The 72,089-nt window shown below is 39.9% G+C and overlaps 3 protein-coding genes across 12 annotated transcripts in view; 2 read left to right on the top strand and 1 right to left on the bottom strand.

Moving 5' to 3' along the window:
* The window catches only part of dus1l (dihydrouridine synthase 1-like (S. cerevisiae)), a 30,619-nt gene extending 24,245 nt beyond the window's left edge, over window positions 1-6,374 (top strand). The window contains exons 12-14 of the mRNA XM_077734774.1: window positions 464-501; window positions 4,663-4,738; window positions 5,182-6,374. Coding sequence (XP_077590900.1) covers window positions 464-501; window positions 4,663-4,738; window positions 5,182-5,330 — 263 coding nt within the window. The 3' untranslated portion in view covers window positions 5,331-6,374. The remainder of the gene's footprint in view (window positions 1-463; window positions 502-4,662; window positions 4,739-5,181) is intronic.
* An 8,177-nt stretch (window positions 6,375-14,551) lies between these two features.
* Window positions 14,552-59,091, top strand: cln3 (CLN3 lysosomal/endosomal transmembrane protein, battenin). Of its 8 annotated transcripts, XM_077735238.1 has the most exons (15): window positions 14,553-14,710; window positions 14,797-14,833; window positions 19,174-19,270; window positions 22,378-22,461; window positions 27,015-27,094; window positions 30,413-30,498; window positions 33,404-33,476; window positions 35,083-35,226; window positions 36,961-37,097; window positions 41,899-41,957; window positions 42,645-42,713; window positions 42,823-42,878; window positions 44,354-44,447; window positions 46,422-46,562; window positions 50,478-51,164. In XM_077735238.1, the coding sequence occupies exons 1-15, from the start codon at window positions 14,659-14,661 to the stop codon at window positions 50,592-50,594; spliced, it is 1,326 nt and encodes a 441-aa protein (XP_077591364.1). In that variant the 5' UTR covers window positions 14,553-14,658; the 3' UTR covers window positions 50,595-51,164. The 8 variants fall into 8 exon arrangements, with proteins under 8 accessions (XP_077591369.1, XP_077591365.1, XP_077591368.1 ...); XM_077735243.1 differs by lacking the exons at window positions 46,422-46,562; window positions 50,478-51,164 and adding an exon at window positions 54,228-59,091 and having other exon boundaries at window positions 14,552-14,710; XM_077735239.1 differs by lacking the exons at window positions 46,422-46,562; window positions 50,478-51,164 and adding an exon at window positions 54,172-59,090 and having other exon boundaries at window positions 14,552-14,710.
* Window positions 58,181-70,614, bottom strand: coil (coilin p80). Of its 3 annotated transcripts, XM_077735236.1 has the most exons (7): window positions 69,990-70,614; window positions 67,887-68,658; window positions 65,420-65,506; window positions 62,683-62,730; window positions 62,521-62,590; window positions 60,475-60,563; window positions 58,181-58,383 (listed from the first exon to the last, which is right to left on the bottom strand). In XM_077735236.1, exons 1-7 carry the CDS (start codon window positions 70,238-70,240, stop codon window positions 58,336-58,338), a joined length of 1,365 nt encoding a protein of 454 aa, XP_077591362.1. In that variant the 5' UTR covers window positions 70,241-70,614; the 3' UTR covers window positions 58,181-58,335. The 3 variants fall into 3 exon arrangements, 2 of the variants coding, with proteins under 2 accessions (XP_077591362.1, XP_077591363.1); XM_077735237.1 differs by lacking the exons at window positions 58,181-58,383; window positions 60,475-60,563 and adding an exon at window positions 60,588-60,713; XR_013328965.1 differs by lacking the exons at window positions 58,181-58,383; window positions 60,475-60,563 and adding an exon at window positions 62,843-62,936.
* Between the last annotated feature and the right edge of the window lie 1,475 nt (window positions 70,615-72,089).

The following is a 72,089-nucleotide window of genomic DNA, read 5'->3' as shown; positions in this document are numbered from 1 at the left end:
CCCATTGTAGTGTTTGTGAGTGTTTGCATTCAATGAGCCCTGTTTAAATGGCCTCGGAGAACTCACCAGCTGTAGTCACTCATAATCACTCACAAGAAATTAAGAGGCCGTACTATGAAGCTCATTTCACTGACACAACTTTCTAATTCACCAAAATTGCTAATTTCTGTTGCTGTATGTATATATTTGAACCAGCAGATTTGATCACTTTTCTGTTAACTCATAATAAAGTCATAAAGAACCACACTTCATGAATGTTTTTTGTGACAAAGAAGCATCTGTTCCAATCATCAGAGAAAATTCTGAATTGTAGAAATAACTGGAAACTCAGAGAGCCATGATATTATGTTCTTCACAATTGTATGTAAACTTTTGACATCAACTGTAAATATGTGTGTGTGTGTGTGTACCTTTACATAAAAACAGCTAGAAATGCACTGACTATGTTTTTCTCTATCAACAGCCAAGTACATCAAATGTGAACAGTGTGGTAACCCAAAGGTAAGGTGTAAATTGAGTAAATAACGTCTTAGATCAGGGATGCTCATTTTGTCGATAGAGATTGACCGGTAGATCTCCAAGGTACTACTGGCAGATCGCGGATTTTATATCATGTATAAAAAAAGTTCACATAACTATATAGCTTATTTTCTCGATAATAAGCCACATCCGCGTATCAGCCATACCCTTAAAATTGCCTTTAAATCGCTGAATTTTACAATTTGTCTCGTTTAAGAACCCCGATTCTCAATGTTTGCCTCCATAGTCATGGTTTTAATGAGTACAAATGTGTTACTTTGAAGGGAAAATAATCGCACGGGGTATTTCTGAGACACTGCATAAATCCAAAGGTGAATATCATAGGGAGGTTAATGTGCCTATCTTTGTAAATGCAAAATATCAAACGATTCAATTTGAAAAAAAAGAAAGAACTTGACGACAACCTGATGCTTTTTAATAACGGAGATGACATTGTGTCGGACATATTTGCTCTAATGTCATAATATCTCGATTCTTTCGATGGTTCATATTACTGCAATAGTTGTCACTTTCGAAAGACACAAAAAATTAATGTGGAATTGTCTTTTATTTCATAAAAAGCAGGGGGAAATGACAGTGCAAACGTACAGTGGGGCAAATAATTATTTAGTCAACCACCAATTGTGCAAGTTCTCCTACTTGAAAAGATTATAGAGGCCTGCAATTGTCAAAATGGGTAAACCTCAAACATGAGAGAAAGAATGTGGGGGAAAAAACTGAAAATCAAATGTTTTGATTTTTAAAGAACTTATTTCCAAATTAGAGTGGAAAAGTATTTTGTCAACTACAAACAAGCAAGATTTCTGACTGTTAAAGAGGTCTAACTTCTAATGAGGTCTAACAAGGTCTCCACTTATTACCTGTATTAATAGCATCTGTTTTAACTCATTATCGGTATAAAAGACACCTTTCCACAACCTTAGTCTCTCACACTCTAAATGGAGAATGTGTTCTAATCAGATGAAACCAAATATACAACTTTTTGGTAGAGACAAAGGTTTTCGTGTTTGAACGAGAAAGAATACTGAATTGCATCCAAAGAACACCATCTCACTGTGAAGCATGGTGTTGGAAACGTGCTTTGGGGCTGTCTTTCTGCAAATGGACCAGGATGACTGATCTGTATAAAGAAAAGAATGAATGGAGCCATGTATCGAGAGATTTTGAGTGAAAATCCCAAATCAGCAAGGACATTGAAGATGAGACGTACCTGGGTTTTTCAGCATGACAATGATCCCAAACACACGGCCGGGGCAACAAAGTAGTGGCTTCGTAAGAAGCATTTCAAGGTCCTGGAGTGGCCTACCCAGTCTACAGATCTCAACCCCATAGAAAATCTGTGGAGGGAGTTGAAAGTCTGTGTTGCCCAATGACAGCCCCAAAATATCCCTGCTCTAGAGGAGATCTGCATGGCGGAATGGGCCAAAGCACCAGCATTAGTGTGTGAAAAGCTTGTGAATAATTACAGAAAACGTTTGGCCTCCGTTGTTGCCAACAAAGGGTACATAAGGTATTGCGATGAACTTTTGGTATTGACCAAATACTTATTTTCCACCATGATTTGCAAAAAAATGCTTTGAAAATCAAGCAATGTGATTTTCAGTTATTTTTCCCCACAATCTGTCTGTCATGGTTGAGTTTTACACATGTTGACAATTACAGGCCTCTCTAATCTTTTACAGTAGGATAACTTGCACAATTGGTGGTTGACTAGTTACTTATTTGCCCCACCATATGGAAAATATGCAAAAAGGAATGTATAATATATAGAGAAGCAGGTGTATGCCTTTTAGGTATGTAAGTATGGAAAGTGACGGTTAATGTCAAAAGAAAGGCTGACGAATTTTACCTATTTAAGCCATGTTTGAGTGCTATCTTTGGTAAAACGTTGTAAGCCAAAGTGAAAATCTGACGAAAATATATACTCACACAATGGCGGTGGTGCGGCCCGCTGGTGCGAGTTGACAGCGCGTCGGCCTTACAGCTCTGGGGTCCTGGGTTCAAATCCAGGTCACATACCTCTCCGGGTACTGCGGTTTCCTCCCACATCCCAAAAACATGCAGGGTAGGCTGATTGGACACTCTAAATTGCCGTTAGGCTTGTGTGTGAGCGTGCATGGTTGTTGTCACCTTGTGCCCTGCGATCGGCTGGCCCGAAGTCAACTGGGATAGGCTCCAGCACCCCCAGCAACCCTAAAGAGGGTAAAGCCGTTCAAAAAATGAGATGAAATGAGACAATAACGGTGCTGTTGCGTAGTTCATGCAACTAACTTCAAGCGGAAATGACTAAGCGGAACCACTAGTGTACACTGAAGAAAGTATGGATTTTTGGAATCATCACTGAGTGTATGTAATGAGAGCAGAAAGCTAACATATTTCTGCTCAGACATACTAATCGATAAAACTTGCAAGTGCTCAAAGCTTGAATTTACACACTTAGAGAAGGTAAAGAAATTCAATCACTCATCTATTCGACAGCCGTCTCTGGCCACCATATTCTCAGCTCTCTACGAGGCAGTTTGTATCCAACAGCCGTTTCTGTCCACTATGTCAACTCTACGATGCAGGGAGAAAAGGTGCATGAGAATGTTAACCTGAAACATCCACCCGTCCATAAATCATGCTTGATCTATTCCTGCTCCCCGAAACCCCATTTGTTCCTGTTGTGGCGGAGGGACTCAGTGAGACGTGATGGTGATGGATGCGCTTACCCTGTGTAGTTGTGGGGTGGGACGCCTTTCCGCGTCATTTGCGGTCGTCATTTTCATACACACATTCATAGACACACACTCACACACACACACATATCCATCCGTACATCACGCTTCATAAGAATTTGAGAATAGATGGAGTGAGATTTATGAATGGGTGGCTCTTTTATAACTTTCATCACGACAGGAAAAGAATGTGTTTCGGGGAGCACCTGGAGACTCGCTGGGGGAAATTTTTCCGAGGGTGGCGTTTGTGGATGACGTGGAAAGGTGTCGTACTTTATAGCCGAGTTGGGTTGGCGCAGCCGACGGCATCGTGTCTCGCCCAGTCTTCCCGTAAGGAGAGGGGGAAAAAAGTATTTCGGGGAGCACCGGGAAGCTCACAGGCGGAAAATATTCAGAAAATGACGTGGAGAGGCGTACTACGTTATGACTAATCAGCCATGCGGTGCGTTTAGGGCACATTATGTAAGAACAATTCATACATCAACTCTGCTTTCAGCATTACAAAAAAAGTTGAGTTTACACACTTGGAGAAGGTGAACAAATTTAATCACTCGTCTCTTAGGATCCGACAGCCGTTTCTGGTCACTATAAAAAAAATTAAACTTCCTACGTTGTACGGTTTGGACAAAGATAGCAAGATAACCTTAACATGTACACACACTCACACACCCATAAATAACGCTTTATAAGGATTATAGATGAAGACTGTAGTAATGTATTAAAGTATACATCAATCTATATATTAAAAAATTATAAATACTTGAAATACTGTACTCACAATGAAAACAGTTCATCTCCGCTTGATATAAATCTAATAAAACAAAACTGCGTGCCATTGCCTGGCTTCAGCCTGTGTACCTACTTCACTTTTTCGGTCACTGTCATGTTTCATTTTTTCTTGAGCTCATTGGATGCCTTAGATGACACAGGAAGCTTAGGGGGCATTTAAACTGGCGATTCAAAATCCAAACAAAGCTGGCACAGGCTCGACGTAGCCTCCACATGGTAAAGTGCGCAATGTGAAATTTAACCCGAAGAAAACAACAAAAGGCAAATTTATTATTCGGGGTGACTACGGTGAAATTTCACTTCTTCAGAGTGCCGCCCATCTCAGGGACGGAAAAAAAGCCATCCTTGACTTATGCCATTTTTCATCTTTTGTCTTCCGCTTGTGAGTGCCTGCGTGAATTTTGACATTTTTAGGAACATTTCTTATTTGGATACATAATATAATAAAATGTGAGGTACTGGATTCTCGAATATTAATGCCTTTAGGTGTTGAAGGATGACAGGTCTATTTGAAAATATAGGTATAATAATTTGGGGAAAAACGATTAAAAATTAAATGCGAGTTAACAATGGCCTGTATGCAAATTTAATTGCTTGACAACACTTATCCTTACAGGGAAATAAGTGTGTCTTCAACCTTTGTCGAGGCTGTTGTAAGAAGAAGTCCTTCAAGGAGGTGGCAAACTGTTCAAGTCAGTATAACATTTATATGTCAACATTCATTTATATGTCAGCATATTCTGTATTAGATTTAAAATTGAATATACCTCTACAGTTTTATAAAAATGATATAGAGAAAGATGATCAAAGTGTCTCCTTAAATTAGCAAATTGTGAGATTGGTGACCAAAAATCATATTACCACCATACACACATACACACATACACACACACACATACACACATACACACCCACACACACACACACACACACATAAATATCTTATCTATTAACGTACTTACTACCTACGAGGAGTAGCCATTTTGGTTAGGCAAGTAGAAAGAAGGCAGTGTAAAAACTAAGCTTGACTATTATCTATTTTATCAGTGACACAGGATCTAAAGACAATTCTCGACTAATCTTTGAATTTTCTAACATGGGTGATAAAATGGTGTGTGTTTTCTCTGATTTACAGGCCATGGACTCAAATTCAAGAGCAAGGCCGATGCAATTAAAGCTCAACTAGACCAGACAGATACAAAAACTGGAATAGAGAAAGACTGCAGCCCTCCACAGTCCCTTCAACTCCAACCCTCAAAGCTGCCTACTGTGGATATGCCGTAGCCTCCAACATGGACCACATGACAACCATGTTGTACTTTTTTCATATACGGCCTGTTAGAATTTTTAATCCAGCCCGCTGCCGGCGTTGTCTAAATTATAGTAAAAATTAATTACCTCATTCATTTCCCTTACCGGTCATCACTCTCAATTTATAGACTGGACAGTTCGCCGAACGGACGTTTGGGCGACTGGACAGTTAAAGACGACTCTCTTTCGTTGAATAATAATGTTCTTAATGATGAAAGTAAATTTGAAAATAAATTTTCACCTTCAATTGTCTTTTTTCTTATATTTCCATCCCCATCTTTGACAAATTACATTGCGTGTCCAAATGCTGTCAAATTTGAGTATCCATTCTGGCCCGCAAGTCAAAAATTTGCCTACCCCTCAAACACATTATCAATAGGCTGCCATTGACTGCGGTAGACGTCTGATTCATGTTGACTGAGATTTCTGTTATTAGTCTACCGTCAATGGCAGCCCGGGAATAAGCACTCTTGGCCAGGCAGATGTAGCAGAACCGAACCGCAGGATAAGTTATTCCCATGAAAAGACAGCAATGGGGTAAAATCCAGCCGAAAACAGCATTTAATGGTTAAATACAAATACTGGAGCTCTTTAGACACTAGAACCGGGCCCTGGGTGTGATTTCCCTGGGAAAAAGACAGCGATAAAGGGCAATACGTCCACTCGCCAAATGGCCCAAAATGCACTAAAATGGGGTCAAATGTGATTCCTGCTGTGAAATATATTTGTATTCTTATATTTAGTCTTGCACCCTTTTCACTATGATGTATTAAAAGTTACTAGAATAGAATTTAACTTACACCTATTGGTTAAAATGTGCACTACACCTTTTGCACTCCACCTCCTTCATTTGTATTAACGCCTCCCATTTTTATGACTTGTCTTATCTCTAATAAAACCACCGTTGAAGCAGCTTTTCGGCGGGAGATAGCTTAGAGGAGCTTGGAGAGTAGTCACACTCTCGGGCCTCAGGATGGCCCACTCCCCCGCCTCTGCAGACGCGGCCTTCAACTTTCATTCCATCTGCCTCAGTGTGTGTTCCTGTGTTCGAGTTTATTTAAGTGTTGGCTGGTAGCCCCAACATTCTGGTGCCGAAACTCCGGGAGGTTTGGCCTCCTGCTTTTGGATCGCGAAAAATTAATCCAAAAATCTGACGTCAGCTGTCTCCCCATTGAGGAGAAGGGTGATCGATTTTCCGCTATCCAGAAGAAGGAAGCAAATCCATCCCACCGGACGCAGAGCACATCTGAGCGGTAAGGCACTTTTAAAATTAATTTGTAGAATCCAATCCAGTATTGAGACCCCGTCTTTCTAGAGAAGAAAGATGCTCCGTGTGTCGGAGAAAAATGTTTCTTTACCGCTCCCCGTAAGTCAGGGGAAACGTTCTCGGGATTTGAGAAGTTAGGTAAATTAAACGGGAGATCAAGGTAAGGATCTCCAGATTTCTGGTTTGAGTTCTAATGCGTGAATCACCAGACAAAGAGGAGGAGGTCGCAACTCTCCGCCAGGGACTCCGAGGATTGCGTTAAAGATATAGAAAAAATATTATACTGTGCCAAGAGAATGAAAGCTAAAAATAAAGAAAAAATATATATATAGAATAATAAATATAAAACTTGCAAGTAATCTTCATAAGGAGAAATTTAAACCAGAGCACTTGTGACACGCTCGTAAATCACGTCGTTTGCCGCGCAAAATAAGAGTATAAACGACTATCTAGGCGGGAAAATAAGATAGTAAATTAAACGGGACGTCCCTAGAGAAGGTGAGTAAACACTAAATAAAAACTAATAAATACATTATAAGAATAACGGAATATATCAATATCATTTTTGAATAAGAAAAAATCTTCAAACAAAAGAAAAGTTGCAAAAATGGGTTTAACAAACAGCAAAGAACTCTCAACCGACATGAAGTTTATGCTGAAGCATTTTCCTGGATAATTGCACATCTTTGAAAGAATGGAGGAAGAATAAAGACAGAGAGAGGAGTGGGGTGGGAGAATGTTGGAGGAGCCATTACAGGCCATAAAGCGTAAATTACAAGTTGAGAAGGCTATTGAAAAAAAAAAAAAAGGAGAAGATATGTAGAGAATTTCAATATATTCAAGTTTAGATCGTTCAGGCCAAATTAAGCATAAAATATGTATTTAAGAGATGGCGGATTGGGACGGGACATCCCGAGAGAGAACAAGATAAGGGCGGGGAGTGAAAAGGGCAAAGCACATGTGAAGAAAAAATGGCTGAGCCGAGGACAAAGGAAAAATGGCGGCCAAATGGGGTGAAAAAAGCCTTCTTTCCCTAACCCATCCCAAAACTCGCCAGCATGACAGGTTTGATTGATGCCAGGCCTCCTCCTATCCCCCCTCTCGTACCAGGCACGGGGGGGGGGGGGGGGGGGGGGGCTGCTCCTGGAATGCCAGACAAGATGTCTCAGTTTACCTCGCATCAACAAGAGCAGAGGGAGATAAGAATTTAGAAGCAGAGGAGACAGAAATGGCATTCATCCAAATTATTAATGATATCAAACGAGAAGAAAACAATGCAGAAATGGCATTGATCCAAATTATTAGGAAAAGTTTAGATAAAAGTTTAGATAAAATAATTAATTTAAGAAAAGCATGATTTCTCTGGGATTATGTGAGCATCATAGATCATTCAGTGCACGGAATGTGTCTCGCTCGCCTATCAACAGATGAGATATGCTTTAGCGCAAGTCATATTAATGACTATTGGAATATAACGGATTGCATAGGCTTCAAACAATTGATGTCAATCAAATGCCATTAACCTAGTTCTTTTGAGAATGATTAGTGCTGATAGGACAGCAAAAGGTGGTTAGCTGCCAATAAGCCCTTTTCAGGGATGGCGCTCTCCACTAGTGATAAAAAAAATGCAGACCACTGATGTCTGATTATGAATGCGTGTGAGCGTGAATGGTTGTTTGTCTTTTTGTGTTTTTGATTGGCCATCCACCAAGATATAATTGATCAGTTAGATATCAAGGTGGAAAAGGATTTAGCAAATTGGAATCAATTTCTGAAACTGCCAATAAGCCTTTTTGGATGGCGATGAAAAATCAAGGAAAATAGTTTAGTCCAAAGAAATTTTTTGATGATAATGCATTGGATTGGAGGAACAAATCTGCAATGCGAAATTTTGAAGCACTGAGAAAAACAAAAACAGTGGATCATATGAAATTCCAAAGTACCATTGATGTATAGGGATAATGGCATCCAAATTGTGTTAACAGATTAATTGACTGAATTGACAAAATGTTCCATATTTCGTTACCATACCATACGCCATTATTCACTACACGATTGGAGCTGAAGGATGACTCTAATCTGGCTATCTGTATAAAAGAAAAACTTTAAAGAAACACACTAATTTTGAGTTAGCAGAAGAAGACTGTGTTTTTCAACAGGAAACATGGAGAAGACGCACGAGCAACCCAAAATGAGAACGTCCGTACAACTCTTGCTGACCAAACGGCAGACATGAAAATAGCGGAGGATGCAGATCCATCTTTGCACTGTAAGGAGGTTCTCTCAGTTGAAACGTTTGAGGAGACAGGTAAGATAAGCTTATTGACGAGATCAGACGTAATGGAAAGCATCCAATATTGATTGGAAAGATTATTGCTCGAGGAGTAATGCGATAAACCATAAGGAACTTTTATATTGGTTTTATTGTCTTCATAAAAAGTGAAAGCGTTTCAATTGAGAACAAACCTTCTTACAGATTTTTAAAAGTAAACAATTAGAGAGAAAAAGAGACTACAATGAATAGATATGTAACTAAATTTCAATTTTATGCCTGACTATTGGAAATTGTTGATGAAGAAAGTTTTAAAGGAGATGATTGGCAAACTCCAAAGACAATGGAATGTTACATTTGATAAAAAAGACTACTAGTTTGGGATATTTTAGAATTTTCAAACAGCTGAAATAAATGTGCAACGCAATACACATTGTTAATTGAATTGGGACTTGATCAGTATGCAATTCATAAGTAATGAGTTTTAATGGCTCTAAAAGACAATTATGCTAGAAAATATTAACCCTAATAAACAAGGGGTGGTTACAGTTTAGTGGGTTCAATTCTTTTCAGAATTATAAATGTCTACATTTGTTTCTGGATATTAATTGATGTGAATGTAACTGTTGCAGAGAGCGGGAAAGCTGTTTTCCTGAGGAGAAGGCAGCCTGGTTTGCTCTATGTATTCTTCATATTTTTAGCATGATTAGTTAATTTGTGTAATTGCAGGAAAGGAAAAAACAAATATACTTTTAACACTTTTAACAAGGAAGCAGTGATCAAAATAGAATACCAGCTAGCATATTTAATTTTGACTGATAAGGCATATAGTTAGAAATTAAGTAAGATTGTTATGATTTTTGTCCATTGGGATTTTAAGCCCAACCACATAGCGGTAAGAAAATGTTGAGCACACGCTGAAGACAACGACAGAATACAGCAGCTAAAGCAGCAGCAGAAAACACCAAACAGCATACACAACAACAAAAACTGAGTCGATCTAAAAACTGTGTTAATTGATTTAAAAACACTGCACCATAGAAAGAAAAGATGCATAGATACATGAAGAAGCAGAACAGTCAGCCTATTCACAGCTAAAGGCCTAGCAGGCCTACCAAAAAATATTCCAAAATTGAGCCATGGAAGGAGCCATGTCTCAACAGGGGGGAAGATGGACATGGCAGAGCATGTGTTCCATGTCCCAGAGGTCTAAATACCTACTTTAAAATTTTTTGTAGGAACTGTTTAATTTGTTACAGAGGGTGTGCGGGATAGCCTCAGGCCCAAGCAGGTGCAACGGGGAGACAAAGTTGGAACCTTCACGAGGTGTCTCCTGAGAGGCCGCCCGTCGCCACCTTCGAATTCGACTACTACACACCTTCGGCTAGCCCCCGGATGAACTAATGTGACTGAGGGTAACCCCTAGACGCCTGGATGGCCTAACAACAACAATAACAACAACAAGTGCAACGTCCAAAAGAGCGTGGGACTTGAAGAGGGGACAAATGGTACAATAAGACCAAGAAACCGATAAACTTGTCCAAAGAACATGTAAGCTGCCGTGATCTTTTTGTCTATCCTGCAGGAGGTGGTGAAGTCTGGTGACCAGAGCCTGATTTGAGTCATAAATAGAAAGTCCTGGTCCTCTCCACGTTGGGAAGGCCCCTTCGTGGTTTAACTCACCACCCCCACCGCAGTAAAGATTGCTGAGAGGTCGACGAGGATTCACCAATCCCAAATCAAAGTAGTTCGAGACAACGGTGACTCTGAGTAGACTGGAAATCGGGCGGTCCCAAAACCCTTGTCCGTGAAAAAATCATCTGACGTCTACTCACCTGCCACGAGCACCTTTCACCTAACCTTGACCTCTCATAGTTTTTACACCCTCACGCAGAAGCCAAAATGAAATCAGTTGCCACCCCCATTCCTGTGACTGTACTATCAGTGGCAGCCTGGGTGTGGCTGAATGCCCCGCCCCCAGAGATTCGAGTCGAAAAACGAGACAATGCCGTGCTGCTGTCACAGAGGAAAGTGAAGTGGTATGAAAAGAGAAATCCAAATAACCACTTTGAAGAAAATATGTGGTATCATTTTATGGCATTTCAGACAAAAACTAACTGGTGTGAATGAAAGTTGTTATGTGTGTAGCCATTTCCACAGGTATCCTGATATCCTGAATTCACTGGGTCTAGGTGTCACATTTAGATCTGCAGTGATGTTCCTGGTGACCGTAAGTTGTGGTCCACCCCCCCAGAAAATCATTTTGTCACTAATTACCCAACTTGGACATTGAATTGTTACATGAGTGTTCATTAACCAAACTTTCAAACCCCTACAAGGTATAGCAGATGAATTAAAAGCCCTTAGAGAAATGAAGTTGCAAGACCGGACGGTCCTAGATTTGATAACAGCCAAGGATGGAGGTGAGTGTGCCATAGTTGGAGAGCACTGTTGCACCTTCATCCAAGATGGAACCGGTGTCAAAGGTAACATAACTCGTGCCATAGCTGAAATGAAAATCTTAGCCAACACCATGGCCCAAGATCACTCAGCCGTAATTGGGTATCACTGTGGTCGTGGTTACCAACCGGATCATGGTTCTCTATTCAGATTAAATTTGCAACTCCCTTTCTTGCGGTTTTACTTCTATACTGTATCTTTTCAATGTGTGTAATCCTTGGTATGAAAGTTATGATTCAAAAACCTAACCAGCACACGCTGGTAGCTTACAGCGACATACAGTATCACCGCGTGACATGCCGTGATGAAGATTCTCCCATCATTTTACGAGTGCCGGTATGTCGAGTCCTCCGGGTAATTGTACATGTCTTAACTTCAAAACTGTGTTCGCTCATAAAGAGGGACGCAGAGGAATTTTCTTAGATAACCTTGAATTACCTCACGTTTGTCACCTTTGCCTTCACAAGTGATTTTGTTATTTTCCATACCCTGTTGAGTGACTATTGATGATATTTGTTTTCTAAAACCTGCAGAGGAGGGATATAGATTGATGAAAATGAAAATTCTTTCAAAGTAACTTCAGGGGCGAAATGTGAAATATATTTGTATTCTTATATTTAGTCTTGCACCCTTTTCACTATGATGTATTAAAAGTTACTAGAATAGAATTTAACTTACACCTATTGGTTAAAATGTGCACTACACCTTTTGCACTCCACCTCCTTCATTTGTATTAACGCCTCCCATTTTTATGACTTGTCTTATCTCTAATAAAACCACCGTTGAAGCAGCTTTTCGGCGGGAGATAGCTTAGAGGAGCTTGGAGAGTAGTCACACTCTCGGGCCTCAGGATGGCCCACTCCCCCGCCTCTGCAGACGCGGCCTTCAACTTTCATTCCATCTGCCTCAGTGTGTGTTCCTGTGTTCGAGTTTATTTAAGTGTTGGCTGGTAGCCCCAACACCTGCTCATACAACTTTGATGAGAATGAGTATTGTTGATATTGGCGACAGTTTTAAATTAAAACATTTTCAAAAGGGTTGGGTTTATTCTGTATTACTATTATACATATATGTGTAGTAATTCATTTCTTTGTTAAATCATTCTTCCCAATTGTTCGGCTCGAGGTCATAACCAGCCACCTGGTCCACTCTCACGTGGACTTCTTATCCAAGGCAACGGAGCCAGGGTCACTGGATGTTGTTTCTGCCACTTCCATTTCTGCCACTTCTTTATGTAATTGTTATATGATTGTTAGGTCAAATGAAGGCGTGAGTGTTTTTATCCAAATGCCTTAAAGCCGTACGCAAAACACTGTTCGAGAGGATACTTCTGAAGATCTCCTCCCTTAAGGTTCTTATCTGTGATCCAATCTATTTAATTAAATGTTAATAATTGAATAAGATGTCTGCCTGCAATTATTGATAATTACAAAGAGGGGTAATTATTAATGAACCTATCAGTGTTGTCCGTTGAAATATTTTGAATGCAAAAAGTGTGCCGCAGCTCAAAAAAGGTCGGGATACATTGCTGTAGGGTGTGTTTAAAAATAAAGGTAACAGTAAGCATAATCGACTGGAGGCGGTCGATCAAGTTTTTTATTTTATTTTTGTGACTATTTTCATCGTATGCTAACTATGACGCGACGACAAATTCTTCTTACATTACACTACAATCCACCGACGATACGAATATCCACGGCAGTACAACAAGCAGACCTATTAAGAGATTGCTTCGTTGTTGGGAGGGAAACAGCAATGTAAGAGATATGTTAATCGTCGATGTGATACCGTAGTGACGCAGCTGTGGTTTCGGACAATATCGCGACAAGTTATCGAGTGACGTCAACAGGACAATCATGAGTTTTGCGACGCAGACTCGGCGCAGACACTTACAGAATCCTCCCTATCAATGACCTCCAGTCGAATAAATAAAACAATAACATAGCAGTGTGGCATTAATTTAGCAAAGTCATCGATTTGGAAGATACCTCCTGTCTCCGGCTCTGCTTCTGCATGGAAAGGAGTGTCAATAGAGTTGAGGAGGTCTTCAAAATATTCTACCCACCTACTCACAATGTCCCGACTCAAAATGTCTGCAAAAGGATACGTCCGTCTCTTGATTTCTTTCCTTTTGAAGCCATTCGTGCTGTTAAAATGTTTAACTACTACATAAATTATGGAAATAACTTGGATCGAGTGTTTTGTTTGTATTTATTTATTTGTCTTATTTTCATCTCATTTCATTTTCTGAACCGCTTTATCCTCATTAGGGTCGCGGGGGATGCCAAAGCCTATCCCAGCTGACTCGGTGGCCAGCCAATTGCTGGGCACGTGGAGATGGACAACCATGAACACTCACCCATATCTAGGGGCAATTTAGAAATTCCAATCAGCCTACCATGGATATGTTTGGACTGTGGAAATGCACGCAGGCCCGGAAAAACATGCAAACTCCACACAGATGGACTGACCTAGATTTCAACCCAGGAATCAAATCTGGGGTCCCCAGAACAATTCATTATCACACTCTAGATTGCCCCTAGGCGTGTGTGTGTGTGTGTGTGTGTGTGTGTGTGTGTGTGTGTGTGTGTGTGTGTGTGTGTGTGTGTGTGTGTGTGTGTGAGTGTGAGTGTGAGTGTGAGTGTGTGTGTGTGTGTGTGTGTGTGTGTGTGTGTGTGTGTGTGTGTGTGTGTGTGTGTGTGTGTGTGTGTGTGTGTATGAATGTGTGTATGAATGATTGTCCGTCCCCTGCGATCGGCTGGCCACCGATTCAGGGTGTCCCCTGCCTCTAGCCCGGAGTCAGCTGGGATAGCCTCCAGCAACCCCCACGACCCGACTGAGGATAACTTTTTCTATCACTACGACATACAACACAACACAGAACAAAAAGAAGCTTGACCCCCAGAATTCAGTACCAGAGAGGCTAATCAATCAATCAATCAACCCGACTGAGGATAAAGCGGTTCAAAAAATGAGATGAAATGAGAGCCATATAATGGAACTAGATGGGTGATGCGGTTAAAGAACTTAACTTAAAACAACTCGAATGTTCTGTTTGTTACAAACATAATTGGTTTGAAATATGTTTAAGAATTAAGGGAGTTAAGAGTGGTTTTGAGGAAGTTGATTACATACTTAACGGCTGCTAGAATAAAGCCCACCAAAGAGTTACTACACCGATGCAAGATGGCTGTCACTCACTTATGCTGCCGACTCCACCCTTTGACATCTAACAACTAATATAGTTGATATTCCCAGCGAATTGCCCTTCTCGTATTATTGATACAATAAGTTTTTTATAAATGGAAAGACCTCGCGACGCAAATTCAGATCAACAGTTAAACGTTTTGAATGGTTAGTAAATAAACGCATATGCACTGCAATAATGCGTTGTATGTACAATTTACGTTTTATGATGCTCGTCATCTTCTCTTTTTCAGAGCGATTTAAGCAATGGCGCAATTGGAGCGGATTTTGGTTAGTGTCTTTTTGGTCATGGGTTGTCAGTTGTGTTGTGCTCATAGGTGGATAGCGTAGCCCCAAAAATGTAGTCAAAAAAGAATAGCGTTACTTCAAATAGCATTACTCAAGTTAAAGTAAAATTAGTCACCAAAACAAAAATATTCGATAAGAATTCTCAGGTACTAATTAACTGCTCATGATTCATTCATTTTCCAGATGTTCTTTTAATTGTGGATAAACAAAGACAAAATTATGTGCAAATTCCTGAGACTGAATTAAAGGAGATTCATCTAGGGTGTGCAATTCAATTATTGACCTAAATGGCCACATAGTATTTCAATATATAACGTGTCCTTCCCTCCACCATCAGCCAATTACGGCATTAGTTCTTGCTACTACGTTCACAGTTAGAGTTAACAACCTTGTGTTGTAATAGATATGGCCCGGCGGTTGAGCGGTTAGCGCGTCACAGCGCCTCACAGCACCTCACAGCACCTCACAGCTCCTCACAGCTCTGGGGTCCTGGGATCAAATCCAGGTCGGTCCACCTGTGTGACCTGTGTTTGCATGTTCTCCCCAGTCTTGACTGGGTTTCCTCCGGGTACTCCGGTTTCCTCCCACATTTAAAAGTCATGCATGGTAGGCTGATTGGATTGGATTGGATTGGATAACTTTATTCATCCCGTAATCGGAAAATTTCTTTGTTGCAATAGGAAGAGGGTGAGGATGCAGGAATAGGAAAGGCATTATACACAAATAGGTACTTAATAGTAAGTTAATAAATAAATACATGAATAAATATATAAATAGGTAACTGTGTTGCTGAGATAAAGGACACTCTAAAATTCTAATTGCTGCTACGAATGGGTTTGCATGTGAGTGTGCATGATTGTCCATCTCCTTGTGCCCTGTAATCGGTTAGCCACTGATTCAGGGTGTCCCCTGCCTCTGGCCCAGAGTTAGCCGGCTTAGGCTCCAGCACCCCCATGACACGAATGAGGATAAAACAGTTCAGAAAATTGATTAATGAATTAATGAATGTTCTAATAGAGCAAAAAAAGTGTTCTGAATGTACAATAAAATATTAGAAATTCTAAAAATAGACAAAGGTTTACCGTATCCCTCGAAAATCGACTGTAATGTCGACGAGATATGGCCGTGATAATCTAAAAATCGCGAAGTAGGATCGCACCTATTATTACTACTATATTACTTATTTTCATGGCTAAACAAAAATTCAAGTACAAAAGTACAATTATTAAGAAGTGTATTGATAGTGCTCTTATTTGTGCTCTGAAGGAATTGAGTGATGGACAAATCATACACAAGATATTACTAAAGCTTCAATGGTCAATTCTTTTGTGATCTGACTCCAGCTTAAAAGCTCTCTCCCGGAGCCCAAGGTGGGCATTAATTTGAATATTAGTGAGTGGGTTTCAGTTACAAAGGAATTTCCATTTAAGGATTTTTCTCAGCCTTGCAAGTCTTTTAATTAACTTGATTTGGTCTGAAAATGATCCAGAAGGAGCTGAAGAGAGATAAGAAGGGAAAGACCACCTACAGGAGGAATCTAGAGAACCAACTCCAGCCCCCTCATGAATGCAGAGCTGGACCCTCTGCATTTTGCCTATTGTCCAGGCATTGGTGTGGAAGATGCTACCACCTACTTGATGGACAGGTCTCTTTCACACCTGGAGAACACGGGAAGCACCTTGAGAATGATGTTTTTTGACTTCTCCAGTGCTTTTCAACACCATTTAGAGAGCGAAACTGGAAGAGGCCTGAGAAAGGAACCACCTACCTGCATGGATCGCGACTTCTTCACTGATAGACCACAATATGTGAGACTCCAGGACTGTACGTCTGATGTGGTAGCTTGAAGCACAGTGCTTTCCCCACTCCTCTTCTCCCTCTACACATCAGACTTCAAATATAATACAGACACCTGCCACCTCCAGAAGTTTTCTGATGACACCGTTATTGTTGGACGAGTGATGGACGGGAACGACCTGGAGTACAGGAGAGTCATCACAGCCTTTGTTGACTGATGTAGGCAAAACCACCTCTACATCAACACCAGTAAGACAAAGGAAATGGTCTTTGACTTTCGGAGGACTCCTCGACGGACCACTCGGGTGAACATCCGGGGTACAGACATTGAAATCGTGGAAAATTTGAAGTACCCGGGTGTTCAGCTCAACAACAAACTAGACTGGTCCACAAACATAGATGCCCTGTACAAAAGCGGCCAGAGCCGCCTCTACCTATTGAGGAGTCTACGGTCCTTTGGAGTGTGCAAGACACTGCAGAGGACTTTCTACGACACTGTGGTGGCATCTACAGGGTTTTATGCAGTGGTCTGTTGCGGGTGCGGGAGCACGAAGAGGGACAGGAACAGGCTGAATAAGCCAGGAGGGCCAGCTCTGTTCTGCTCTGTCCTTTAATGCTGACCGTATGAATGCATGTACATCTATGTGTATGGATATATGTATGTGTATGTATATGTATACATATATATTCAGCAACATGCTTTATTCATGTATTTATTTATTAACTTACTAACTCTATTTATGTCTAAAATGCCTTTCCTATTTCTGCATCCTCACCCTCTTGCTACTTTTACAACAAAATTTCCTGGATACGGGATGAATAAAGTTATCCAATCCAATACATGAGGAAATTTAGTGTTCAACCAGCCTATCCTGCAAGTTTTGGGGAAGTGGGAGGAAACTGGAGTACCCAGACAAAACCTGCACAAGCCTGGGATAACATGCAAACTTCCCACAGGAAATTCCGGACCTCGAATCGAACCCTCTCTATGTGGCCGACGCGCTAACCACCTTGAGATCATCTTGCTATGTTTGTCCAAACCGTGCAACATAGAGAGTTGACATTTTTTATGGTGGCCGAAAACGGCTGTTGGATCCTAATAGATTGAATTTCTTCACCTTCTGTGTGTAAACTCAACTTTTATTTGTCTACAGTTGAAAGCAGAGTTGGTGTATGAATCGTTGTTTTTACATGATATGCCCTAAACGGACCGCTTGGCTGATTGGTCTGCCAGCGAGTTTCTAGGTGCTCCCCAGAACACTTTTTTTTTTGTCATGATGGGAGTTATAAAACATCCACCCATCCATAAATCACACTTTATCTATTCCCTAATCCTTATAAAGCATGATGTACGGTTGTGTGTGTGTTTGTGTGCACCCGGAAACTCGCTGGCGGAAATTCTCCCCAAAATGGCGTTTGTAAATTACGTGGAAAAGGGAATTGGGTCTGCGCGTCCAGTACCATCATGTCTCGGCGAGTCTTCCCGTCACGACAGAGGAAAAAAAAAGTTTTGGGGAGCGGGTATAGGTAACGTGTGATTTATGGATGGGTGGATGTTTGATGTCAACATTCTCATGCTACTTTTGCCCAAAACCTGCATCGTAGAGAGTTGAATTTTATGGTGACCAGAAACTGCTGCCGAATCCTAATAGACAAGTCATTGAATTTCTTTACCTTCTCTAAGGGTGTAAACTCAAGCTTTGAGCATTTACAAGTATTATCGATGAGTATGCCTGACCTGAAATATGTTAGCTTGCTGTTCTCTTGAGCTATTGAAGATATCAGGTGGTAATAATAATAATAATAATTAATTAATAATTAATAAATGGAATGTGTTATCGAAAAACTAAAAGTTGTTCGTTAAACACAAGGCAATCCTATCTTTTCTGTAAACTTGGGGTCAATACGTCCATCGGCTTGGAGCCTATTGAACAAAATAGGTGCTAATGACCGCGATAAATTAATAATTAATAAATGGAATGTGTTATTAAAAATACTAATTAAACAGAAGTTAATTACCTATCTTGTCTGTAAAATTGGTACCAATACAATAAACTGCTTGGGAGCTATTGAAGATATTTGGTCTTAATAACAATAATAAATTAATACCGTATTTTTCACACTAAAGGGGCGCAGCTAAAAGCCTTCTCCAAATCTGTACAGAAATCATGTCCCTATGCGCCTTAAAATTCATCTAGATTCATTCAACTGCTTCTTTTTATTTATTGCAATTCTAGATTTTTCTTTTAAGTTTTTAACATTTTAAAGCTGATTGTAATTTTTTTTTCTTACGCGAGAAGAGTTTCGGAAACAATCTTCATAGGTTGATCAATAGGCTTTTTTTTTTGGATGACACATCTATGACAATTGACCCACCAGCGGTCAAGTTATTCGTCATTTCTACAAAATGGATAAGCAACAAGACTTTAGTTAGGATGATGGACGGCTAGGTGAATACTTTGTTCATCAAATTAGAGAATTAAAGTATTTTTTAATTACTCCTCTTCTGTCGTTTACCTTTCCAGGGTCCTAGGATTGTGTAACAACTTTGCATATGTGGTTATGCTCAGTGCAGCTCAAGACATTCTTAAAAGACAACAGTTCGACAACAACACCATCTCGGTAAGTGAGCTTTTTAATACTTCATCAACCGTATAGTTGAAAAGTCATTAGCGCGTCCGCCTCACAGTTTTGAAACGTAAGTTTCAATCCCCTTTGGGTTCCGACCTTCCTCTGTGGAATTTGCATGATAAGCATTCATTCATTTTCTGATGTGAATAAGTAAATAAATTAATATCCTCATTCAGTTATGAAAGTAACTATGGTGCCGTACTTAATACGAAAATAGAATATAAAACATGATTTTTAAAATTATTTTTATTGGCTTGTTGCCCAATAAAGATAAGACAACTCCCTCCTTGAACAATGAAAAGATAAGAATAAAACCTACAGAAATTTTGACCGGCGTCTTAATTTTTATAAATTTGGCTTAAAACCAAAAGTTGCTGTGAAATATGAACTAAATAACCATTTTTTACCCAATGTACCCACTTTAATCTATGTATTGAATGTTATTTAAAGTTTTTGTTATTATTGTTAACAAAAATGATTTGATAATTATCGTTTTATCGTCCAGGTCGTAGTACTTCATACTACAACAAATGAATTCACATTCTTTTTCAATGGCATTCAATTTAACCTTATCTGAAAACTAATTTGAAAATTCTATGTCATTTTGGGCCGCCTCATGGTGTAGTGGGTTACTTGCCTGACCTTGGTGCGGGCAGGTGCGGGCCCGATTCCCATTGGTGGGGGTATGATTTTAAGTGTGTATTATGATTGTTTGTCTTGCTGTGTGCCCCACGGCTGGGTGGCGACCAGTCTAGGGTGTAGCCTGCCTTTTGCCCGAAGCCAGCTGGGTTTAGCTTGAGCAACCTCTGCAACCCATTCGAGGATGCACGTTCGTAAGACGAATGAATGAATGAAAGCCATTTTGGTGGCAAAATGGCCGAGTTTGCATCATCAAAATAGTTTACATTGATTCACAAATATTTGATATCTATACATATAGGATACGTGTATGTACAGGAATTCTATAATAAAACCGGATATTTCCTATTTTCTAGGATGATTTATTCAATTGTTTCATTTGAATAGACTTGCAATTTGGAGGGGAAAAAAACCTTCAATGGCATTTCAAACAGCCCAATTAGCATAATGCCTACATTAATTTTACTCCACAAGTGACTCTTGTGCTGACAGTTTTTGTCAGTTTCCATTGTACATTTTTCATAGATTAGAATTTGCATTGCAAATTTTGGCGCAAGCTGCTGCTTGATGTTTAGAACAATTGAGTTAATCTTTTCTCGGAGATTGTGGGGCTAAAATTTATTTCCGCATTTTTTGAGTCAATGTTGTATTCCTACATGTAATTCAAAAGTAAAACTTCCGTGTCAAAAAATTCTCCTAATTGATAGATTTGGCCATTTAGCCCAATAGGTTTGAATTGTTTATGTTCCGTATTAAGGTTGTTAACTTACCGTATTTCCTCGCATAAAACCGCCTCCACGAATACACCGTTATACATTTAAAATTGCCTTAAAATTGTTCTCATCTCATTTTCTGAGCTGCTTTATACTCGCTAGTATCACGGGGGGTGCTGGAGTCTATCCCAGGTGACTTCAGGCCAGAGGTGGCGGAAACCCCCATTGGTAGCCAGCCGATCACAGGGCACGTGGAGACAACCATTCACACTCTCAAGGGGCAATTTAGTGGGTCCAACCAGCCTACAAGCATTTGTTTGGAATGTGGCAGGAATTCGGAGTTCCCGGATGAAACCCACACAGGGAAAACATGCAAACTCTACACAGGTGGACTGACAAGGATTTGAACCCAGGACCCCAGAACTTTGAGGTTAACGGCCTAACCACTCACCCCGTCGGGTCGCCCCTGCATGATTCTTTCAAGCAGTTTTCCCACGGTCCCTTCTAGGCGGTCCTGTGATCTCAGGAGGTCGTCTTCTGTTTCAGCTGGTGGCGACTTTTGTCTTATTCGACGATCTTTCATCAGAACATAAAGATACGCTGACATTAAACAAAGCTCAACAATCTGCCCATGGTCGCTGTCTAGATCAGTCGTTGTTAACCTTGTTGGAGGTACAGAACCCCACCAGTTTCATATGCGCATTGACCGAAACCCGATCAGTTTCATTGCACATTCACTGAATGTCAGGAGTGGCTGGATTGCCTTTCCTGGCATGACGCCACGATAACTATCAGCTGTCACTAATTACGTGATTAGATTATTTTTGGTATTTAAGCATTATGATTTTCTGTGGACGCGGTCGGATCGTTCTGGTTTAGTTCTGGTTTCGTTTCCAGTTTATCCTCGTAGTCATTGCTGTTTCCATTGACGCCACGCCGCATGTTCTTTTCGTTTGTAATGAGTGGTCAAGCCAAGTTATTTAAGTTATGTTACCCCGTTTATTAAATCAACCTACAAGAGCTACAGATCTGCCTCACCTTTCCATTTACTTCGGCGACTCTGCATCTGGGTTCAACTTCTCCACCGATCCAGTCGCACTACGCGGCGAGATCGTAACACTGAACCCTACTTTAATGTAAAATAAAATGTTTTTTTTTCAAATTCAAGATGTATAACTTCCTCGCAGCACTGATTGGCCAAGCAATGTCACGTGAGCATCTGCAGCCAGTGATTGTAAAGCGGGGAATGTTATTGTGAATAGACAATGAGTCGATGTGTCTTGACCTCCGCAGTAGAGGCTCCACCGAACCCCTGAACCCGACTCACCGAACCCAGGTTAAGAACCACTGGTCTCGTTACTGTAATGCTTTATTAAATAAATAAATATCAGACATAGGCATTGTCGTCATCATTGACTTGACAAAAATCCTAGTAGTCATCATACCCTCAGCTGCGTATGACAAAATTGTATAGTGCTTCTCTATTCTTTTTCTTTTTCTATTGATTTGTAATGCTAGCCTCAAGCAGAACATCAAATAATAATCCAACAATGGGCAACGTCATAGGAAAGTGGCAACCATCTACCCGCCTCGTGCTGCGGTTGCGGGTTCCTGACTGACAGTCTTTAGTGTCTCCCAGTGATTGTATTGTGTGGGGAGGACAGTGTATGTGTTACATTAGGAGAGTAACACCAGAAAAAAAAAGTGGAACAACAATAGAGAAGTTTTGAACATTTTTCTTTGCAGCACCCCATTACCTTGGCAGTGGAATTTAATGGCGTGAATAATAGCAACAGCACTTACTATGACTGCAATTCTCTCTCAACAGCGGTAAGTGCTAATTTTCTATTCAACTACAAAAAAGCTTGATGAAAAATTTCATAATTGTTTTTTGATTTATTATGATTAGTCAATTTTGTTATCTATTAAATTTATGCAACTTGCTGTAAGTCTGAGGCTATGGTCGTTATATTTCAATACAGTGGAACCGCGGTTAATGGGGACCGGGAACACCCGCGAAAACTGAAAATCCGCGAAGTAGTGGCGCCCCTTCAAAAATGCTTAAAAAAATGTATACAGTATACCCCCCTGTATACAGTACACCATATAGAATATGGGTGGGGAGAGAGAGAGTGAAATTCATGTCATAACAAAAAACTGTAAAATATGTTGTGTTTACAATAACAATTGAGTGTCTAGAACACTGTTCTACCGAACAATTTACTCACAAACAACCAATTATCTTTATTCAGGTTTCAAAAACAAGTAGATACTACAATTAGCTAACATAATTAGTCCGTCGTTTTGCGAAACAAATTAACATTTATAAATTCTATTTCTGGGGGTTCGGATGACGCCGCAGACGATGCAGGAGAAGATGCAGGAGGCGGCGTAGTGGCTTTAGGAGGTGACGTAAGGGATGCAGGAGGATCTTCTGCTGTTTTTTTGCGCGTAAGAAACATCGTTATTGGGAGTTGTGAACGTTTTTTTTTTTTGGTCGATGAAGATGCGCCTATAAACAGCCTTGACGTCATCAATACGATTGCTGAATTTGACAATTTCTTTGGCCTTTTTGGAGGTTTTTGGCAACATTGAAGAGGTCCTGTGAATTATGCAATGTAAGGCCACCTTCGTCAGCTTCGTCACCTTCGTCAGTAGCAGACTCGTCTTCCTCCTCACTCGCCGAAAAAAAATGCGAAGCTCTGAACCCACGAAAGTGGAACCTCGAACTAGCGAGGTCGGAACATGGAGCAACAAGTTTTTTTTTTAAAGTGGATGCCTTCTTAGACATTTTTATTCAAAGAATAACTGAACGTTGCTGCCTGACTTCATGGTAAAGCCAGCGACTTCGGCCGACGATACCAGGGTGCATGCTGGTGGCGAGAGAAGTCTGCCCCGCGACCCGGACCTGGTCGGAACATGGAGCAGTTTTTTGGGGGAAACGGATGCCTTCCCGTATATTTTACAGGCCGGTCTCAAATGAGGACATTGGTTAAGGACATTTTCAATAAGGCTGCGCACGCGTATTTACAAGGCATTTAAAAAAAAAAAAAAAAATTGCCAGAGAATTTACTTAAATCTTTTAGTGGGTCGTCTCGGCGTTATCCTGCATCTCATAATCGCTTATTTCGGCTTTGTTAATGTGCTATTGCGTTCATGCTCCGTGATAGCCTCTATTGCTAATATGCTAAAAACGTATTTTTCATCATCCTCTTCCCGTGAGTCACCTGGGATCTAAGGGCCCTCCTGAACAAGAAGAAGAGGGCTTTTAGGTCTGGGGAGAAGGAGAGTCTGAAAATGGTCCAGACGGAGCTGAAGAGAGAGATAAGGAAGGGAAAGACCATCTACAGGGGGAAGATAGAGAACCAACTCCAGAGGGGCAACACCAAAGAGGTCTGGAGGAGCTTGAGGACCATCTCGGCCCATGGAGGCAACAGGGAGAGAGACCCAAAGTCCGGAGACAGGGAGTGGGCCAATGAACTGAATTAGTTCTTTAACAGATTCAGTCCTCCCCCACCCTCCAGACCAGAAGTCTAACCCTCTCCCCCTTCATTCTCCTCCTCCTCTTCCTCCCCCTCTTCCACCAGTCTCTGCATCACTGTCGATCAGGTGATAAAACAGCTAAAGAAGATCGAGGCAAAGAAGGCTACCGGTCCAGACGGCCTCAGCTCCAGACTACTGAGAGAGTGTGCGGATCAGCTTGGCAAACTGATTCTCTATATTTTCAACCTCAGCCTCAGTCTGCAGAAGGTCCCCACCTTGTGGAAAACTTCCTGCATGGTCCAAATTCCAAAGACCACGAACCGCAGGGAGCCAAACCACTTCAGGCCGGTAGCATTAACCTCTCACCTGATCAAGACATTGGAGAAAATCATCCTCAATCACCCCAGCCCCCTGATGAATGCAGAGCTGGACCCTCTGCAGTTCCCCTATCGTCCAGGCATTGGTGTGGAAGATGCTACTACCTACCTGATGCACAGGTCTCTTTCACACCTGGAGAACACGGGAAGCACGATGAGAATTATGTTTTTTGACCCCTACAGTGCGTTCAACACCATTCAGCCGGTCCTACTGAGAAGGAAACTCAAAGAGGCTGGAGTTGTTGTTGTTGTTGCACTACAAGCGCCTGAGGATTGCCCTCAGATAGCGCTAGAGCTGCCACTGGAACGCGGATTATTTCATCCGGGGGGTAGTCGGAGGTGGGGGGCAGTCAAATGTCTCCGGCTGGATGAAAAACGTAGGGTGCCACGGTCCTTGTTGGCAGCTCTGAGTGGTATTTGTTGGAATTCGCAGGCCGCGGCGAGCGGCCTCTCAGGAGACACCACGTGAAGGTTTCCAACTTTGTCTCCCAAGAGGCTGGAGTAAGGAACCACCTAGCTGCATGGATCATCGACTTCCTCACTGACAGACCACAATATGTGAGATTCCAGGACTGTACGTCTGATGTGGTAGCTTGAAGCACAGTGCGTTCCCTACTCCTCTTCTCCCTCTACTCATCAGACTTCAAACATAATAAAGACACCTGCCACCTCCAGAAGTTCTCTGATGACACCGCTATTATTGGATGAGTGATGGACGGGAACGACCTGGAGTACAGGGGAGTCATCACAGCCTTTGTTAACTGGCGTAGGCAAAACCACCTCTACATCAACATCAGTAAGACAAAGGAAACTGTCCTTGATTTTCACAGGAATCCTCAACAGACCACTCAGATGAACATCCAGGGTACATACATTGAAATCGTGGTGAATTTTAAGTACCTGGGTGTTCAGCTCAACAACAAACTAGACTGTTTCACAAACAGATGCCCAGTATAAAAGGGGCCAGAGCCGCTTTACCTTCTGAGGAGTCTACGGTCCTTTGGAGTGTGCAAGACACTGCTGAGGACTTTTCACGACACTGTGGTGGCATCTACAGTATTTTATGCAGTGGTCTTTTGGGGATGCGGGAGCATGGAGAGGGACAGGAACAGGCCGAATAAGCTGGTCAGGAGGGCCAGCTTTGTTCTGGGCTGTCCTTTGGACTCTGTGGAGGAAGTGGAAGAGCGGAGGATGCTGACCAGGATGATGTCCATCATGGATAGCACCTCCCGCCCCCTGTATGAGTCTGTGGAGTCCCTTCGAAGCTCTTTCAGCAATAGCCTGCTGCCCCCTCATTGCAGGAAGGAGCGCTTCCGCAGATCCTTCCTCCCATCAGCTGTCAGCTCTTTAACAAAAAGATGGCTGCGTGTTAGGACCTACCGTATGCATGCATGTACATCTGTGTATATATGTATGCGTATGTATATTTATATATATATATATATATATATATATATATATATATATTTATATATATATATATATATATATATATATATATATATATATATATATATATATATATATATATATATATATATATATATATATATATATATATATATATATATATATATATATATATATATATATATATATATATATATATATATATATATATATATATATATATATATATATATATATATATATATATATATATATATATATATATATATATATATATATATATATATATATATTTATATATATATATATATATATATATATATATATATATATATATATATATATATATATATATATATCAGCAACACTGTTATTTATTTATATATTTATTCGTGTATTTATTTATTAACCTACTACCTATCTATTTATGTCTAAAATGCTTTTCCTGTTTCTGCATCCTCACCCTCTTGCTACAGTGACAACAAAATTTCCCGAATACGGGATGAATACATTAATCCAATCCAAGCCAATCCTGAGTGTTGGTCTGGAACTAGCGTTCCTCTCGCAACAGCGCCCCCATTCTCTGTTGTGGATGGGCAGTTTAAAATTATCGAAGTTTTATTGAAAGTTTTTAATATTATTGTTGACAAAATTTGTTTCACGATAATTATCAATATTGTTTTATCGCACAGCTCTACTTCAGGGAGTTATTTGCTATAAGGTGCCCTATTGAATTTGCAGTGAGTATAAGAGTGACAATGTCAAATTTAGAAATCTGCTTACCAATCACAACTGTCACCCATTTAGACTAACTAGTCGCATTACACAGGGAGGTGTAATGCCTAATTGGTTAAAATTATGGGCTAATTTTCACATTTTTAATTGTGGTCATTGCATTTTACACATTCATTGCTGTGTTTTGAGTGATTTTAAAAATTGTATCAAAGTGTAATTTTTTTAGTGTTGTCCGATAAAAAATATAATTAAAGAATTGCAGAAAAGAGAGGAGTGTGCTCACTTTTGTGAGATACTGTAATTTATTAACTCTGTAAAATGTCAAGTAAATCATTGCTCTGTTGGAGTCTCTGATTTCTTTTCTTTTTTTCCCCCCAGGCTGTACTGTTAGCTGACATACTTCCAACCCTCATCATTAAGCTGTCTGCGCCCCTCTTCATCGAGAAAGTGCCTTATGGGTAATGAAATAATGCTACATTACTAATGGTTGAATCCATATTGTATAAAAGTACATTCTATTTTCGGAACACAGATTGAAATTTGTTTACTACTTGATTGATTTACATAAAAAAAATAGTCTATGATTTCATTTTTTAAAATATCTTTAGGCTCATTGCATATACTGCCTAGTGAAAGTATCCCTTGAACTTTTCAACTTTTTGGAAATTTCAGTCTAGATATAAAGATATAAAGTTAAAACTTGTCAGATGAACCTTCATTCTCTATTTCTAAATAGTGAAAAGACTTTGCTAGGAATACCACGCACAAATTATTCTGTTGAAGGTTGGAACCGCGCATTTCAACGTAGAATTTCTGTCATGCATCCAAATTTCTCTCGCATTATAAACAAACTCAAAATAGAGCAAAATGATTGGGAAATAACAAAACAATAGGCTTCTGGCGGTATTGTGCCTAGAGACAACAAAAAGACATACACAGCTTTTAATGAATGGTTGAAATGGATGACTATGAAAACCTGGATCACTATGCAAACAAAGTACAGTATCTACATGCCATAACGCATCATTTGTAAGCCGCCGACTATCGCTGTCAATTGCAGCCGATGTGTTAAATGAGTGCTCTTACGAATAATTTAGTTAATTAAACACCTTGCTGTATTGCAAGTTGCTCCATTGCAATTTATAGAGAGAATAAAGGTTCGTCGGACATCTACCGCCGTCAATGGCAGCCAATGTGTTTAATGAGTGCTCTTATTGATAATTTTGATATCTCAACACCTTGCTGTATTGCAAGTTGCTGTATTGCAATTTCTCCATGTTAGAAATAAAGAGAATGAAGGTTCACCGGACGTCTGGCTGCCATTGACGGTGGTAGACGTCCAATTCATGTTGACTGCTGCGTTATATATCCACTTGATGGAGCTCTAATAACAGAAATAGCATCTGCACCTTAGTCAACATGAATCGGACGTCTACCGCCAGCAATGGCAGCTTATTGATAATGTGTTTAATTTGGGACTATAACAATATAAAAGAGGCAAGTTTGTCTATACCATGGGTGGGCAAACTTCTTGACTTGCCGGCCAGAATGGATACTAAAATTTGACAGCATTTGGACACGCAATGTAATTTATCAAAAAAAAGACAAAATTGAAGGTAAAAATTTACTTTCAAATTTACTTTCAACATTAAGAACATTATTATTCAACAAAAGAAAGCAGTCTTTAAATTGAGAGTGATGAGCGGCATGTTGACCTCCAATTTACACTCCAACAAAGGTCTAGACTAGTGCGTCAGGGGAAACGAGGGTATTGCAGGGCAAAGGGAAATGAATGAGGTCATTGATTTTTACTATAATTTGGACAACCTCGGTGGGCCGGATTAAAGAGCCTAACAGTCTGTATAGGGCCCGTGGGCCTCAGTTTGAAAAACATGCACACGCCAATACGAGCGAATTCGTGAGGGAGCGAATCCGGCGACAAATAACATGTACACACACGCCAATAATACGCAATTTATTGATAATTTTGATGTTAGATTTAGATATTAACGGTTTTACATTGTCAATGCAATTACAAACTCACTCATGATTATAATTTTGAAAGCGAGAAATTACCTGATTGATCGCTTTCAACAGTAAACTCTGTCTCTCTCTCTATTTCTCTCTCTCTGATGATTATAATTTTGAGAGCGAGCGAATCTGGTGACGAAACGTCCGTTTGACGAAATGTCTGGTAGCAAATCCATCGACCAAACGTCCGTTCGATGAAATGTCCGGCGGCGAATCTATCGACCAAACTTCCGATCGACTAAATGTCCGTTCGACGAACCGTCCGTTCGACGAACCGTCCGTTCGACGAACCGTCCGTTCGACGAACCGTCCGTTTGACGAACCGTCCGTTCGACGAACCGTCCGTTCGACGAACCGTCCGTTCGACGAACCGTCCGTTCGACGAACCGTCCGTTCGACGAACCGTCCGTTCGACGAACCGTCCGTTCGACGAACCGTCCGTTCGACGAACCGTCCGTTCGACGAACCGTCCGTTCGACGAACCGTCCGTTCGACGAACCGTCCGTTCGACGAACCGTCCGTTCGACGAACCGTCCGTTCGACGAACCGTCCGTTCGACGAACCGTCCGTTCGACGAACCGTCCGTTCGACGAACCGTCCGTTCGACGAACCGTCCGTTCGACGAACCGTCCGTTCGACGAACCGTCCGTTCGACGAACCGTCCGTTCGACGAACCGTCCGCTCGACGAACCGTCCGCTCGACGAACCGTCCGCTCGACGAACCGTCCGCTCGACCAAACGTCGTCCGACCAAACGTCGTCCGACCAAACGTCCTTCGACCAAACGTCCGCCGACCAAACGTCCGCCGACCAAACGTCCGCCGACCAAACGTCCGCCGACCAAACGTCCGCCGACCAAACGTCCGCCGACCAAACGTCCGCCGACCAAACGTCCGCCGACCAAACGTCCGCCGACCAAACGTCCGCCGACCAGACGTCCGCCGACCAGACGTCCGCCGACCAGACGTCCGCCGACCAGACGTCCTCCGACCAAACGTCCGCCGACCAAACGTCCGCCGACCAAACGGTGACATGGCGGCGCCCCGAGCAGACTCGAGTAAGCGTACTCGCGTCTGGCCAGTCTGAGCACGTTTAACTACAGTAAGATCAGTGACGGGAACGTTTTATACAAGTTACGTGTTTTTTTTTCTTGAATTTGATTCATAGACTTGAAAATAAATTTTCTTTAGCTTCTTGTTATCTTTTCTCAATTTTGAAATAAATTAAAGTATTAGCCGATTTTTTGCGCATGTCTTGTTTTTTTTTGCATATAAGACGTACCCTCGATTCAGTCATAGTTTTCTTTGTCCGACAAAAGTGGCTTTCTTTGTCCGACAAAAGCAGCTTATATGCGAGTAAATACGGTAACTGTGTTTCGCACTTTATTGGCTTATTATACAAAGAAAGGACATGTTGTGGCTCAGTGAAATCCAATCTATTGAATTCATTAAAGTATATCCTGAGACAATGTTCCCTCTAAGCTGCGCGTGTGCACAATTGCGCACTACTCTTGTCTTCTCTGTGCAGCAGCAATCATATGACACGCAGTAAATAAAATCCAAACCAACGACTGCCCACAGTCGCCCCATTAATTAGTGTGCCCCCCAAGTTCGTCAGTGCTGTTTGCTATTATATAGAACACACTGTAAACAGTGGTTAGGTATATTCAAACACAGTTGTCAGCAAAATCAAGTGTTGTATTTACACTTTGAGAGTTGTGTTTAAATCTAAATGTTTTTCTTCCAGATTCCGAATCCTTTTCTGTGTCATCATGGCGACAGCAAGTTTCCTCATCGTTTCCTTCTCTACAGCTGTGTGGATAAGCATTATAGGTAATGGACTAAAACTGCACAGTGATCAGTTTACAATCTGTTCTTACAGATTCTAATGTGTTGCAAGGTCATACATAACCAGAATAATACATCTTACCTAGTGGTACCCAACCTTTTTCCTACCATGTACCGGTAAAGCTCTTTGTATTTTGTCACAAACCAAGGGGTGTGGGTGTCATATCAATAATTTTTTTGTTTTGTTTTTATTGTTTTTTTTCTCTTTGTTGTTGGCAACAGCGTAACTTGAGTTCCATTATCTTGCAACATCACTAATATTCTATTTTAATGTTTTTGTGCATATGTAATTACATCTCTTATTGGTGAAAAGGCACCTAAAGTAAATACACTTATATTCATGAATATTATTTACTTGCAGCAGTGACAAAAGCAATGATCAAAATGGTACTGTAGTCTCCCATATAAGCTGCCCCCGCATATAAACCGCACAGTGCTCTGACATTTGGTCGCTGGGCGTTTGGTCGCCCGGACTTTTGGTCGCCGGTCTTTTGGTCGACTGGTTCGCTCCCTCTTATGAGAAGGAGAGTGAGGGAGCGAGACAGAGTTTACTGATGAAAGCGATCAACCAGGTAATCTCTCGCTCTCAAAATTATCATCATGAGAGAAAGAGTGAGTTTGTAATTGCATTGATAATCTAAAAGTCCATTATTATCAAAATATTGCTCGCTTCAGGCAGGTCTATTGGTGTGTTTACATGCTAATCAGCGCCGGATTTGCACGCTCGCTCCGCCCCGTATTGGCGTGTGTGTACAGTCTTTTAAAGTACGGCACGCGGGCCATATACGGCCCGTTAAGCTTTTTAATCTGGCCCGCCGACCTTGTCCAAATTATAGTAAAAATCAATAACCTCATTCATTTCCGTTTGCCCTGCAATACTGCTCATCACTCAATTAGAAGACTCCTTTCTTTCGTTGAATAATAATGTTATTAATGTTGAAAGTAAATTTGCAAATAAATTCAATTGTGTCTTTTTGTGTCATTTATTCCATAATAGAGAAAAGATAAGCAAATAAAACGCTAAACAAAATTAATTTTGACGTTTGAATGAAATTCAAGAAAAAAACGTATTTATCTGGCATAAAAAAACTCGCGTTCGCTCGGGGCACGGCCATCTTACCTAGGTGGGGGCACCGCCATCTTAGCTATGATGCTGCCGTTTAAACCAACCGTATTTTCACAACTATAAAACACACCGTGTGATAGAGCGCTGTCTCATTTGCGGGTATATTTTCTGTTTTTTGTCAATACATTGGATGCCTCGTCCTATAAGGAGCTAGCATGACACTAGGTTAGCGTATGTTATGCTAGCTGCTATCGTACCTATGTTATGCTAGCCACTAGCGTATGTTATGCTAGCTGCTATTGTACCTATGTTATGCTAGCTGCTATCATACCTATGTTATGCTAGCCACTATTGTATGTTATGCTAGCTGCTATCGTACCTATATTCTGCGAGCCACTAGTGTATGTTATGCTATCCGCTAGTGTATGTTATGCTAGCTGCTAGCGTATGTTGGGCTTGGCACTAGCATGTTTTTTTTAAAGACAGCACAAGCAAAACTAAGTTTTATAATACTTTATTGAGGTCAAAGGTACACTCTGATATAAAGAGTGTGGCGTTTAACATGCAAGGCTCCACTCTCAGTCAGAGTTGTGTATTCCGGGAACTTGATTCCAGCTTTGGCGAAAGCTCGGACAGTGCTAGCCGACACTTAAGCCCAGTCATGCTCAATCCATAGTAACTCGCGATATGCATCACTCCCAAGACATTGATACCTCTCGCTGTCAAATCGGCATCGACTAGTCACTAGTCATTCCAAATCGTCACACGTAACTCGTGCGACGCTGCCTGCCCGAACTACAATGTTGGCCATCCGTGAGCAATCTGTTAGCAATCCATTAGTAAAGCTGTTCAATTGTGTTCGATCCATTGTTTCAGTCCATTTTCCAAGCGTTCACACCCGCATTGTTTTGTCATTCACGCCAGGCATTTCCTCTGTATAGCTCTGATATTCTGTTTCTTTAAGTATTAAGAGTATTTTTGAGGGTTAAAGGGCGCTGCAAGCACACAGAAGTCAAATGTCTTGCAGCTCCCCTGGGATGTTTTAAATGAATTTACCATGATGCTTGGAATGCACGAGGAGGCTATTTTTAGGGTGAACATCCGTGGATTGATTGCAATAGGTCGCGTGCCAGCAAGAAATAAAACCAGTGACTCAAGCGGTCTGAGCCATACAAACATTGAGTTTAGTGCACAGACAAAATGCACTGACCGATTGGACACATCGACCATTTTAGAGAAAATTTTAGACTTTTAAGTTTGCCCTATATGTGTGAAATACAGTAGTTAAACGTGCTCTGACTGGCCAGACGCGAGTAGACTTGATTTTGAAATGAAACAAAATTCCACTTTGATTTTTTGTTTGTTTTATTTCTTGTTCGAAAGTGACAACTATGGGAGTAATATGAACCATTGAAAGAATTGAGATATTTTGACATTAAAAACAATATGGCTGCCACAACATCTTGAAATTCTGGTAAGAAAATTGTAATTTCTGTAATTAGAAACATCAGATTCTCATCAAGATACTCATTTCTTTTTTCAAATTGAATAATTTGACATTTTGCATTTACAAAGACAGGCCTGTTTACTTCCTTATGATATTCACCTTAATAATGTGCTTTTGATTCATACAGTATCAGAAATACCACGTGTGATTATTTTTCTTAAGATTTCCGCTTCAAAGTAACACTCCTTTTCCATGAATATGGAGGTGAAAATTGGAAGTCGGCGCCCGAAATTGTAAAATTCGTTCAGTCTTTTCAAAATCCATGCCCAAAAACCGATCTCTGCAATATTCATATTTCAATGACTGTGTACTTTTAGGTGTGATTTTTGCTAGTACCAGCTCAGGATTTGGAGAGTTATCCTTTCTTTCTCTCACAGTCTTCTATAAGAGGTATATATCTTTCATTTTTTGAAACACTTTTCCTACTTTCTAATGTGTGATCAATTGTGATTTAGATTTTGATGGGTAAGGATTTAACAATGCAGCTTTGTGTTCTAAATTTTGCACACAGTCTAAATTATCATTGGAATGGAAATTGTTTTGCCACTTTACTTTGGATTCTCCCGTCAAAAACAAAGCTGTCTACTGGCTCAACATAGGTTTTTCCCTGCCTGAATGTATGAGACCTCATGAAAGCTGACATAAGTCTTTCAAAAGGTTTCCCAGTGCTTCATATACACTGTGCTAAAACATATTTTTTTCTCTCTCTGAAGTAAATGCAGTTAAATAATCCCAGTACATTAATCCCTCGATTATCGCGGTTAATGTAGACCAGACATGGCCGAGATAAATGAAAAACTGCGAAGTAGGGTCACCCCTATTTTCTTTTTTTTACTTCAGTGTGTAGTCCTAATAGCAAGCAGAGGACAGGGAAGTGGCTTATGCTTGCAAGTTTCAGCTTGGATTTTCACATTTTTGTGAATTTACAAAAAACATTTAATTAACAATATAAATTTCCCCCAGAAATAAACCTGTGATGTAGTGAAACTGCAATAGTTGAAGCCGCGATATTCAAGGGATTACTGTAATCTTGTTTCAGGTCAATCAGGAATACTGAAATTATTATTTATTTCAATGACACAATAATGAAGTTGAAATGAAACAAGTTGTCAGAGGGAAATGAAAAACAACAACAACATAAGATCCATTCAAATTTTTTAAAGAGCATTTGAGAAGTGGGTGCTATACACAAATCCAGCATTTTTTTTAAATGTTTTTTTTATTTTTATTTAATTTATCTAATTTTGTATCCTAAAATATTACTTATTAATTTCTCTACATACAAACTATTCAGGTTACGAAACACCTCAATGTGAAAATGTTGTCTCTGAATGTGAAAGAAATTAACGTTCGGAAATGCAGTCTGCCGCCTCATGGTTTAGTGATTGACTTGGCTGACTTCGGTGCAGGCTGGCACAGGCTCGATTCCCGCTGATGGTATGATTGTGAGTGTGAATTGTCGATTGTTCTCTTTGTTCCCTACTGCGACCATTCTAGGGTTTAGTCTGCCTTTCCTCTGAAGTCAGCCGGGATAGGCTGCGCCACCCAATTCTGAGATCAAAGCTTTGGTCCAAGGCTATGGCCTTTTCTACTAATTCTTGAAAACAAGCATGGTCGACTGATTGAACACTCCAAATAGTCCTTAACTATGACTGTGTGTAAATTATTGTTTGTCTCTTTGTAATCGGTGATTGGCCTGCAACCAATTCACAGTGTTTCCCAGCTACGACCCTTAGTTAGCTGGCATCGGCTCCAGCAGCCTTGCGACCTTTTGAAGGACAAAAGCGACTCTGAAAATGGATGAATGAAAGTCCTCATTCGATCTGATTATAATGAGTAGGAAGAAAAAAAACTACTATGTTTGGGGTTAAATATTTTTGAACACAAATGTAACTGATTGTTTCTGCCCATTTCAAATTGTTTATTTAACATACTTTGATTTTTTTTAATGCAAAACAAAATGTTAGTATTTATATTGGCTTCCGAAATGTCGTAGGGAAGTACTTGCGGCATGGGGTTCTGGCACTGGTGGGGCTGGTGTTGCAGCAGCCCTGCTTTACTCAGGCCTGGTGCAAGTTGGCATCTCACCTCAGGTTACACTGTTAACCATGCTGATCGTTCCATTCACAATGTTGAATAGGTAAGTGAGAAATAATAAACTCAAATAACACCTTCATAGAGTCATCACACTACCCTTTGTATTGCGTTTAGTTTAGAAAATTCTGATCCTGGAGTTAACAGGTTGTACTGCGGGTATCTGATTGAGTGTTGGAATTACAACCCGTAAAGAAGGGTATCGAACCACCGAAAAAAAAATAGAGAATTATTCAGAATGGAGTCATTTCAAATGGCAATTTTCTTGCTTTGAGGATCTACAAATAAATGCAGAATAGATTTTGATCGTAATATATACTTTTCCAAACAAGCAGAATGCAAAGAATTTTGGGAGTACACTCATTTCTAAGCAAAAATACAGAATAACACTAGTCAACTAGCAAAATTCTTTCTGGATAAAAATAGTGAGACTTTTCTAAATTTGGCTTCCCAAAAAAGAAAAATGAAGTCCAACATGTTAAATTGATATAGTTTTTGAAATACACCATCTGGTCAAAATGTTAATGCATCAATATGTAAATAGTCGAGAGAACACAACTTCTTGAAACATAGGGACACACAACCCGCCCATCATTATAATGTGATAACTCATTGGGGGTGGTCTAAAGTAATTTAAATATTTAGTATTAAAGTCTGATTACTCTATTCCGAGCCCCTCCCGGATGACCAAGCTTCTCACCTTATCTCTAAGAGAGATCCCGGACATCTTGTGGACGAAACTCATTTCAGCCTCTTGTATCCGAGATCTCGTCCTTTTGGTTACGATCCACAGTTCATGACCATAGATGAGAGTAGGAACGTAGCTCAACCGGAAAATAGAGAGCCTTACCTTTTGGCTCAGCTCCTTCTTCACCATAACAGAGCGGTGCATTTCTGCAGACGCCGCAACGATCCGCCTGTCGATCGAGGGTTCCATTATATTATATTATATTATATTTTTTATATATATATATATATATATATATATATATATATATATATATATATATATATATATATATTTTATATATATATATATATATATATATATATATATATATATATATATATATATATATATATATATATATATATATATATATATATATATATATATATATATATATATATATATATATATATATATATATATATATATATATATATATATATATATATATATATATATATATATATATATATATATATATATATTTATATATATATATATATATATATATATATATATATATATATATATATATATATATATATATATATATATATATATATATAGATAGATAGATATAGATATAGATATAGATAGATATAGATAGATATATAGATAGATATAGATAGATATATAGATAGATAGATATATAGATAGATATAGATAGATATATAGATAGATATATAGATAGATATAGAGATAGATATAGAGATAGATATAGAGATAGATATAGAGATAGATATAGAGATAGATATAGAGATAGATATAGAGATAGATATAGAGATGGAGATAGAGATGGAGATAGAGATAGATATAGAGATATATATATATATATATATATATATATATATATATATATATATATATATATATATATATATATATATATATATATATATATATATATATATATATATATATATATATATATATATATATATATATATATATATATATATATATATATATATATATATATATATATATATATATATATATATATATATTATTATATAATTAAAAATATTCTCATTTATAATCTTCTCCTAGTTATTTTTTCCTGCTGGTTCCACCACCTTCATTTCCTCAGTGGAAACGGATAGAAAGCGACGATGGCATTGACACTTCTGAAGAAAGAGAAAGGCTAATGGATGGAACCCAAGAAGACGAGGAAACATGTAATCAAGGTACAAACTATTATTGGAATCACAATTATATACGATTATATTAAAAACAAGCACTGTTACATCATCTACTATGTTGTTGACTACAGACGCTCCCCTACTTACGAACGAGTAATGTTCCGAGCGCTTTTTCATAAGTTGAAATTGTTCAAATTGAAGTAGATTCATATTCTATATAAGTATATTGAAGGTTTATATAAGTGCATTTGTATGTTTAAGGCTTGTATAAGCAACCAGCATTGGTTGTACTGACAAAAAAAACATTTAATAAAATGGAGAGAATACATACAGTACTGTATACATACATTAGAGAGATGGAGAGAGAGATTTAATAGAAATTAGCTGAAAGAAGCTATCTAATGACGATTGCCGTTTTCTTCTTTTTTTTAATCAAAAATCATGCAGTAGCCCTGTATGTCATCATTGAATTGATTTGCAACCTTTGTGCAACGTTAAATATTTGGGACCTGCTGCTCGATTTTTCTGTTAATAAATGGTACTGACGGTCAAACGATTCAAGTTGTAATATTCCCGTGCAACGCTCACCACTTTCTTACGCGCATCAAGCTTCTTTATTATTGCCACTTTTATTTCAAATGAAATGGCTTGCATCTTCCTTGCACCTCCCTCACTAGACGCCTTTCGCTTTTCACCAACCATTATGAATAATGGATGCACGAAATATTTAATGATAGAAATTAAAAAGGTTATTTGCGCACTGGAAATACGTCACGCACTTCCGCAACTTCTGCACTTCCAACGACCTGAGCAGAGGAAGGTGGATGCTGGGTGAGCTTAGCTCTTACAGCGCCAGGCGTTGGTATTAGCGGCGGAAAGAAGCACTACTCGGCAAAAAGGCGCGCAATACAAGATCAAATTTACGAAAAAATTTTGACATAAACGCCATTTGCAGACATGTTCGTATGTACCGTTGTTCATAACTTGAAATAACTTCATAACTTGAATGTTCGTAAGTAGAAGAGCGTCTACTTATTAGGCTGACTAATTATTTATTTCTTATTTATTGATGATTTATTACAGTAATACCATGAGATACGAGCTTAATGCATTCCGGGACCAAGCTCGTATGTCGATTTACTCGTATCTCAAATCAATGTTTCCCATAGAAATTATCTTAATACAAATTAATTAGTTCCCACCCTCTGAAAAAAACCAAAAAACAGGATTTTACAATGGAAAAATATTTTCATTGGTTCTAATTCACCATCTAAGACCAGAGTAACAAATAAGGATGGAGGACACCAAAGGAGGCAAATGCTAAATCTGGACGTGTGACTGTCTATTTATTGAGAGCGTTCCAGAGGCGGGTTAAGGGGAAGATATGAGAGGAGCAGAGTTGGCGAGTCGTTTGTCGTAGCGAGGAGGTCGTTGGCAGAGGGTTCCGTAGTGGTGTCCAGGTCGAAGGTACAATACGTGGTGTCGAGATTGTGGTCGTGGTCAGAGATCAGACAAAGCAAACAAGGAGGTAGTGCGAGAAGTTTCTTAACAGTAAATTGATTTAGGATGATTCAGCGGCGTGGTCATGCTCTCGTTGGCTTTAATTATTCCTCGCTGGCTGATGAATCACACCTGGTAACGCTTGAGTCATTAGGGGCTGGGCCTGTGATTGGATGGCAAGCACAACCAGTCACCAGTCTGGTCCTGGGCCTGACATGTTTATTATGTTTAATACTAAAATGAGAGATTATTCAGTACAGCAGGAAGTGTGCGGAGGGGAAACAGTGATTGAGAGAGAGAACAAGAGAGAGAGAAAGAAGAGAGAATGCGCTCTTAACATAACAAACATAAATTTTACTTAAATGAACTTAGATTCCGATACAGACACACATTAAACGTTTTAATCTTACCTTACATTAAATTTATGGTATTTACTCGCATATAAGCCGCTTTTGTTGGAAAAAAACATTAACATAATATGAACCATTGAAATGATTGAGGTATTTTGTCATTAGAAGCAATTTGTCTGCCACAACATCTTAAACTTCTGGTAAGGAAATTCTAATTCCTGTAATTAGAAAGCATCAGTGGTGGCCGGTGTGTTACGCCGTCATCCCAAAGAATGCGGCGAGTGTCGCGACGCAGGGAGAAGAGGAAGAGAGGGCTGGACGCTTGAGCCCGCGAGTTAGCTCCTCGCTCGCCTTTGCCCGTCTGAGCTCGCCTTCGCCCGTCCTGGCTGGCCCGCCAGTCATCCTCATGCCAAAGCCACGCACAAGAATATCTGTGCCGGTTGGCCCTTCGGTCATACCCGTGCCGGTTGGCCCGACGGTCACACCCGTGCTGAACCCGAGAATCAGCTTCCCCTTGCCGGTTGGCCCGCCGGTCATACCCGTGCCGGTTGGCCCGCCGGTCATACCCGTGCCGGTTAGCCCGCTGGCCATACTCGTGCCGAAGCCGCGAACCAGCTTCCCCGTGCCGGTTGACCCGCCGGTCATACCCGTGCCGAATAGGCAAACCAGCTTCCCCGTGCCGGTTGGCCCGCCAGTCATACCCGGGCCGAAGCCGTGAACCAACTTCCCCATGCCGGCTGGCCCACCAGCCATCCGCGTGCCTAAGCCATGAATTAACGTCCACGTGTCGGCTGACCCGCCGGTCCTCCCCGTGCCGTACACACGAACCAGGCTTTCCGTGCCGGCTAGCCCGCTAAGTGCCTGCCCGGCAGCAACTCTCCCTGGTCGGCGGCCCACTAAGCAGCCAGAATAAGGTGGCCGACGATCTTTCTGAAATTCTGGTGTCTGTTCAGGGCAGGGCGCTCAGCCATCACTTAAAGGGCCGTTGAGGTCGCCCGCTTGACCGGCCACTCCTACTCCTCGTCAAGTGCCGGCGCGGACGTCCGCTGGAACAGCCACTCCCACTCCTCTTGAAGTGCCGGCTCGGACGCCCGCCATACAGGCCACTCCCACTCCTCGTCAAGTGCCGGCGCGGACGCCCGCCGGACCGGCCACTCCTACTCCTCATGGAGGGCTGGCGCGGACACCTGCAGGACTTAAGAACGCCAGTGGCCCACGTTTTTCATTCTCATGGACATTGGGTTTTGGGATGTCCAGGATCCCTCCCTTAGAGGGGGGTACTGTTAGGATTGGCTTGTTATTGTTTTTCAATTGCTTTCTTTCCCTGTGTTATGGTGTTGTTTCCTTACTCTTGTTTGTCCATCCTGTCTTGCCTTTAGAAATAGTTCCTGTTTTGTCGATTTACACCCCACTGATTATTATGTAATTTGTCAGAATGTCTGCTTAATTTTCCTTGCCATGTGTCTGCGTTACCTCGTTCCTCGATTCCCCGTGTTTTCCGTAGTCAGGTTTGGTTTTGTAATTTGAGATCTAAGTCTTTGTTATTTTCTAAGATCCTGCCTGAGTTAATGAAGTTTCGGTATGAGCACTACTTCCCTCGTCCTCGCCTGTTTCCCTGCGATTGGGTCCTATCCTCGTATCCTCGCCTCGACGTCTTGCCAAAGACGTAAAACAAAGTAACACATTTGTACTCCCTATAAAAACCATGAATATGGAGGTGAAAATTAGGAATCGGGGGGTGGCTTATACGGAAACCCACAAATTCTGACAAACTCCAAGCATTGATTATGAAAGAATGGACGGCAATCAGTCAGGATTTGGTTAAGAAGTTGATCGACCACATGCCACGGAGATTTGCAGAGGTCTTGAGAAAGAAGGGTCAACGTTGCAAATATTGCCCTATTGCATCTAATTCTCAATAAAAGCTTTTGACACGTGTGAAATGTTTCTAATTGTATGTCATCATACATACAAACATCTGGCAAACACCTAAAACCCTGAAGGAACAGACTTTGTGAAAACAATATTTGTCATTCTGAAAACGTATTTTCACACTCATAGGGTGCACTTAAAAATCTAAAATTTTCTCTAAAATGAAAGGGGCACCCAATCTTTGACCCCGACCTCTTGACTGACTGGTTTACATTTCTTGCCGACATGCTACTTATTGCGATCAACCCAGCGCACGTTGACCCTAAAAATAGCTTTCCCACGTATTCCAAGCATTATGGTAAATCAATTCAAAACATCTCAGATGAGTGGTAAGGCATTTGACTTCCGTCTGCTTGTAGCATTTTTAACTCCACACAAAGACCAGCATGCAGCATCGCAGGAGTTACGTGATGATTTGAAACGGATTGTTGATGCCTGGGACAAAGTCTTATTAAGAAACCCCACAGCGACAACTCTCACCTTGACAATGAGAACCCATTATTGTTGGCGAACCTGCCCACTTGGCTGAGCTTTTTAGGTCAGATACAGGGGATGAGGTCTTTGACAGATTTGTTTATCTTTGATCACTTTGACCTATATTTTCTTGAATACACCTTATGTCAATAAAACAAATTCAGTTTTGCTCTTTTTCAAATCATACGCTTGCATGCAAGTTAATGTGTGTGTCATGCTAGCACAACACCTCCTTTAAACAAAGCGCATTTTGTATTGACAAAAAACTGAAAATACACCCACAACTGAGACGTCTTCACTTTTAGGGGGTACGTCATATATGTGTGAAAATACGATACAAATAATATCCACATCCTAACATTACGATATTTGCCTCCTCATGATTTGGCATTATCCATGCAATCATTGCATGAATATGAAGAGGGAAAAAGACATTATCGATACTTTTCTTGTTGTGGCCCTGACTATGATTAACGATGAAAATATAATGTTCAGAATAAGAAGATGACACATCATGACTTTCAAAGTTGTACATAGTGATTTTTTTTTGGGGTGTTGTGAACACAATGTTGTTATCTTTCTCTTAAAAGTATTAGAGGACAGAAGGACTGGACTGCTCACACTCTCAGAGAAACTGCATGTATTCAAAGTAAGTGCAATATCAAGTCAAATAAGTGGAAAATACAGTTGCTATAAAAAGTCTACTCACCCATTTAAATGCCTTGTTTACTTTTCTGACTATGCAAATCAAAATAAGAATAATCTTTGTTGGTCAATTATTATTATGATCCTTTTTGGCAGTCTTTATTGCCCTTTTCAGCTCCCCTAAATACGAGCATTTCGAGATACGAGTAAAATTTTGAGCAAATCATTAAAAAAATGCAATGCTCCGCCCAGTGCTCGTAGAGACATTTACACAAGGGAGTGGCGACATGAAAGACAGTGCCCATGTTGTTCTCAACAGCATCGTCTCGCATTGGCCAAACCTGGGTGTATGCTCGTATATCAAAATATGAACATATTCCAAACCTATATAAAGTACACCCACAAGGTTTGGGAGAATTCACTTACTATACTTTAATTTTCAGGCATGTGAGTGGATGATTACATCTTAAAAACCTTTAAAAAGCAACTTGGTGCATGGGAAGAGATTAATGACTGTCTTTTAATGATTAGTTTGGGCAAATCCTGCAAACACAGAATTAGAAATAACGACATTGTTTTACTTTACCAGAAAAGACCGAGCAGCATTTGTACAGCGTAGGAGATTTCCTGCAAAGAGCCCTTTATTAACATTACAGTTTCTTGTTGTTTTTCCCCCTAATCAAACCTTTAGGGATTGATGCCGTTCATTTCTGCCTTGGGATTAGTCTATTATGCTGAGTACTTCATTAACCAAGGTTTGGTAAGTTCTCTGTGCTATCACACATTTTGTTGTTGTATCCAGGATATGGACTGTAGATCACATATTGTATATGACATTTTGTTGTGTGATTTAAATTCTATTTTCTTAGATGGAGCTCCTCTATTTCCGAAAGTTTTTCCTAAGCCATGCAGAGCAGTATCGATGGTAAGAAATTTCTGTGAAAGGATACTTTCCTGCATTTTTTCGAATGTATTGTCCTATGATTTATTCTATCAAATAATTGCTTGTACCACGCACATTTCTTATGCATAGGTTGACAGTTATGATGCTTGTGTCAAAGTTATTTTAAAGGCTTTCATACATGAGCGATTGTCTTGTGTATTGTGTATGCTGAATGAAGGTGATGTTCCACACCACAGGGAGTGTCCATGGGGATTTTGGATGCAGCACCTAGGCCTGAATAAATTTAATGTGAAGCGCCGATGCTAGCATCCAAACAGAAGGGGCTAGCTCAGGGAAATCATGCTGTTTTTGGGATGTACACATGAATCACGGCAAAGGAAGCCATTATGAATGCACTTTTTAAAAAGTTGTTGTGAACTTTAGGACAGTCTAAATTGGGGTTTCAAATCCCTCCCTGCCATGTCTAAAAGGTACAATTTGGCAATCAAGTGTTCTGTTTGCCATCATTTGTTTAAGTTCTCCCACAAAAAACATGATCCAGGCCCAGAATTTTCATCGATAGGTGTACCTTAAATGATTAGACCGACATTTCAGCTTAGCACTTACAATGGTTGCCACTGTGAAACTATGAGAAAAGGCAGCCGTATATTGTAGGATTTTTAAAGAATTTCTGCCTGCAAAATCTATATTCTCATCCTTCACCACTTTGCGGCCTCAGTACATACACGTTTTTCTTATATTACTGTATTTACTCTCATATAAGCCGCTTATATATATAGATGTAGATGTGGATGTGGATGTAGATGCAGATGCAGATACAGATACATTTATATATACAGTGGACCCTCGCTTATCGCGGGTAATGGGGACCGGGACACCCCCGCAGAAGGGTGAAACCGCAAAGTAGCCGGGCGCCATTAAAAAACGCTTATAGAAACGTATAACACGTGACCAAAACCACCACCAGGCTAATATGCTGTTCATTCAGGTGTTTTATTCCACATTAGAATGCAGGTGTTATGTTGGTACGCACAAACGCGCATACGCGCACACACGTATACACGGACGCATGTACGCACAAACGCGCATACGCGCGCACACGTATACACGGACGCGTGTACGCACAAACGCGCATACGCGCGCACACACGTATACACGGACGCATGTACGCACAAACGCGCATACGCGCGCACACACGTAAACACGGACGCATGTACGCACAAACGCGCATACGCGCGCACACGTATACACGGACGCATGTACGCACAAACGCGCATATGCGCGCACACACGAATACACGGACACGTGTACGCACGAACGCGCGCACACACGTCTACACGGACGCATGTACGCACAAACGCGCATACGCGCCCACACACGCATACACGCTTACACACTTACACACACGTAAAAAAATGTCTTTTGTTATCACTTCGTTTAATTCTGACAATACATTTGGTTTCTTTATTTGCAAAAAAACTGTCTTATTCTCTTAGGTACCAGACAATTTATCAGGTTGGTGTGTTTGTCTCTCGATCGTCGCTCTGGTGTGTGAAGATCAGGAAACTCTGGGTCCTTGCTCTTCTACAGGTAAAATGTGTGTAAATAACACATATTCAACACTTAAGAATGTTATTCAATGAAACATGTTCGTTATCGTCAACTTAGACAACACTGTTGTCGTAACATCACAATAATGGCAAAAGTGGATTTCAGAACAGGTTACATCCAAATATTAAAACAAAGATATTTTACAACCAAAATCCAAGAAAAATAGGACCTGTTCTCTGATAGGTTCACCAACAGGCATTACAAATGCACTCACAAATAAAGACAAAAGACAATATTCTGGATTTTTCTCGCAAGGAGAAAGCAAACCAGTGAGGTCAAGTTCTCGCTTCTTTCTAACGTCATACGCTTCTTTTCTTGTTTATTAACTTCAAGGACCCTAGTTACAATGGACATCTCAACTATCAAGGGAGGGGTGGGAAACAAAAGTGAGACGTCAATATACAGTGTTCCCTCGCTACTTCGCGGTTCAGCCACCGCGGACTCAGAGCTTTTCGTTTGTTTGTTTTTGTTTTTTTTTTTTGGGGGGGGGGGGGGATAAAAATACAAATATTACATTGGGACAACATATTTTACAGTTTTTTTTGTTATAACATGAATTTCACTCTCTCTACCTTCTACATGGTGTACTGCATACAGGGGAGGTAAAAAATAAATAAAATATTAAAAATAAATACATTTAAAAAAAATTAAAATTAAATTCAAATTAAGCATTTTTGAAGGGGCATCCCTACTTTGCGGAAATTCACGTAACGTGGGTGGTCCCGGTCCCCATTAACCGCGATAACCAAGGGAACACTGTAGTCAAAACAAATGAAGGTTTGAAAGTCATGTGCAGCTCAAGGTGTTTTGAATCTACTTTGTTTAGTTCAATCCAAGCAGTTCAAGGTCCAAGGCGTTTCTGTGTTTAGTCTTCCTAAAGTTCTCAGGAGCAAAGCATTTTACTTCGTTTTGGTGATTTGTGAGTGATTATGAGTGACTACAGCTGGTGTAAAGCAGATCTGCCTAGAATTAGTCAAGCGTGTTTTGCATCTCCATGGACTGAGAGGGCGCCGTGCAAGAAGGAAGCCCTTAGTCCAAAAGCGGCATCTGAAGGCTCGATTTAAGTTTGCTGCTGATCACATGGACAAAGATAAGACCTTCTGGAGGAAAGTTCTGTGGTCCGACGAAACTAAAATCGAGCTGTTTGGCCACAATGCCCAGCAATATGTTTGGAAGAGAAAATGTGAGGCCTTTAACCCCAAGTAGTACACCATGCCTACCGTCAAACATGGTGGTGGTAGTATTATGTTTTGGAGCTGTTTTGCTGCCAATGGAACTGGGGCCTTACAGAGAGTAAATGGGATGATGAAGAAGGGGGATTACCTTCAAATTCTTCAAGATAAACCAAAAGTCATCAGCCCGAAGATTGGGTCTTGGGCGCAGTTGGGTGTTCCAACAGGACAATGATCCCAAACACACATATGGCCTTCCCAAAGTCCTGACTTAACCCCATTGAGAACTTGTGGACAATGCTGAAGAGACAAGTCTATGTCAGTAAGCCATCACATTTAACTGAACTGCACCAATTATGTCAAGAGGAGTGGTCAAAGATTCAACCAGAAGCTTGTGGATGGCTATCTAAAGCGCCTAATTGACGTGGAAATGGCCAAGGGACAGGTTACCAATTATTAGCGCAGCTGTATATATATTTTTGACACAGCGGATTTTATCACTTTTTTCTGTTCACCCATAATAAAGTCATAAAAAACCAAGCTTCATCAATGTTTTTTGTGACAAGAAATATCTGTTCCAATCACTCTATCAGAGAAAAATCAGTTGTAGAAACAACTGGAAACTCAAGAGAGCAATGACATTATGTTCTTCACAAGTGTATGTAAACTTATGACCACAACTGTATGTACACACTGAACACACTGTTGCTTCTGTGGAAGATTGATTCTGTGATTTCTGTTAGAAACCCAAACATTGTTAAACCATCTGTTTACCCCACAGGTGATGAATGCAATATTTCTCCTGTTGGAAGTGCGTTACCAATTCCTGCCTAGTGCCTGGTTGGTGTTTGGTATAATCTTCTTGGAAGGTCTGCTGGGTGGAACTGCATACGTTAACACCTTCTACTTTATTAGCAAAGAGGTATGACACGTTAAATCACTTTTGATCTATTAAGCATCAATGGACGACACCAGGTTTAAGAGGAGACTTGTGGGGTACATAATTAACTGATCACTAGCCAAGTGCAGGGCATGAAAACCAATCATTTAATAATAATAATAATAATCGAACATAGGCCCTGTCGTCATCATCAACAACAAAGGCCTACTCGTCATCACACCCAGAAACTGTGCATGACAAAATTGGTACTGCTTCTCCATAAGGTGCGTTTACTCGGCAAAAGACCTAAATAAGTGATAGTTACAGACTCGTAATTAGCCATTTGTCCAGGATTATTTCTTTAGTATTCGTAGTGTTCAGTGAGATTATTCACCGAGCACCACGAAGACAGTTTGTTGACCTCATCTCTGTAGGCCGACTTATCCCCTCCTGAGCGACCACAGTGGTTTCATTGGAAAATTTAATAATGGAGTTAGACTGTTTGGTTGGTGTACAGTCGTATGTGTACAGAGTACAGAAGAGGACTCAGTACGCAGCCTTGAGGGGAGCCATTGCTCAGTGTAATGGAGGAAGAGAGGTGGGCACCAAGTCTAACGGTTTGTGGTCGGTTGGTTAAGAAGTTTTTGATCCAGCAGCAGATGGAAGAGGATAGTCCAAGGTGGTAGAGTTTTTCAGTCAGAATGTCCGGTTTTATGGTGTTAAAGGCTGAGCTATAGTCAATGAAAAGCATCCTCACGTAATTCCCACAGTGTTCCAGGTGGCTCAGTGCTGTATGTAGAGCAATGGCGAAAGCATCCTCATTGGACCTGTTTGCTCTCTGAGGGAGGGATTGTATTCCTGATAGGGCGGGCTACCAACTTTTCAAAGCACTTCACGATCACAGCCTTTGAGTGCAACAGGCCTATAATCATTCATGCTGTCAATGGTTGGCTTTTGGGGGACAGGGATAATGGTGGCAGATTTCAGGCAGGATGGGATGATGGATTGTTGCAGGGGACAATGGAAAATTTTTGTGAAGACTTCAGCCAGCTGGTCAGCACAGGCTTTGAGCACCTTCCCAGGTACTCCGTCTGGGCCAGCAGCCTTCCTGGTGTTCCCAGACCGCATTACCAGTCTCACTTCCTGTTCCCGGAACTTCAGTGTATTGCTGCAGGGTGGTGGTGGGGGTTTTGAGACTGTGTCTGATTTGTCAGTCTTAAAGTGAGCAAAGAAATGGTTCAGTTGCTCCGCTAGTATAACTCCAAATACAAATTTTAATTTGTGATCTTTAGTTATTTTTATACATTCATGGTATTGTTTAATTCATTCATTCATTTATTAAAATAATTTGCTATAATTTTTTATACAGGCAGTCCTAAGGTTATGATGGCCTTGACCTATGACGCTTTGACCTCATGACGCCCGCCCATGCATCATCCGTCATTTTGTCCCCAGTGCCATAGTTTCTTCCTAGCTAGTGCACAGTGCTCATCTGTGTTTGTGTGCCGGGAGTGTCTTTGCTGTTTTTGCTATCCTTTTATCAGTATCAATATGGCTAAAGAATTATGGTGCGATGAGCACAGAGTTAAACCGTTGTATTAAAGTATTTCGCTTATTGCCAAAATAAGTGTTAGGTTCATTAATAGTTATTTATTTTAAAATATAATATAAAATATTACAAGTAAGACATCGGGCATATCCAGCGTTATCTTGCAAGTGAGAATCAATCCTGACTTGTCCTTGTCATGGATCATTCTAAAGGACCGAATTCTCTCCTGCCCATTTAAGACATCGAATCAAAACAATTACAAGGTTATCGATTCAATTTAAATTTAAATTATCAGACATAGGCATTGTCGTCATCATTGACTTGACAAAAAGCCTAGTCGTCATCATACCCTCAGCTGCGTATGACGAAATTGTATAGTGCTTCTCCACTGGTCCGCCATCCCAGGCAAGACCCCTTAACTGACATATTCAGACTTGTTAGCACTCCGCCACAATGGAAACATCGCATCACCTCTTGTTGCCTCACCGATGCTAACAAGAATAAAATGTATCACTTACCTCTCACTGTCTTCTTACTTACCCTCCCTCAGTTTGCCTGTAGAAGGCAGATCCACGCCAAAAATTGTGGGCAATGGATCGGGCGTTTGTCAAAAAGATACTAGGAAGCGGGGCTCGGAGTGGTTGTTGTCGTAGCCCAACCGCAATGGCCGCCCGACATCCGCTCCCCTGCCTCCTTTCTCTTCGCCGTCTACGGCGTACTTTGGGTGGGCTGGATATCCTCGGAGATCCTGGAGGTCTCCGGATGTTCTTGGGGATATCGACAGTCAGTCCGTAGTAAGTTGTGAAATTGGGTGTCTTGCCTTTCAACCAACGAACTGGAGAGCAATGAGCCGCTGCACCCGAGCGCGCCGCCATTTTGAACTCTCCCACTATCCAATTGCATAAGCGTTTAACCCGAATAACACAATTAAGGTAAAAAAAACAACTGTGACAACAATTGCATATCAGGTATTCAAAACAACACTTAAGGTCAGTAAAAACAAACTGCATAAGAATTAAAACAACCAAGCATCCATTCCGCTCAGGAATCAAAACAATTGCAAGTCTTTTCGGAGATCAATTCGATATCGCCATCTTCTGCACAATCCAAGTCAAAATAATTTAAGAGTCCTTCCCCAAATCTTCATTGTGAACTTGCGACTGGGTCAGACGCAAGGTTTAATCCAAATCAAACAATCAACAGTCCTTGGACCCATCTGAGAAGCCAGGGACTGTGTGAGGGGCCGAGGCTTAATCTGAATCAAATAATCAACAATCTCGAAGCCAGCTGCCGTGGAGAGTGACCTTCGAGCTTGTTCGGTAACGGATTAAAGTAAGCGTTTGTCAAGCATATAATGATTAATATTCCACACATACATATAATGATTAATATTTCAAGCACATTTATAATAGTCCCCAAAATAACTCGAACAAGAAGTTTTGTGTAGACAAAGACGACATCGCAAATAGCCAAAATCTTCGAAACTTGCAATTCACATGTCATGAAAATAACGAGAGCAATGCAACAAATTGGGTTTCAAGTATAGTTCAGGTGGCAATGTTGATTTCTTGAGTTTGTGTTTTTTTAGGCTTTCCTTAAACACACAGAGGGTCTGACTGGAGTAAAATTGGGAAGGGTGTCCATAGGGAGAAGTTTTGAAAACAATGGCTGGGAGAATTGAATTTAGAAAGAAATACTTTTTTAATAGAATGAAGTAGAATTTCACATTCACTCAGTGGATGGCAGTCGTGCACTGACAGAAAAGTTGGTGCAGGTAGGACCAACTCGAACAAAAACAAACAGTATTGCAGAAATAGCTATACCTACTGACCGACTTTCCCTTCAGTGGTCGCTACAGTAAAACACTATGCAAATGTATTTGACAGGAATGGAAAGAAAGGTGGATAGCTTGTGAGGGTAAGCTGTACAGATATTGAATGAAGTTTTTCCTGCCAAAGTGATGGCCTATATGGCCCTAAAAAAAGGAAACTTAAAAACATAATGTAGTGACAAGAATTTTTTTTCATTCATCTTCCGTACTGCGCATCCGCGTCAGAGTTGCTGGAGCCTGTGCCAGCTGACTTCGGGCAGAAGGCAGACTACACACCCAGACTACAGACTGGTTGCCAATCAGTTGTAGGGCACACATAGAGACAGGTGACCACTCACTCTCACATTAAGACTTTCACCGAGTGGGACTCGAAACCAGACTGCCCACATCAAAGTCAAGCGGAACAACCAAGGAGCTTTTTTGAATTCCGGAAATAGTTTTCAATGCCAAGAAAATATGAGTTTTTAATGACCCTGATTATTCAAGTACTTTTGTCACTCCTACTAATGAGAGGAAAAAGTCACTTTTCGGCAAATGTCAATTTCAAATATTTCCTTTTCTCCCCCTTTTCTCTTAGACTGAAGATAGAGAGCGAGAATTTGCCATGGCTGCAGCGAGCGTTGGAGACAGTGTGGGTATAGCTTTGGCTGGAGTCACCGGTTTCCCTGTCCACAGATACTTCTGTTCACTATGATTCAGCTACAGTTCACTCAATATTCATAAATAGCATCAATCAAATATCCAAGGAGTTATTGAGCTAAATACAGTTGTGGTCAAAAGTTTACATACACTTGTGAAGAACATAATGTCATGGCTCTCTTGAGTTTCCAGTTATTTCTACAACTCTGATTTTTCTCTGATAAAGTGATTGGAACAGATATTTCTTTGTCACAAAAAACATTGATGAAGCTTGGTTTTTTATGACTTTATTATGGGTGAACAGAAAAAAAGTGATCAAATCTGCTTGGTCAAAAATATACATACAGCAGCGCTAATATTTGGTAACAGGTCCCTTGACCAATTTCACTTCAATTAGGCGCTTTGGTAGCCATCCACAAGCTTCTGGCAAGCTTCTGGTTTAATCTTTGACCACTTCTCTTGACACAATTGGTGCAGTTCAGTTAAATTTGATGGCTTTCTGACATGGACTTGTTTCTTCAGCATTGTCCACAAGTTCTCAATGGAGTTTAAGTCAGGACTTTTTTATGTGCTTGCAATGAAGAACGCTTTGCTTATTTTGGATATTAAACATTACATATATGAACGCTTTGCTTATTAGGAATGTTAAGTTCATCATTATTATAAATGTGACATTAATACAAGGAATTTTAATAAATCTCTTGCAAAAGAAGTGCTCGCTCCAAAGTTAACCAAAACACCATTGGAGGTCACTTCTCCTTCACACCTGGACTTTTTGAGACTATGGTTCACAGCAAGAGAACGGTAAATTATTTTGGGAAGCATCAAACTCTGAAGACGGTTAACAACAAGGGAAGATTCGACAGACCTACAATAGTTCTGAGAACTGAGACTAATTGTTATGAGACTGAATAATGTTTAGACTTCTGTTATGCCTGCTGTTTAAATCTTATGAATATATTAGCAAAAGGGACACCGGGGTCTTCAGAATCATCTGAACGGAGGCACGTGTGGATAGATTCTCTTCTTGCAATAATCAAAGGATATGATCTCAGATGCCGTCATTATTGAAAGTTGAACTTGGGAATACTTATTGGTGAACCTATCAATTCCATAAACAAGCGAAAAAAGACGTCACGATGTAGGAACACTATGTGAGGGGGTGATTGATAGCCATATGCTGGTATCAAGAGTTCTTCACGTCATCTTCATTGCAAACCCAGATAAACAGTCCTCGGAGCCCGGGACTGGGTGAGATGTCAGGTCAACAGTCCTTGGCCCGAGGACTAGGTGACTTGTTACGACCCCGAGTTCTCTTCAGACAATTCAAAGAAGCTTTCATTCAAAAATGATTAAATGCACACATATATATATATAATAGTATTACAGAATAAACCCAACACTTTCCCACTTGCAGCCTTCTCCAGCTTATCTCCGAGCCACGGTACACTTCAATCGCTGAGAACAGAACTCATTGTAGTAAGCCATGGATGATTTTGCAGGAAAATCTCTCACTGATCTACTTGACTTCTTTCAGCAGAAATATCTGAGTGAGAGCTTGGGCCGGCTGTACACATTCGTGAACGGACGAACAGCCGTTTGGTAGAACGGCTCTTTGGTAGAACAGACATTTGGTAGGACGGACGTTTGGTAGAACAGACATTTGGTAGGACGGCCGTTTGGTAGAACGGACGTTTGGTAGAGCGGGTTCGTGCGCTGTCAAATTATGAGAGTTTACTGTTGAAATCAGCTCTCAAAATTATAATCAAGAGAGAGAGAGTTTATCTAAATATCTAATATCAAAATATTAAAAAGAGCACTCATTTAACACATCGGCTGCTGCCATTGACGGCAATAGGCGTTCAATAACTGTTGATTTTAAAAAGGGTTGCAATAAGTAGTATAGAAAATAATTTTCCAATCTCTCACACATCTGGATGCTTTTTCCATTTCAGTCAATGCCTTTGGAGAAAAACTCAGGCATGTGGCCTACATAATTGATACAATGACCCAATGAATACTTTCCTCATAAATAAAAATTACAGCACTGGCATTCGTCCCAAAGGAGGATGTCATAGAAGCATTTAATGAATTGATGGCTTCAGTAAACAAGGAAACAGATGAAGTCCTCGCAGAATTTCTCCTCTACTTTGAGGCTACTTGGCTAGGTGCGATTTTAAGGGGAAGCCATCAAGATTTTGCTATCCCTTTATGGAATGTTAGAGAAAAGACCTTGCTGGGAATACTACGCACAAATAATTCAGTTGAAGGTTGTCACCGCACTTTTCAACATAGAATGTCAGTCGTCCATCCAAATTTATTTCGTCTTATAAAAAAACTCAAATTAGAGCAGAATGACTGGGAAATAACAATACAACAGGCTTAATGCGGTATTGTGCCCAGAGACACCAAAAAGACATACGCAGCTGTTTGAGTGGTTGAAAAAGCTCACGGAGAACTATGAAACCCTGTATCGATTTGCAAACAAGGTACAGAAATTACAAGCCATTGGGTATTTTTGTAAGTAAGTTTTACTGTTTTAATAAAAACTCCCATCTGTGAATTCCATTACTACTTAATTTCTAAGTTTGTATTTGTAATTTTTTTACAGAATGTGTAAGTTTTACTGCTAGAATTTGAAAGTTTTACTGCTTCAATAAAAACAACATCTGTGAATTTGCTTTGTCTTCTTTTTAATAAAATTTTTGATAGAATAGTTTTACTTATTGCCTTTTTTATGTAAATGCTCTGGGCTAAAAGTATACTAAGACTTTTATTTGTTTGATAAAAATGACCACATAAAGTATTTCAACATGTTGCTGCATTGCAAGTTCTTCCAGCGAGAATGAAGGCTCAGTGAACGCCCATCGCCGTCAATGGCAGTAGCCGATGTGTTAAATGAGTGCTCTTATGATAATTTTGATATTTCAACTTTGCTGCATTGCAAGTTCTAGAGAGAATGAAGGTTCATTGGACGCCTATCACCGTCAATGGCAGCAGCCGATGTGTTAAATGAGTGCTCTTATTGATAGGCAGCAGCCGATGTGTTAAATAAGTGCTTTTATTGATATTTTGATATTAGATATTTAGATATTAAACACACTCTTATGATTTTAATCTGAGAGCTGGTTTCAACAGTAAACTCTGTCATAATTCGACAGAGAGCGAACCCATTCTACCAAACGTCCATTCTATCAAACGGCCGGTCGACCAAACGTCGGGTCTACCAAACGTCTTTTGACGAAACATCTGAGTCCCAGATTAGACTGAATTTTTTTATCTGTCATTAGCGGTTCATGATGTCATCTAATTTTTCACCCCTTTTATTTATCGCGACTGCTTCTTACCTGTTAGGATTTAAGTTCCCCTTGTTGATAGACGTTTTGAGAAATTGATCTAAAGACGACTTTTAAAAATAATACGTTTCTAAAATGCACAAGACAAACGCAGTCAAAGTGGGCGATCACACGATCAGACATTTTCAACATTTTTTTTTTCAACAAAGTCGGGAAATTCGTTTCTCCCTTATTTTCTTCTGATTTGTGCTGTTGCAACGGTGGCTGCTTCCCCCTTGTTGAATTCCTCGTGTATTGCTGGGCATTGCATTTACTCATGCTCCGATCATGCTTTAGAGGTCGTTTTGGTGCCCATCGACCAACTTGTCGAAATCTTCATTACTTCTCACAAGCCACATCACCTGCCTCAGGTCGAGTCACTCGGCCACAGCTTCCTCCAAGAAAAACTTCAAGATGACAAACGATGAACAACAGTGAACAAACTAAGGATTTTTACGTCTGGTTTCCTGACGGTGACCACCCTGACGATGAGGGATTGACAGCGGGGGCTCCGACGGTGGCAACTGTGACGGCCGGCAATCCATCGTGCTTCCCCAGCGCGGTGGTCTGCGACATCAGCATCGCCCCTTCAGAGACTGTTCCTAGCGGGTCGGCTAGGATTACCACCCAATAAGGGTTTTGTTGTTAAGTGTGCTTGTCATCCTCTGGGACCCCTGGAACCTTCACTTTTTTTCCTCCCCTTTTGATTTCATCACTGATGGGGGTGCTAGTATTTAATTGGACATTTTAATATGTTTTTCTTATTTTGGCTTTTATTAATGTACAAGTACTGTGTTCCATGTTTTAACTTTTGTGTTATTGCTTTTTTTGTCATATTATATTACTTATTTATTTAAAAAATGAATAGAAAACACCCTGCCTCGACTATTTTTCTTTTCAGAATTAAAGTAAAATTTGCCAGAAGGGAAAAACAGTCTTTATTCCAATCACACTGTAGAACACACCCAATTCAATAGAAAATAAATAAATAAATAACATCACTGTCATGTTTTGTTAGGGTTTGGTGATTGGGCGTGTTTTCCCTACTGCATGGGAACCTAGGGCTCGAGCCATATGTGGCTCTTTCCATGGGTGCATATGGCTCTCCACTAATCTGTGAGGTAAAATCACTGGTGAGAGAGCAGAGTCCCGAATGCACTAATAGGACCATCACTGGGGCGTTGAAACTACCTCTACCACCGCTTTAATCATAATTTAGTTTTTTATTACTCTTCTGCTTGCATGATATAATTTATACTGATTTATTAGCAACGGCAGAACAATGTTGTCAAAATAATTCAAAGCCTTTTCTTTTTACTTTTAAAGTGGTAAAATTACATAAATATCAAGTTAGATTACTAGATTGGAACTTTATTTTGTCCCGTATTCGGGAAATTTCCTTGGTTACAGTAGCAGGACAGAAGCAAGCACAGACCAAGCCACGCGATGGGTAGGTCGACTCGCAAAAGTTGCAAAACAACAAAGCAAAAAGCACAAAGTACAATGCAGTATATGGGAAACCATTAAGAAATATTAAAATGCAATTATTTAGATAGAAAAGCAGCAAAAACACAAAATGAGTGGAAGCGGACAGAGCTACTGCTACTGGCTGCCACTTGAGCAGCGCCATCATGGTTGCAGTGTACCAACAACGTAAACAGACAAGAAAAATACATTGTAGAGCTACATAAAACTGGAACCACTCACAGGAAGTCTTCCACAAGGATGGGAACTTCTGCAGACTGAGACCGAGGTTGACAATATGCACTCTTCCAAGCTTATCTGCACAGTATAGTCTGGAGCTGAAGAATCAACAGTAACAGAGTACAACACTTCATATACTCCGGCCTGGTAAGCACCGACAGCTCTTCCATCCTGTCGGGGAGGGATCTCACTTTCCCCTAAATGGAATGATTGGTCTGAAGCGTCGCTTCTTCTCCCGGCACTTTTGTCCAGCTCTGGATTTCCACCAACATCGAGGTGTTGCTCTTCCTACTGCACATTGTTCACAGCTGATCCCATGTGTATGCCGGCGGAGGCATGGCCGAATGGTTCCAATAAAGAACTGGCAGGAAAGAAACCAAGCTAATCGAACAAAGTTGTAAAAACATTGAAGTAAAAATTATAAAGTACAAAGTAAGAAGGAATGTATTAAGAAATATTAAAACGTAATAAAAAAAAGGCTGTATAACACAAAGCAAATTAGAGTGGACAGAGCTACTGCCACCTGACGGCGCCATTTAAAAAGAAAATAATCACACAATTCCAGGTATTTTTACTTTTCAATTCTGAGATTGGCTCTCAAGAAATTAGAATATATGAAATGTTTATGGCTTTCTGTAAAAAAGGTTCCCGACACCTGCCCTAGTGCGTCCTTTCCACGTGATTGCGAATGTTTCAACTGAAGTGTCTTTTCGGTGCTCCTTCTCTCATGTAACTCAGTGTTCCCAGTTGTCTTGTGGACCCCGTCTATGTATATATACCCCATGTTGTAGTCAGTCTTTGACAGAATTTAGTGTCTTCCTGGATATTGTGACGGTGTGCATCATTCTTCCCCAGTCAGTATTTTCTTTGTTTCAATTTTTAGTATGGAAGGTTTCTGTTGGGTTTATTCTGTATTACTATTATAAATATAGTTGTATTAAGTCATTTCTTTGTCAAATCATTCTCTTATTATTCTCAAAGTGTTGCGAGGTCATGAACTGCCGCCTAGTCCACTCTCACATGGACTTCTCCAAGGATTGTTGATCGGGCAAGGACTGGATATCTGCCATTTCCAGCAACGGAGCCCATAACAAAGATGTTGTTTCTGCCACGTCCATAACACTCGTGACGCACTTCGGGTTTTTCTTTATGTAATTATTATTTGATTCTTAGGTCAAGGAAGGCATAATTGTTCTAATCTAAATGTTGTTTAGGTCTAGTCTCCTGTTTTTGTTATTGGTAAAATACTTTGATTCTCATTGTAGTCCCAGATGTTGTTTTTACTCATACGTGATGGAATGATCAACAACTCTGTAAATTGTTTTGATTCATGGCAATAAGAGTCGTACGAGAACGTCTATTCGGGGAGACGTTCGGAAGTTGTAAGAGGAACTTGCTGAAACTCTCCCCTTCGGAGGTTTTACCTGTTGTTATCCATTTCTATTTAATTAAATGTCAATAATTGAATAAGATGTCTGCCTGCAGTTATTGATAATTACGGACGAAGGTAATTATTAATGAACCTAACAGTTTCATTTTGTAGTTTTGACTTGACATTAAAGTCTTACATTTTTTTTACGTTTTGCACTCCCTTCAGTCTGCCTGATTCCTGAACATGTGTCCAACTCTGCTCCGCCACCCAGTGTTCATACCACTCGTGTTCAAAATAATGTTTGCTTCTTTTTATTATAACCAGACAAAAATGAGTTAACAGTAGTAGACATATGTTCGGGGAATCTTTTTTACTCATAAGTATCATGGGAATCTGGGATACACAACTGCTGGAGTGCCACCTGCTGCCGTTATCATTTATTTATTCTTTTATTGAATGCATGGACAGGCTTAGTATTATGATGTTTTCAGAAAAGGAAAGATGTGAACATCAGCGCAAATTCTGGTTGTATATTTAATCGCCGTTTCAGTCCTGAATTGCCCCAAAATGGATTGATGGTTTTGAGAATAAATATAACGTTTTCCAGGTAAATATTTCAGTTAGTCACCATCCTGTCAGTCCACAAGCTTATGTGACCGTGCCCATACATTTTTAATAAATAGTACTTAAAATAAATTATATTCTTAAGATTTTCAATCTGCTATACAGTGTTCCCCCGCTATCGCGGACTCAGAGCTTCGCAGATTTTTTTCAGGATTTTTTTTTTAAAGATATTAAGTTAAAATTATAAATTATATCATTTTACAAGAGGTGGAAACAAAATATTCAATAAGAATTAGTAATTGCATAAAAAAAGGCCAAAGAAATGGTCAATAACATGGTAAGTTCAGGAATCGCATTGATGACGTCATGGCTGTTTACAGGCGCATCTTCACCGCCCCAAAAAAACAGTTCACAACTCCCAATAACGATGTTTCTTACGTGCAAAAAAACTGCAGAAGATCCTCCATCCGGACTACTATGATGTTTTTGCTTGGTGGTGCTTTTGTGCACGTGTTACACGTTTCTTTAAGCACTTTTGAAGGGGCACGCCTACTTCGCGAAAACGCAGCTATTGAGGGGGGTCCCGGTCCATTAACCGCGATAACCGAGGGAACACTGTATACAATGTGTGAGGGTAATTGATAATGATAATGCCACGAGACCACATAATTCAAAAAAGGTTTTATTGGAGAAATCCTCGAACACAAATAAAATATAAAAATGCAGTTCATCACATATCATTTATGCTTGAATGAAAACCGTGACATTAAGAATATTGCAACACGATTCATATTAAAACCTAATGTATAGGACGATGCAAATCATATAATCAGCCTTGGCTCCAACAAAGAGTCCCATTGCTCATTTACCTGTGGACACAACAGAATGATTACTTAATAACAAACCACTGCACCTGATTTTTGCATAAATTAAATGTCAGCTATACCGTTTTACTTGAAAAGAGGACAGACGTAGAGGGCCACTTATTGCAATTCTCCAACGACATTCTAACCACTTATCTTTTGTCCATTTTGATTACCGTATTTTCCGCACTATAAGGCGCACCTAAAAGTCTTTCAGGTCGTAACTCCCTCGCGTAATGTCTCTATGAGCAATGGGCCGAGCATTGAATTTTTTTTGCATGTTTTTGTCCCGTTAGTCAGTGCGAATGGCGTATAAACTATTCATTGGCAAGTGGCTGTGCGTTATCCTATTGTGAGGACATTTGTGTGCATCCTTTTCGGAATATTTTGAAAGGAATACAAAAGCAAACAACCCTCGATAGGTTGCATCTGAAAGTCAGGAGGCGGGGCAAATAGAGCCAGGAGAAGAAAGAAACTAAATTTAAAACAAATTAGAATTAAGTTGAGTGTAAGGTTAGATTAAATTTATTTTTGAGTTTCTCTGCATTGTAATCCAATTTCATTTGAATTTATTTGTTATGTTACGAGCACGTTGCAGTGCAAAAAGTATTCCCCTCCTCTGTCCCACTCTCTCTCTGTCTGTCTCGCTCCCCCCTCCGCAAAATCAGTTTAATTTTAGAACTATTAAACACATTTTAGTACTATTAAACCACTAGTTATGTTACTTTTTTAATAGATGTGAATTAGTACAAATAAAAATGTTTTTCCAATCCAATATTCTGTTTTGGGTGTTTTTTCAGAGGGTTGGAACGAATTAATTTGTTTTTAGTTCATTTCTATGGGAAACACATTTGAGTTACGAGTAAATCAACATCCGAGCTCAGTCCCGGAACGAAGTAAGCTCGTATCTCGAGGTACCACTGTATTTAGTTCTTTTGTCAATCCACACGCTAACAGCGAGTACACTAATTTGTTGTTCGCCATCATTCAGGGGGGATCGACAAAAGAGCTCCAGCAGCTAGATTAGCGTCAACGGAGCATTCATTCATTTTAGAATGCAAACTATGTATTGTGCCGCAAAGGATGCTCAGGTGTGCCACAGGAAATTAAAAGAAATCATATATCGTAATAATCCAAGAGTGTTAGGATTGGGTTCATAGTCATTTCTGTTTCCTCAGTGTCTGCTTATGTTGTTTCCCTATTCTTGTTTGACCCTCCAGTCTTGCCGTTCCTGACGCACAGCTGCGCGAGAGGAACGGCAAGACAGGAGGGAGAAAATAAGAGTAGGGAAACGAAAATAAACAAAAATTTAACAATGTGAACCCAATTCTAACAGAGTGAAATCTCCATATTAAGAGATTAAAATTGAACTATGAAATCATAGATTGTACCATGGCAATTCAAATCATAATATTATGAGTTTAAAGTCATTTTGTTGCTTATTTTTATGTAAAGTAAATCGGAATCTCTTTGGTTTTCCAGGCTTCAATTAATATGAATAATAATAAAACATAAAAAATTTAAAATCATCAAAAAATATAAACAATAAAAAAAAGAAAGAAATTTAAAAAATAATATGAAGATTTTGAGCTAGTGGTTTGCCTTGATATTTTTTCAAAGCTAAAAGTGTGCCACAGCTCAAAAAAGGTTGGGAAACACTGACCAACGTCAGATGGCCGTGCCCGAGCGAGCCGTGGCGGGAGTTTTTTCACCTTTTATGCAAAATACGTACGTTTTTTAATGAAAAATATATTTTGTTTAGCGTTTCATCTGTTTATCTTTTCTCTATTTTTAAATAAATGACCTTATCGGCGGCACTGTCTTGCGTCATGACGTCACGACACCATTGCATCATGACGTCATCGTGTCATGGCGTCGTCGACTAGCAGTTTTGTTCATCTCGTGTTTTTATGCACATAAGCCGTACCTTCGATTCAATAATCTTTTTTTTCCCGACAAAAGTGGCTTATATGCGAGAAAATATGGTACTTTTGATTGATGATTATTACAGGAAAAAAATATAAGGTCAGATTTGGACTTAGAATCCTGAGAATCAGTGTCAATACAAGAAATATGAAAACTGTTTTTAGAAATTACCCTGGATCCTCTGGACACAGCGTACTCCACAATCTCTGATCCATCTTGGTTCTGGTACACCAGGTCAAACTTTCCAGGCTCAGAAGGGGCTGGTAAATATGAACAGAATCAATATTATATGCCATTTAAAATTAAAGCTTGAAAGGAGCAATATTTGAAATTTGTGGCTAAAAATGAAGCAAGCAACATATCCTTCCCTCTTCAGCTGCTGGAGAAGTGCTCAACACGGGGGACTCAAGCTAGTTAACATAAAAATATAGAATTTCAATCAGAAACCACAAATTCAATTTCGAGAGAAATTGGATGGGTAGTTTTTCTGTGCTGGTTGGTATACGTGCACTTGCACTACAGGCACATGCAGCGGTAGTATAAGTACACGTGCAGTGGTACCTCTAAATACAAAATTAATTTGTTCCTGTGGTTTGGTAACTTGGATTTTTGGTAAATTGAGATATATTTTAAAGAGACATAACCCCTCCAAGGCAATGGGAGGCTAGCATAGATAACCAATGGGAGAGCACGACAATTTCTAAATAAAATACAGAATGTTACAAGAGAATTAGTTTGCCAAGGGTGACCCTATCAGGGCCACAAGGCGCCAGGTAACATAGGTCCAAGGATCATTTGGACACAAACCCCACCACCACCATAAGGTTATGAATCGTCAGTAAGGAATGAGAAGCACTGCTTTAACTAAACCTGGAATCTTAAACTTGTTCAAGCTAAAGGCCTGTCAATTTCCCACTGACGATTTTGGGGATGGTGTGTACATTTTGAAATATTCCACCACTGTTCATGGAAGGCTCACAATACAATTTGGTAGATATATTCCAGGGATGTATGCCCATCGGTCTTCAGAGACAAATTTCTTGTGTTTGTGTGTATCAGGGGTGCTTAATTAATTGCAAACCTTTCATCGCCTGTAGTTGAAGAGTTCGACATTGGTTACATCCAGCGATAACAAAATTGCACTTGTTTTTTTTTTATTTGTTTTTTTTTAATTAACCTGTCATCTCATTTGACATATTGTTGTCTTTAGGTCATAATTCTTTTTGCAAGTTGGAATTTTCTTTAGTGAACAGTTATTTGTAGCACAGCAAGATAAAAATGTCTTAGTATTGACAGGCAGGGGTAATACAGGAGTTCAGAGAATGAGCCAGTAAATGCACTTAGATCTGTTTACTCTGATCCGTTCACATAATTGTTTAAATTACAAATGGAACATCTTATATAAATGATTTGTGTCAAGTGATGCGTGCACACAAATGACATATCTTGTTGAAGTGTTAATCAAGGTATATTGATACCTCGATTATCGTGGTTTATGCACGAATGGTTAGAGAGCGGTTAGGCGCCATGACGAGTGCTGAAGAAATGCAGAAAGCAATTGGCCAAACGCGTCCGAGAACTCCCGGTGGGTGCTGGCCAATCGGCATCCGTGACGTCACGAGGGTACTGGCTAATCGGCATCCGTGACGTCACGAGGGTGCTCACATTCTCCTTGAATCTTGGCTCACTGAAACGTTCCGAGGTGGTGAGGGACGCATCCATTGGATTTTTTATTTATTTATTTTTTCAATTTTAAAAAATATATATTCATTGAATATTTTTTGACCTGTGAAGGAGTGAATCAGCAATCTCCAGAGTGCGAAGTAGCGAGGTTTTATTGTAAATCTGACCACATGTAGGTATAGATTGAAAACAGATTTTGGAAATTTGAAAGATTTTGTCCAGACTCATAAGTCTTTCAAAGTAATCTGACACCTACTCTCCTTGTCAACTGCCCCATGATGAAACTGGTTGCACTATGGCACCTGCCTTACTCAGTTTATTCAGGCCTTTCCCAATATTGCTTTTGATGAAAATCAGAAGAATGAAACCTGAGGGTTGATACTTAACTTGCATGAGATGTGAATGAGATTTATATCAGCTGACACACAAGGTTTGAGGCCAAACGGCTCACAGAGGGAAAAATATTAGATACAGTATGGATCATATTTAGGAAACGAGGGTTTTATTTTATTAATTTGTGCATGTGAATCTTACCTTGTGTAGCAGAAAGCAGTTCCAGCTCAATCTGCTTCGTTATCGAGTCAAAGCTCACAATTATAGCCTCCTAAAATGCATAGCAACATTTGACTTGTTAGAAACTTCGCAAGGTTATCGCAAAGGGTTGATCTGTTTTCAATTTGCAAAAAAATTACAAACCTTGTAAGATGAAACCTCGGGTGTATAATTCTCTGTAAGCTCCAATTGCTGGGAATTAAACAAAACAAATGTTTGTGACCAAAACCACACTATAGATGCCCAAGTATTTGTTAAATCTTTGTAAGAAAAATAAAAAATAAAAATTGCAGGGAACACTTACTAGATGGACAACCATTCACACTCACACCCATACATTTAGAGGTGGAACCAGCTTAACCTGCATGTTTTGGGGATGTGGGTGGAAACCAGAGTACCTGGAGAAAAACCACGCAAGCCCAAACAGTGAGGACCCACATAGGTCTGTACATTTGATCCTATAATTGTGAGGCCAATCAAGCACATGACCGCCAGGCCAACCTCCACACAATTTTTTTTTACTAAATTTAATGCCGTCTTAAAATTTACAACCCTTTAACAGAATTGCGATCACTTTGATTAAGGGCATCCCAGCTACAAGAATCTTGTTTGAAATTTTCACAAATTGTTACAGTAATTGCTCGAATTTCGCATGTCGACAAGAAATAAAACCAGTCAGTCAGGGTCATACAAAATTTTAAATTTAGTGTAAACACAAGGCTCTTGATATCTTCAACTATTAGTTACTGATGGACGCAGCGTAAATTTTAGACAAAATTCTAGACTTTTAAGTGTGCGCCCTATGGGCGTGAAAATATGGTATAATGGTAACTCAACCTACGACATGCTCGTGGTACGACGAAAATTTCGAATTAATAATTGGCACAAAATACGATCAAGATTTTGAGATGCAACCAATCCAGGTGGCCATGGCACTGTGTTTTTTGCATCTCTTTCGTGTATAAAATATATCTACGAGTACCAGGCGGACTTTGCCTTTCCCCACCCGTTTTTTTCTCCCACGTTGTTCTACATTTACATACAAGGTAAACAACTATGGATCGGCAGAATTTTTGCAAAGAAAAGGCGACCGTTGACAATTGACATGTAGCGCAAACTGATTGAAAAATATGAGAGTAGGGTACGTGCTGCTTGCTCAGCAATACGAGAGGAGTCCGTCAACCATATCCACCATCCTTAAGCAGAAGGGACGCAAGTAAGGAAAAGAGGCCTTTCAAAGGAATAACTATAATTTCCCACCGGCGCAGTGACATTCACGGCGAGATGGAGAGCCTTCTTTTATTGTGGATGAAAGAAAAACAGTTTGAAGGAGATAGCGTGACTGAGTCAACCATATGTAAAAAAAAGCCAGCGGAATTTACATGGATTTGATAACAACGGGGTGATAACCCAAGGAGCGCCTTCAACACCTTCAGAACCTTTTAAAGCGAGTCATGGCTGGTTCGAAAAATTTAAAAAAGAGCTGAAATACACTCGGTAATCAGACACATGGAAGCGGTAAAAAGGTAAAAAAGATTAAAACAAAATTAGAAATCAGTTTTGTGTCAAGTTACATTAAACGTTGAGTGAATGAAGAAACAGTGTAACTGGATGCACGGCACAGAGAATTCTGCCATCGGTTTTCCGAGGACAGGCCACTAACTGAAGTGACAGGTCAATTTTTTCGAAATCCGTCACAACAACCCGAAACTGCTCAGAGGAGCTGCAGTTTGAACTGATCGAACCCTCTGTGCGACTGTCTTAAAAGAGAAGTTCAACTCTAAGAAACTAAATGACTTCTATGCTTCACTCAATAAAGCAGCGTTTCCAAGGCTTCGGCGGACATGCTGGCGTTGTTCGGCTCGATCTGTGTGAACAGACCATGAGCGCAGCCATTTGGTGACACATTTTCTTCTTCTGCGCAGATGGCTGTGCATGGGAACTTTTTCCATTGCTCGTGTGAAATGTTTGTCTACATTTTCTGTTTTCTTTCAGGGCGCTGCCTTTTTGCAACAAATATTAGTCAGGTTTTTTTTTTACACATGCCAGTGTGCGTCACTCATGTTCTGTTTGGGATTTTGAATTTAAAGCATGTGTTTCATCACAGGCTGATCCAGTAAACCATATCGAACGATGTGCATTTTTTTCTCCAATGAGGCCCTTGTGCATGTTGATGTTAAAGATGCAAGATAAATTCAAAAGCAGGATTGAAACGATGAGACATACAAATAGCACAGGTGTAGGCAGTGTTGTCATGAAAGATTTTGTAAACCAAGATGGCATCTACATATTTAACAATATTGTGCTAGTTCTGGCGTTTATGTATTGTTAATGTTTGACAGTGATGGTACGTTTTTGGCTTTCTGTTCGATACTTTCAGAGCTTGTTTGCTTATAAACGGTTTTAATTGGTTTTAATGCTCTCTTGCAGGACGATGACTTACTTGTTAGGCATTAAAACATGTGATATGATCATTGTGTCAAATACAGTTTAGCTGACTTCGGAGTTATTGTTTCTAATTAACCTAAAGTTGGACAAAATTATTATTATTATTTTTTTACAAATATTTTCATTATAATACTGCTCCATATTATAAACGCTTTTGCCTCAATATGTAGGAGGTTGCACAAACATTGCTCCAAAACAATTCACTTAAATGACAGCACACATCTGCCTGCAATGGCAAAGTTTATCAGCTTAGTAAACATGACATAGGGGGAGGCGAAACATTTGTAAAAGGTAAGGGATATGGCGACAGTTGCTGCCGGGTTCCTAATAATAATTAAAAAAATATTCCTAGATAGAATGCAGAACTCACAGTGCTTGCCTATTGGGGCCACATAACATTTTCATTAAAGAAAAGAAAGAAACCAAGGTTTACCTTAAATGCAATCTTCTGTCCAACCTGTGGAGGTGCAGCTAGAAGAGGCATTGCACTGTAATCTTGTAAATCCCTTTCAGCTTGATTCTATAAATAAAAGAACAGTAAATGTCAGTTTACATTGTGCATTGAGGTTAGTTACCTTTTGGGCACCTGAATCAATCACAACGGGACTGCTGTTTTCATAGAGGAAAATTATATTACATCGCATACAAAACCTAAACTCAATAAAGACATTTGTTCTTGAAAGTATTAAAGTTGTCAATAAAAATGTATGAGAAACTTCACATGGAAAAGTATAGTGCCTTGCAAAAGTAATCGGCCCACTTGAACTTTTCAACCTTTTGCCACATTTCAGGCTTCAAACATTAAGATAAAAATGCAGGGCTCAACATTAATGACTGCCCGATTGCCCGGGAAAGCGAAGTACTCTTTTCGGGCAGCTAATTACGTTTTGACAGCTGCCCGAAAAAGTAAGGTAACAATTTATGTGACATTAGGAAAATCACAATCGCTTCATCTGATTTGTTTCCTGCCGTGAGCGCGGCAATTTTGGGACACATTCTCCTCTTCTGCGCAGATGGCTGTGCATGGAAACTTTTTCCATTGCTCGTGTGAAATGTTTGTCTACATTTTCTTTATTTTCTTTAAGGGTGCTACCATTTTGCAATATATATATATATATATATATATATATATATATATATATATATATATATATATATATATATATATATATATATATATATATATATATTTTTTTTTTTTTACACATGCCAGTGTGCATCAATCATGTTCCATTTGGGATTTTGAATTTAAAGCATGTGTTTCATCACAGGGTGATCCAGTAAACAAAAAAATATGGCAGGGGGATTGCCACCTCCGGCAGGTAAGGGTTTCCTGGCAGGTGGCTTAAAAAGTTAGTATAGAACCATGGAAGAAATAATTATAATAATTGTCAAGACTCAACACTAAATGGAACACAATCGAGATGTGGAACAAAGTATATTGGATATTTTATATTTAAAAAAAAAAAAAAACTGAAAAGTGGGGGGTGCGATGTTATTTGGCCCCTTTATTTTCAATGCACCAAACTCACTCCAGAAGTTCAATGAGGATCTCTCAAATCCAATGTCGACTAATGATGATGTATAGAATCTGCCCATGTACAGTAATCCCTTGAATATCGCGGATAATGGAGAGATGATAATCGAAAATCTGCGAAGCAGGATCACTCCTACAGTTGGGCGCTATGACAAAAATTGTTATTAGGGTAAAAAAAATCAGTCAATATCAATAATTATAACAATACAGTGGGGCCAATAAGTATTTAGTCGACCACCAATTGTGCAAGTTCTCCTACTTGAAAAAAATTGAGAGGCCTGTAATTGTCAACATGGGCAACTCTCAACCATGAGAGACAGAATGTGGAAAAATAAAAGACATTTGTCCACAACCTCGGTCTCTCACACTCTAAACTCTACTATGGCCAACACCAAAGAGCTGTCGAAGGACACCAGGGACAAAATTGTAGACCTGCATCAGGCTGCGAAGACTGACTATGCAATAGGTGAAATCAACTATGGGAGCAATTATAAGAAAATGCAGGTCCATACAATGCTGGAAGAGGTTTGGCATAGTCTTTCTGTGCGCAATGCAACGTGTAAATAATGTAATCCAAAGAAAAGGCACGGCGTCCTTCACGGCGTGTCAATCTTCTACAGTAGAATTTTGTTTCTTTTTCTTCTGCACTGAGTGCCATTCATTTCAGTGCTGAAGAAGGAGCGGGAAGTTTGCCATTTTTCATCCCGTCTTCCGCTTGCAAGTTTGAAATTTTTCAGAACTTTTATTATACTTAAGATAAAAAAAAAAACATGTACTGAAGCAACAAATGTTGAAGCCACAAAGATGAAGATCACAGTATTCACGTCTCCATATAAATGCACCTGCTCTGTGATAGTTTCATGTTTCTGTTTAAAACACTCGGCACTTTTTTGGCCACAATTTTTCTTCTTTTTTTAAAATAATTAATTAATGGTGTAAAATATTGCTATGTAGCAAATTCACGATAAGTGAACCCAAGGTAATCGAGGGATTACTGTATTATCAAGATTCTAATGTCATTAAGAAAAACAGCTGGATTGACAAGGAGGAAAAAGTTGGTAAAGGAGTTGAAGTCATGTTTGTCACAAATTGTGTTATTTATTCACATGTGCAATGTGTGACAAGGTACGACTTAATTAGTAGATTACTTGTTAAATATTTACTCACTTTGGAAAATCATTTGAACAACGATTAATATATAAATTGTTCTAAAACTGATGTTAATAGGTTTCAAATACAGCATTCCTGTAGCATAAAATGCTTAAATAAATTACATTTGAAAATAAAGTAAAGATGTCCCTGATGAAAGTGTAAGTCATCTTTATCCTCAAAATGTTTGAGTGATGAGGAGGATATTACTCACCCCAGGGCTTTGTTGCATGGACTGTAGAGTAACCACCTTTGCCTTGTTGCCGTTGTTTATGTCACAAGACACCTGACACTTTGGGATTTTGTTGAGTGATGTTACTGACACACTTGATTGTTTTTTTGGGCCACCGTTTAAAAGTTCAGTAGAAAAATTGTGGTTGAAGCTTGATTTAAGATTGGTTAAATCATTATTATCATGATTTTTATGCTTGACAATGTCAGTGACGGTCTCATTTGATGATTCAATATCTGATGAGGAAGATAAGGAACGATTCGTGACAGCATGGGTGCTTGGAAGTACTTGGGAGAGATGTTTCCCTTTTGCACAAATAGAGGAGTCTCTTTTAGTTCCCGTTTGGATCGGGACTTCATACTCAACACTTTTATGCTTACTGGAATCAGAAAGAGTGGATGTCTGTGATTTTGATTGTTGTGATATGTCCGTCTTGGAGTTCTGGTTGGATTTGTGATTTTGAGGTGTAGACAATGTTGGTGGGTCGGTGGCTGTGACACCAGTTGCCTTGACCTTTTTCCTTTTCTTCTTTGATACTTTGTATTCAGTCTCGATACAAATTGACTTATTGGTGTCTTTTTTCAAAACCTTTTGATGTGTTTCCTTAATAATTTCACCTCCCAATTCAAAAGATGTTACATTTTCACCATTATTTGGCTCGCTGAATGATGATCTGCGTCTCCTTTTGCAGTGTTTGGTTGTTTTTGTAATCTGTCTGTCCGCATCCAGGTGAGAAACACACTCCACCTTCACTCTAAAAAAATAAAGGAGCACATAGAGACATTTACACGAGGGAGTTGCGGCGAGATAATGTTCTCAAAAGCAGCTTCTTGCGTAGGCTGTATGCTTGTATATCAAAATTTGTCTCATATCTCAAGGTACATATTTTCTCAAAATTTTACTCGAATCTCAAATTGCTCCTATGTCGTGGCACTCGTATGTCAAGTATCTTAGAAATGCAATGAGTGGATTGCAATCAGACAGACGCTTGTTTCAGCAGAAACTTGTTGGGTGGAAAAAAAACCCTGCACCCACAATGGTCATTAAGGACCAGTTTGCAGACCCTTGCTCTAAAGACTTTGTAGACATTCAAAACTTTTCTCTCCTTATTTTTGTTTATTATTTATTTATTTCTTTTCATGCCTAATGGGCGCACTTTCAAATCAAAATTTTTCGTTGCCAAGTTCCTTGTCCGCCGAAAGCCTCTCACACCTCCTGCTGCTCACACGGCACCTCCAGAAGTGTGTTACTATATTGTGATTGAACTAACATTTATTGTACCGTAAGCGCATGTTTTTTTTTACATGTTTACTCATAACGTGTCTTATCCTATTGTGAGGACATTTGTGTGCATCATTTTTGGAATATTTTGAGGCGAATACAAAAACAAACAACCCTTGGTAGGTTGCATCTGAAAATCAGAGTGGAGGCGGGGCAAATAGAGCCAGCCCGGGAGAAGAAGGGTATAAACACTTTTAAAACAAATTTAGAATTAAGTTTAGTGTAAGGTTAGATTACATTCATTTAGGGTGTCTGCATCGTAATCCAAAATTGTTTAAATTATTTTATGTTATGAGCGTGTTGCCGTGCAAAAAGTCTCACCAGATGTCGGTGTCTTACAATAAAACTACGCTGTTGTGAGAACCGACTCCGAGTCCAGAACAGAAAACAAGCGTGCAGCATTGTGGGTATGAGGTCAAAAAAGAACAAATGCCAATATTACATGTATTATATATTCTATTAAAAATATTATTACATTGCAGAACTTACATATGCATGATTGTGTAATCTTTAATTTTTACTCTTTTTGATATAGTATGAGCGCATGTACGTAATGTAGAAATAATAAGGATGATTATACTTCGCAGTTTTTCGATTATCGCGGTCTACATTATCCGCGAAATTCGAGGGAAGACTGCAATGGTCAGCAACCTCGTCGTGTCCTACAATGTGCAAATTGTTGTTGCAGTTATATCTTGGTTGTTGTTTTTCTACCTGCTAACATAGAAGGGGGGGCATTTCAAACATTCCCGGGAGAACAAAAACATTTCAATTTGAAAATAAATAAACAAATACATCCCTCACCTGAGTAAGTCGTTTTCCCGAACAACATGAATGCTTTCCGTGTGTAGTAGGTAGCAATCCTCTATGAAGAGGTTTATCATGCTTTGACTACTGTACTCAAATTTATCTCTGATCGTGCTCTCTAGGTCGGACACTAAACGGCACTTGTTTAAATCCACGAGCACGCAAAACATTCGTAAATCGACAACTGACGGTGGCGGATAGTCAAAGTGCAAGCGTACGCGAATGTAGTTTCGACATAGTGCATCCATGTCTATTTTTGCTTTGTATAAGTGAAAGTTTAAATTCCATTCACTGCCCGACCACACTTCCCAAACGATGCAGTGGTTGGCACTACTATAGATATAACTCAATATCGCAACGTGGAGTAGAGAGCGCCACTAACTAGCCGCCATCTTGCGACAGACTACTCTTATTTTGCCGGGCTCCTTAGTTATGGGGTTAAAGCGAGAATGTAAAATGATTTAAAGATTCTTTACACAATTACAAAAAAATGTTTTATCAAACCGTATTAACCTGGCTGCGATACAATCTACCTGATGTTTACTGTTCAGGAAAAGTAAAGCAGCTAAAGTAGAATGAATGAAAAGTGTTAGATGGGAAAACTGGGGCGACCCGGAAGAGAAAACACGAAAGGAAATGAGGTTTAATTAATGCGATGGAAATCAACCGCAATATGACTTTTTTTTCTTCCAAAAACCAATAGGGGTGGGGTTGTTGCCGATATCTAAAGTCGATATATTTTTTATTCTTAAAAAAAAAAAACATATTCGGGTATTAATCGCAATATACAGAAAAAGCTTTGTACAAAAAGACCTTCATGAAACATTTGGGAGTGCCATTAATTGTAGTGGATGTGGTTATGCAATTTGGTACTACAGACAGAATCTCTCGTCTCATCTCATTTTATGAACCACTTTATCTTCAATAAAGTCGCGGGGGTGCTGGAGTCTATCCCAGCTGACTCCGGGCCAGAGACGGCGTGGACACCCTGAAGAGGTGGCCAGCCGATCGCAGGGCACAAGGAGACGGACAACCATGCACACTCACACCTAGGGGCAATTTAGAGTGAGGCAGAGTCTGGTCCGCATAGCCGCCAGTAAGTCGTGTCCATTTCCAAATGGGGGTTGGACTCCGCCAGGGTTTCTGTTCATTACTTTTATGGATAGAATATCTAGGCAGAGCTGTGGCATTGAGCGGGTCCGGTTTGGTGGCCTCGGCATTGCATCCCTGCTTTTTGGAGATAATGTGGTTCAGTTGGCTTCATCTGACCGTGATCTCCAACTCTTGCTGGAGCATTTCGCAACCATGTGTGAAGTGGTCGGGATGAGAATCATCACCTCCAAATCTGAGACAATGGTCCCCATTCCGAAAAAGGAGGCTCTCTCCGGGTTAGGGATCAGGTCCTTCAACCGGTGGAGGAGTTTAGGTGTCTTGGGGTCTTGTTAACGAGTGAGGACAGAATGGAACGGGAGTTCGACAGGCAGATTGGTGTTTCAGATCGAGTATTTATTGAATTGAATACAAACAACAACACGTAGCATTATGGGTAGAATTGAGAACGTGTTAAAATGATGACCCACTATGTCACTAACTGCTCACGATACAGTACTATAATGTATAATAGTAATACAGAATAAACCCAACACTCACCGACTTGGTCATCTCCTGTAGCTCTTCATCTGTCAGTGGGTCTGAGTGACTGTTACGATCCCATCGCGTAATGCGACGCGATCGGGGGGGGGGGCTTTGAACCCAGGTGCGGAGACGCCGATGGAAAAGGGGAGGCAGTTGCGTTGCATTTGTTGTTTGGTTTAATTACCGGAAACACTTAACATAACAACTTGGCAACTTAACATAAACAACTTGGCTTGAAAACTTGCAAATACAGAAATGAAAATGCAGCGTGGCGTGGCGTCAGGAGAACGGCATGACAAACGTAGGAACTCAGGGGAACAAACCAGACGATCCGACCAACATTCAACAAACTCATAATGCTTAAATAGCCAGGAAAACATAATCACCTAATTGCCACTGCTGATAACAATCATGACATCATGCCAGGAGGGGCAACCAGGCCACTCCTGACAGTTACAGTCG

Source organism: Stigmatopora nigra, chromosome 15 (genome assembly GCF_051989575.1).
Source record: "Stigmatopora nigra isolate UIUO_SnigA chromosome 15, RoL_Snig_1.1, whole genome shotgun sequence".
Lineage (NCBI taxonomy): Eukaryota > Metazoa > Chordata > Actinopteri > Syngnathiformes > Syngnathidae > Stigmatopora > Stigmatopora nigra.
This window is presented reverse-complemented; position numbering and strand designations above follow the sequence as displayed.

Coding starts and splice junctions, on each gene's coding strand:
- coil (XM_077735236.1), bottom strand. CDS start 70,240: ATGGATGCACTATGTCGAAACTACATTCGCGTACGCTTGCACTTTGAC. Junction 62,731..65,419: donor GACAGAAGATTGCATTTAAG/GTAAACCTTGGT, acceptor TTTAATTCCCAG/CAATTGGAGCTTACAGAGAA. Junction 62,591..62,682: donor CCGAGGTTTCATCTTACAAG/GTTTGTAATTTT, acceptor TATGCATTTTAG/GAGGCTATAATTGTGAGCTT.
- cln3 (XM_077735238.1), top strand. CDS start 14,659: ATGGAAAGACCTCGCGACGCAAATTCAGATCAACAGTTAAACGTTTTG. Junction 14,711..14,796: donor ACAGTTAAACGTTTTGAATG/GTTAGTAAATAA, acceptor TCTCTTTTTCAG/AGCGATTTAAGCAATGGCGC. Junction 30,499..33,403: donor TGTGTGGATAAGCATTATAG/GTAATGGACTAA, acceptor GTGTACTTTTAG/GTGTGATTTTTGCTAGTACC.